The 71,599-nt window shown below is 42.1% G+C and overlaps 2 protein-coding genes and 1 pseudogene across 3 annotated transcripts in view; all 3 read left to right on the forward strand.

The window, feature by feature from the left end:
• Positions 1-7,424, forward strand: part of SDAD1 (SDA1 domain containing 1) — a 25,218-nt gene extending 17,794 nt beyond the window's left edge. Inside the window, exons 15-22 of one of the 2 annotated variants that reach the window (XM_065877174.1) lie at positions 100-197; positions 304-380; positions 1,184-1,313; positions 2,799-2,893; positions 2,985-3,175; positions 3,283-3,367; positions 4,566-4,727; positions 6,533-7,424. In XM_065877174.1, the coding sequence (XP_065733246.1) occupies positions 100-197; positions 304-380; positions 1,184-1,313; positions 2,799-2,893; positions 2,985-3,175; positions 3,283-3,367; positions 4,566-4,727; positions 6,533-6,580 (886 nt within the window). In that variant the 3' untranslated portion in view covers positions 6,581-7,424. The remainder of the gene's footprint in view (positions 1-99; positions 198-303; positions 381-1,183; positions 1,314-2,798; positions 2,894-2,984; positions 3,176-3,282; positions 3,368-4,565; positions 4,728-6,532) is intronic. The other variant, XM_065877175.1, reaches the window with a different exon arrangement.
• Positions 7,425-11,184: 3,760 nt separating this feature from the next.
• LOC136123907 (mitochondrial import inner membrane translocase subunit Tim17-B pseudogene) lies at positions 11,185-11,693 on the forward strand (annotated as a pseudogene).
• Positions 11,694-16,869: 5,176 nt separating this feature from the next.
• Positions 16,870-37,482, forward strand: NAAA (N-acylethanolamine acid amidase). Its single transcript, XM_065878014.1, has 11 exons — positions 16,870-17,113; positions 17,759-17,923; positions 20,608-20,734; positions 23,884-23,974; positions 28,137-28,213; positions 30,421-30,593; positions 30,750-30,812; positions 31,563-31,629; positions 32,960-32,988; positions 36,671-36,779; positions 37,410-37,482. The coding sequence occupies exons 1-10, from the start codon at positions 16,920-16,922 to the stop codon at positions 36,744-36,746; spliced, it is 1,062 nt and encodes a 353-aa protein (XP_065734086.1). The 5' UTR covers positions 16,870-16,919; the 3' UTR covers positions 36,747-36,779; positions 37,410-37,482.
• Positions 37,483-71,599: the final 34,117 nt, after the last annotated feature.

Raw genomic sequence — 71,599 nt, forward strand, 5'->3', positions numbered from 1 at the left:
TTAGTCTTTTTAGAAAATATTCTTAGGTTGAACCACATGAAACTGCTGGGGGGTTTTTGTTTGTTTGTTTGTTTTAATTTATTTTTTTCCTTCTTTTAGAATCAATGCTATAAAAGAGATAACAGCTCGATGTCCTCTAGCCATGACTGAAGAACTTCTCCAAGACCTGGCTCAGTATAAAACACACAAAGATAAGAGTAAGTGGTGTGTTATTCTCAGTAGATCAAAGAGTACAGAGTAGTTCGTTTTTACCTCAATAGACTCTTTGCTCTGAAGTTTCTAATTAAAGGTATTATTTTCCAGATGTGATGATGTCTGCTAGAACTTTGATTCAGCTCTTCCGAACACTGAATCCTCAGATGTTACAAAAGAAATTCCGGGTAGGTGAAGCATACATATGTTGATCAAGGATTTGGTCTCAGAAAGTGAGGGTAATTTCCTACAATTTGAGTTTGAGTATTTCTGATGCTTCCATTAGGAGTATTGGTGATACATGTAGTTTTATTCTTTAAGCTCAGAATAAAATTGGTTGAATACTTTTGCTTAACTGTTTTATAGTTGGTATATGCTGTTTGAGGATGAATGACTCTTACAGACCTGTTAGACTGTTTGAAGTCAGCAACTGATGGCAGCATTGAACAGGCTGTTCCCTAACCAGATACTACCTCCTTCAAGTTGGGACAAAGAAAGATGCATGTATGTAACAGAAGGAGAGATCTCAAGACTTAATTGACGTTTCCTGAGGTGGATCAGAAGAAAGCAAGAAGGGGCTTCCCTGATGGCACAGTGGTTGAGAGTCCGCCTGCCGATGCAGGGGACACGGGTTCGTGCCCCGGTCCAGGAAGGTCCCACATGCCGCGGAGCGGCTGGGCCCGTGAGCCATGGCCGCTGAGCCTGCGCGTCCGGAGCCTGTGCTCTGCAACGGGAGAGGCCACAACAGTGAGAGGCCTGCATATCGCAAAAAAAAAAAAAGAAGAAGAAGAAGAAGAAAGCAAGAAAACAGTGGGCAAAGTTCTGGCTGGGGGATTTACTTTGACCCAAGACATTGGTGGACTGTTTTTGTCATTCGATTGCTTCCATTTTTTGTGATTCTCCCTCTCAATTCATAATCCTGGAGAATCCTTTTCATGAATAATGTTTTGCAGTTTAAGCACCTCATTAAAAACTACTTCCTTTCCTTTAGGGTAAGCCTACAGAGGCCTCCATAGAAGCAAGAGTGCAAGAATATGGAGAACTAGATGCCAAAGGTTACATTCCAGGAGCAGAAGTTCTGGAAGTTGAAAAAGAAGAAAAAAATGCTGAAGATGATGGAGGTTCATTTTTGTTTCACCATTATTCAGGACAAAATCACTCCTGCTATATCTGTATTGATCTTGAAATCTTTATATTGTTTGGACATTCATTCAGCAGATGCTTCCTGGTAATGACTGTGTGCCACACCCTGTTACAGGCACTGAAGGTCAAATGGGCATGGTCCTGCTCTGAGACAATTTACATTCTGGTGTAGGAAATGCCTTTTCATGTCCTTCAGATTGGCTGCCCCTTATCAAGGGCATGCTGTTTGGCACTTGGGAAAGATAATGGGTTTCTTTTGTTGCCTAGAAAAAAATAATGAAGATTAGTCTATAGCAATCCTCCTGTTGAAGGAGAATGCTTGTTGAACTGGTCAAAGAATGCTTGAGGAACTCCATTCTCATTTCCAGGGTTAGCATTTACTGCATTGGTTGCTAGGGTCCTTTCTTCTTCCTGTTCATCCCTTCATTATTTCAACAAAACTTTCGTAAGCACTAGCTATGAGCCAGCCACTGTCAAAGCCAAGATGAGTGATATGGTTCTTGTCCTTGAGGGTCTTTCATAAACAGCTAATAAATCATCAACAGGATTTATGATTGGAGTGGGGTAGAAGGGTTGAAGAGAGGTCAGGTCCACCTCAGAGGTTCAACAAAGGCTTCAAGGAAATGGTGACCCATGAGCCGTATTTGGAATGATTAGTGAGCAATGGTAGTATAGTGGAGACTTGCTAGGCAAACTGTGAGCAAAGTACTGAAGGGTTTAGGAGACTATTAGAATGTAGGATACAAGGTGATGCACAGAAGGCGATGAGACTAGAGATAGAGGTGGGGCCTCACGTGAGTGGCTGTGTAGGCCATGCCTAAGAGCTGGGACACTGTCTTACAGAACATGGGCATCTGCTGAGAGACTGCAGGTATCCTTCATTTTGAAAGCTTACTGTGGTGGCTCCGTTAGGAACTCTGATACCTCTTTACTGAGGTGTCTACAAGGTTCTTATACAACCAAAAGTTTCTGCCTTGGTTCTCTGAATGACTTGTTTCTAACTAATTTCTCAAACGTATAAATGTGCTTAGACAAGTTAAATAACTTGTATGTGGCCACTGTAAATGTACACGTACAGTTCTGGTGGACATGGCTAGTTGGGTGGAAAGAATGTAGGCTCTAGAGTCATATATGATTTTCCTAATTTCAGTGTAGGCTGCATTTCTAGCAGTGTGGCCTGGGGCAGGTTACTTAACTCTGGACTCTATTCCTCTTTTGTTGAGTCACGAGGGTTAGAGAAAGATTGTAAAGTTTTGGCTCATGGTGGATAATAGATCAGTGGTTGTTCTCCGTTCCTTGACTTAATTAAATTGATGTGGTTTATTTAACAGTAATATTGCTCAGTTCTTGGTGAGCATCTATTTGAGGTTCATTACCTAAGTTTTCTTTTGCTTGATTTATCTCAGTGTACCATGAACACTCAACATAAAGTGGGTGCTAATGGGGTGCTCCTTTTCACACAGATGAGTGGGAAAACACGAGCCTCAGTGACGAGGCAGTTTCTGATGGCGAATGGGTTGACGTGCACCATTCTTCCGATGAAGAACAGAAAGAAATCGTGAGTCCTAAAATGTCCTTTTCTCAGTGTTGAGGGGCTACGCCCTCACTGGAGCTAATAGCCGTTTAAGCCTGTGTTGTGTCCTTTCAAGTCTGAGAAGCTGAACAGCATGCCCTTGGAGGAGCGGAAAGCCAAAGCCGCGGCCGTCAGCACTAGCCGAGTGTTAAGTCAGGAAGACTTCCAGAAAATCAGAATGGCCCAAATGAGGAAAGAACTCAACGCTGCCCCTGGGAAAGCCCAAAAGAGGAAATACATCGAAATAGACAGTGATGAGGAGCCCAGGTAAGACAGTGTGTACACCAGGTCTTCAGTCAGCTCACGCGATTATGAAAGTATTAGGAAAAGGAATTCCATCCTTGTTACATATTACATTTTTTCCTTCACCCCAGGGGTGAGTTACTTTCTCTTCGGGACATTGAACGCCTTCATAAAAAGCCAAAGTCTGACAAGGAGACAAGACTAGCAACTGCAATGGTGAGTGGGGCATGTCATTGCCTAGTTGTTTAAACAGAAAGCAGATAAAGTGAAATATGACTCAGAACTTGTATAGGCACAGAACTGCAGGGTTTTTTTGGCTGCGTTGGGTCTTCGTTGCTGCGCGCAGGCTTTCTCTAGTTGCGGCGAGCAGGGGCTACTCTGCGTTGAGATGCGTGGGCTTCCCATGGCGGTGGCTTCTCTTGTTGTGGAGCACGGGCTCTAGGCGCGCGGGCTTTAGCAGTTGCGGTGCGTGGGCTCAGTAGTTGTAGCTCCCGGGCTCTAGAGCACAGGCTCAGCAGTTGTGGCACACGGGCTTAGTTGCTCCGCGGCATGTGGGATCTTCCCGGACCAGGGATTGAACCCGTGTCCCCTGCGTTGGCAGGCGGATTCTTAACCTCTGCGCCACCAGGGAAGTCCCTGCAGTATTTTATTTTAATGTTTTAAATAAAAGTATAATTAACATAGAATAAAAGGCACAGATAAGAGGTGTTCGGTTAGATGAGTTTTAACAACCTGATAGCCACATATGTAACCACCGTCTAAGACAAGCTGTAGAGCACAGAAAGGCACAGTTATATGTTCACGGTCTCAGGGAGGCTCAGTGCATTTACCAGAGCTATGAGAAAAGCAGGGGAATGTTTAGTCATTAAAGAAAAGCCAGAGACAGTTAGAGCTGCCTCAGGCAAGTCCTGTGGCTGTTTGCGACTGCAACCTGCCTACCTTTCCAGCTTCATTTTCTCTACCTTGACTTGTTTCAGACGCCATTCCAAATGGCCTCCACATTACCCTCTATTCCATTTGTACTGACACTTGTTTAGATGTTTGAAAACCCATGTTCTTTCTCCACCACAACTTTGCATATACTATTCCTACCTGAAATGCTCTACTCTTCCCTCCTTCCCTCCTTTCCTCACCAGGAAGGCCTTCATCCTGCAAAAAACAGCTCACAGGGTCTCCCTCTCTCATAGGCTCCTCTGGCCTCTAAGAAACCTTTTCTTCCACTGAGCTCCCCTTGCCCAGTTACAACACATCATGGTCATTTCTTCCCCTGGACTGAACTGAGTCTCTGGGGAGCAGTGACTGTGTGTTCCCTCCACCTTAGTGTCCTTGGCATCCAGTGGAGCTGGCACAGAGGAGATGTGTATGTTGATGAGATAACTCCTGCAGTGGTATTTGTGTGTGTGTGTGCTGATAGGCTGGAAAAACAGACCGAAAAGAATTTGTGAGGAGAAAAACCAAGATGAATCCATTTTCCAGTTCCACGAATAAGGAGAAGAAAAAACAGAAGAACTTCATGATGATGCGGTATAGTCATAACGTCCGGTCAAAAAATAAGCGTTCCTTCCGAGAAAAGCAGGTGAGCTCAACTTGAAGCTTGACTGGGTAGAGTGATATTGTTCTAAGACTTCTCTACATTTGAGTGGAGTTGTGCCTTCTAAAACCTTGTATTATGTGTGTCTTAGGATTAATGGGGTGCATTATTGGAGAGCATGGAGAGGTGGAAAGTGGCCAGGGCTTGTAAATCCTAGACCTGACTTTGTTGAGATTCAGCTGTGTGACCAAAGGGAGGCGATTTTCCTCCTCTATAAATAAAGGAGTTTAAACTAGATGGTCCATTCCTATGCTAAAATTCTCTTGACATTGCATCTGTGAAATATATCGAAATTAACTGAATAATAATTTTTGAGTGTTTATTATATGGTACTTTTTTCCAAAAAGCAAAAATTATATGTGGTAATATCTCAGTAACAGTTTCAGGAAAGCAGTACAAACTTAACAGTTCTGTTGTTGGCATGATCCTTTCTCTGTGTACCCTTCTGCAAAGCCATTATGTTTACAGACCTTTGGAATTGTGTTTTATCCATTTCCAGTCTTTGATGGGTAGTCCTGTGCTGCTCTGTTGGCTTGCTTATTTCATAATTCATTGTAGTAAAACAAATTTACGTTTTTATATCCTCCTCTACTGCCAATGTACCAGAGTGTATATCTAAATGTACTAGGAAGAATCTCTAGGAAGTCAGGTCAAGGGAAAAGTAGTGCCACGTTCTGAACCAGCGTTCCTAAATTGCAAGCCAAGGATGAGCCTGCCAGGCCTGAATGTGACAGCCAGCTCTCCAGGGCAGGGCTCCATAGGTGTGGGAACCAAGTCAGTATGACTAACTGTTTATTTAATCATTCTAGTTCTAAGCTCTTCAACAATGTTATGTAAGTAGTAAAGTGGCAGTAATTTTGATTAGAATTTGTTGAAAGTTTAGGTGAAAGGAAAGGTGCCATTAAATAGTCTGAATTTTGCCAATTTAAATGCACGGTTGAATTGATTGAATTCATTAGTTTATCCTTCCCCTGCCCTTTATAAGATTTTTGGGTCGAGGAAGTAATGACCATCCAGTTGGCAGGCCTTGCTTCGTTTTGAGGTTTTTGTGACCTTGCTACATGTTATCTAGGGGTGTTCCCCCAGCCCCTACTTCCTCTACTCTTTAGCATGCTTTTTTTTGGCATGATAGAGAAGCCTTGCTTTGTTCCTGTCAGTACCTCTTTCAAGATAAAATACTTCTCTCAAAGATTGAAGAATTTTGTAAGAGGAAGTTGGTTCACTGGATATGTGCTATAGTTCATGTGAACAATATGAACAGGTACTGTGATTAAACCGACTTTACAAATGAGAAAATAAGACGTAGATAGCTGAATCTGAGAAATACCTTCTTAGCCACGCAAATTAGGTTAAAATGCACTGGTTGATTTTTTTTTTTTTCTACCATAAGCGTCCCAGTTACTCTGCATATCTACAAAGACATACCAAGACCCAGATCTGAGCTAAAGGCAAGGAGTCAGTAACTTAAAGTCATAAAATTCAAAAAGCTTGATTAGAGCCAGGCAACTTCCACCCCCAAAAATGCTTTAAAGTTTCTAGGACTCAGAGAGTGGTGGTTGCGTGGGAATTAATGGAATCATATCCATCGCACACTTAAGATGTATACATTGACCTTGGTTATCTTCTTTTTATAATTTGGGTTTATTCTTAATCTTTTATTTAATATTCTGTTGTTTTCTTTTGGGAACTGTAAGACTTTATAAGGACGTTCATAGGTTTGCTGTGAACATTGGTCCTGTGGTCTTTTTCTGTAGACCATATTTACATTTTTTTTTTTTTTAATCTTCCAGCTGGCGTTACGAGATGCTCTCTTGAAAAAGAGAAAAAGAATGAAGTAACTTCCAAGCAAGTTTTCCATTCCAGGGCGAATGCTAAATTCGTGTCATTACTCTGAAAACTAGTACATTTAGAATGTTTACATTAAAAAGTCCAAAAGCACTATATTGTGAAACCCACAGTAAACTTGGTAGCTTCTGGTGTTCTTATTTTAGAGATGGGTAGGGGTGGGAATGTTTAAAATGTAAACAGTAATGGTGTTGTAAAATCATTTTCATCTAGTGTTCATGAAAAAAAAAAATATATATAGAGAGAGAGAGAGAGAGAGTGCCTATTAATTGTCACTGAAGATATAAAATTGAATGAGCCACAACTCCTCAATCAAGGTATTTATAGCCTATTTGTAGGATGGGGCGAGGGGCAAGTATGTATCTGTGTATTTACAGTGTTGTATAAATAGTTCTCTAGTAGAGATAGGTTCATGCTTCTATGGGGTCACAGAGCCTTATGGACTAACTCTGCAGGGGATGGGAGTTATATATTCTCTTAAAACAGGACAATGTTACAAGAGTAAGAGGATCTTACTTGTAAATAGGCTTACCTGCCGAAAACAGGTCCCTGCTGTACAGATTTTGGGTAGACAATATAGCTTTTTTAGTCCATCCATCCAAAAGATGTAATTTTTTTTTTAATGCCAGATACTGGCTTTTTGGTTAAAACCTTGCTTTTTACATTGCCTTACGTATAAATAGTAATCTTGGAGTGGCCTCAGTTCATCATCTGGGCTGCTCATTCTTCCATAGAGGAAAAAGAAATTAGAGTTTCCTCAGCCTTCCTTCACCCTGTAATATGTTCATCCCACCGTTTGCCATGTCTCACTCAATAAAAGGTTTCTAATGTCAAATAGGTACTTTGTGTGCTGAGTGGTGTGTGTTGTCTCCCTTCACTAGGTGTGCTTGAGTAGATTTCAGGGGTCGCCGCACGAGAGCCGTGGTCAGCTGTTTGCAAGTTGTTGCGTTTGGAAATAGTTTGGTGCCCTTTGTCTCAGATTTCTTAGGTAGTGTGGTAGTTGGGGAAATTGCTTCAAGCTAGAGGAAAAGGCAATTTTCTGCCCACTCAGCAGCTTCTAAAACCACTTTTCTTACTCCTTTTCCAGCGTCTTCTGTTCACTTTCTCAGTTCAACTTCAGTTTTATTTGAATGAAACTTTGTGACTTTTCCTAAGACGCTCCATACCACTGGGGATTAGTTATGAAGACCTTGCGGTTTACTTATTAAATTGCACTGGCCTAGTGAGAGGAGCCCTCAGTCAACCCCCAGCAGCTTCAGCGATTCACAGGAAGTGTCCGATGCACGTGTGAACGTTTCAGACCTGAAACTCCTCTCTTCTCTCTTTGAATTTTTGAACTGGGCGTCTCCTTATGTGTCTAGCTCCAGAGAGAAGTAAATAAAATTCAAAATGGCCAGCTAAAAAATTCAAAATATCCAGCTGTGTGGATTGTGATGATGCCTGGAACTTCCATCCTTCCCCTAGACTTTCCCACCCCACTTAGCTGCCAAGAGCCCAGTCCATTCTGTGTTCTGACTTCTGTTCTTCTACTACTCTTAACTGAGGTTTATATGGAAGCTAGGTATCTGGCTTTAAAAGCTATAGCCTTAACTTCTACTTCCTTAATCCTGTGGTAGTTTCCTTTTATTATTTTATAAGTCTTCTCTTGAGATTACTTTCTGTTTACTCTAAATTTGGAGGTCAGATCCTCACAAGGATGCTGCCAGCAAAGGCAGAGTAACCTTCAGGGTGACTTTTACATTGAAGAAGTCACCAGGGTTTGAACTTCAGTTTTTTAGTCTCAAATTTTTGTCAACACTGAGAATGGGTCCATTTCAGGGATGAATTCACATTGTCCAAACTCATAATATATATAAAGTAATGTGTAAATCTAGAATACTGATATATATGTGATCTTACCAAGTTCTTCTAGAAAATAAGCTCCACAGAAGGCAGACTTCTATGCTGTTTGATGCTAGTTCAGTGCCCAGTATGTAGGTGCTCAACAAATATTTGAATACCTGATATAACTCCTGTCTGTCTTCTCTCTGTAAATAAAATACCACCTAGGGCTTCCCTGGTGGCGCAGTGGTTAAGAATCCGCCTGCCAATGCAGGAGACACAGGTTCGAGCCCTGGTCCGGGAAGATCCCACATGCCACGGAGCAACTAAGCCCGTGCACCACAACTACTGAGCCTGAGCTCTGGAGCCCGCAAGCCACAACAACTGAGCCCATGTGCCGAAACTACTGAAGCCCGCACCTAAAGCCCATGCTCTGCAACAAGAGAAGCCACCACAATGAGAAGCCCGTGCACCACAACGAAGACTAGCCCCTGCTCGCCACAACTAGAGAAAGCCTGCGCACAGCAACGAAGACCCAACGCAGCCAAAAATAAAAATAAATAAGTAAAATACCACCTACCTCATTGATTGTTTTGAGAATTTTGACAACTAACGTTTATAAGCTCTTAGCATGGTATTTTCCACAAAGAAAGCATTCAGTAAATTTCTCATCAAAGATTAGATATCTAGGGCTTCCCTGGTGGCACAGTGGTTGAAAGTCCGCCTGCCGAGGCGGGGGACACGGGTTCGTGCCCCGGTCCGGGAGGATCCCACATGCCGCAGAGCAGCTAGGCCCGTGAGCCATGGCCGCTGAGCCTGCGCGTCCGGAGCCTGTGCTTTGCAACGGGAGAGGCCACAGCAGTGAGAGGCCCGCGCACCGCAAAAGAAAAAAACAAAAACTGAGAGCATAGCTAATTCTGTACTATTTAAATACCATATATTTGTATATAGCACATACCTGAGGTGGTAACTTTACTTCCTTCTGCAGATTCTGTTTTTGTTGTTTTGTTAATCCAGAAATGGTTGAATAAACTATGATTTATCCATATGATGGAATATTATGCAACCATTAAAATATTTACAATAGGAAATGCTTATTATAAAAGAACAAAATATAAAAATACTTATAGTGTAATCCAATTACACTTGTAAGAAAATGGGGAGTAATAAAAGCCCAAGAAGAAAGCCACCAAATAGTAAAGTGATTTTCTTTGGTATTGAGATCACATGTGAGGGTTTTTTTTCTTTCTAGTTTGTTTTCTCAGTCTTTTACAGTACCTGTGTTTTGATTTGTGTTATTGTGTAAGAAACAAAATAACTTATTTGAGGCTGGGGAATAATGTATCTTAAGACTCATGAATTTTTTTTTTTTAAACCACAAGAGGAATGCACCTTAAAAGCAAGGCAAGGATTGATTTGAAAATACTCCAGAGGAGTTATAGTCTCACCTTCTTCCACTGGTTTATTGATGGTGCTAGTCATCCTTAGTTGGACACCCTCTGACTCTAGTCAGCAATACCCAGTGCTTAGAGAGTGCTGAGTTAGTACAATTCTTAGGGAAAATAATTAGTGCTGTGTACCAAGAGCCTTTAAAAATAGTCATAATATTTGACTCAAACCCACTTTGAGAGTCTAATCAAAGAAAATGGTCCAAAATATGGCAGCTCAAAAGATGTGTTTGGGTCTGTTTCTGCTGCAAGTAACAGAGTATATCTAAAAATAGTCTGGGGCTTCCCTGGCAGTCCAGTGGTAAAGAATCCGCCTTCCAATGCAGAGGTTCGATCCCTGGTTGGGGAACTAGGTTCCCACGTGCCGCAGGGCAGCTAAGCCCTTGCGCCACAACTGAGCTCGCGCACCTCGACTAGAGAGCCCTCGTGCCGCAAACTACAGAGTCCACGTGCCCTGGAACCCGCACGCCACAACTAGAGAGAGAAAAACCTGCAGGCCACAACTAGAAAGAAGCCCGCGCGCCACAACAAAGAGCCCACTCGCTGCAATGAAAGATCCCACATGACTCGAAGATCCCAGGTGCTGCAACTGAGCCCTGATGCAGCCAATAAATAAATAATAGTCTAACCACATTGGAGTCTCACATAAGTCTGGAGGTAAACAGTTGCTGGCCTGGGTTCAGCTGCTCAGTGATGCCTTCGAGATCTTGGGCTCCTTTTCTGCTTTGTCATTCTTAGTGTGTTGGAGCCACACACTAAGATTTGAATGCCGACTGACAGCTGTATGACCACAGGCAAGTTACTCAACATTTCTGTGCCCAGGTCTCCTTGTCTGTACAATGGAGCTGATACTACCTTACCTTCATAGACATTTCTTCTAAGTTTAAGGCAACAAGAAGGGGCATTGTCACATGTATCCCTTTTACTAGGAAAGCAAAAAGCTTTTCCAGGATCCCTGCAACAGCCTTCCCTTAAGTCTCATTAGCCAGAATTGGGTTATATGGCTACGCTACCAACAGTGGAAGCCGTGAAAGCAGGAAACAGGATTGTTCACCCCCTCAGCTTAAATGGACTGTAACAACCCCAACAGAACTGGGCTTCTGTTCACAATGAAGAGAGGGAGGTATTCAGTAGATTTGGGGTAGGCAACCAGCAATGTCTACCACAAGCTAATTGTGGGGAAATATCCATTGCAACATAATTTATAGCAGCAAAAATGGGTGCAAGAAAATATATCAAAATATGGGACTAGTTAAGAAACTTCGGATGGAATATCCAGCCATTAAGCACTTTGATAGAGTTATTTTAAAAATAAGATATAGGGCGCCATGGAGGAGTACGCTTGGGAGCCTTGCCCATGGTGAGTTGTGGATGACTGCGGTGGAGCCTTCACTATGGGTGTAATCGGCGGTGGAGTCTTCCAGGCCATTAAGGGCTTCCGCAATGCCCCTGTCGGAATTCGGCGCTGAATGAGAGGCAGTGTCAACGCTGTGAGGATCCGAGCCCCTCAGATTGGAGGTAGCTTCGCGGTGCGGGGGAGCCTGTTCTCCACCATCGACTGCGGTCTGGTGCGGCTGCGGGGCAAGGAGGATCCCTGGAACTCCATCACCAGTGGAGCATTGACCGGGGCTGTGCTGGCTGCCTGCAGTGGCCCATTGGCCACGGTGGGCTCGGCAATAATGGGAGGCATTCTGTTGGCCCTCATCGAGGATGTTGGCATCGTCCTCACTTGCAGCAGTTCCGCACTGCACCCCCATTCCTGGAGGACCCCAGCCAGCTGCCCCCTAAGGAGGGTACCCCGGCCCCAGGCTACCCCAGCTATGAGCAATACCACTGAGGAAGTGACCTCCTGTCACCACCACCGTGGGAGCTCCTCCTCGGTTCCCTCCCTGATGATCTACCTCAAAGGGAGGGCTGGCTCCCAGTTGGTCCTGGGACCCTCCGGAGAGGGCCTCTACTCTGTTGCCTTATCCCAGGTTTGGGGTGGAGCACCCTAGCTGCCCTGATGGATGGGTCCCTTCTCTCTTAGGCACCCCAGCCCCCATTCATATGTAACAAGCTCTCACCCCAGACCCTTTGCATGGCACCCTGATGAGTATTTAAAGCCAGTTTTAAAAAAATAATAAATAAATAAATAAATAAAGCCAGTTTTGAAATGCCAAAAAAAAAAATAGTAAGGTATGAACACTACAGCAATGTGAAAAATACTATGCCATTATTTTCAAAAGCAAAGTATCAGTGTAACGTGATTTTAAGACAAACATTTTTCACATTTTTAATTCATGAAATTGGGATGTGTCTTAAAATTTTTTGCAGCCAAATGACAGTCTTGACATAATTGTACATTCATGCACATTCATGAACTTGGTCTGAAAATCTTAAGTTGACATTTGCTTAGATCAAGCAAGGACCAGCATCGAAACTTGTAGAAGGGGAGTCAGTAGCTGGTAAGAAAATTCCAGAAAAAAACAGTGGAACATTTTTCTAAAATTTTCAGTTCTTTATTGATGTATAATACATACATGAAGAAAAGTGCAAGTATCGTTAAGTGCACTTAAGCTCAGTGAATTTTCACAAGTTGAATAATACATCCCTGGTTATCAGCAACCAGATAAAGAAACAATATTACCAACACCTCAGAAGTCCCCCTTTTTTTTTTTTTTTTTTTTTTTTTTTTTGCGGTACGCGGGCCTCTCACTGTCGTGGCCTCTCCCGTTGCGGAGCACAGGCTCCGGACGCGCAGGCTCAGCAGCCATGGCTCACGGGCCCAGCCGCTCCGCGGCATGCGGGATCTTTCTGGATCGGGGCACAAACCCGTGTCCCCTGCATTCGCAGGCGGACTCTCAACCACTGCGCCACCAGCGAAGTCCGGAAGTCCCCTTTTGAGTGGAGAACTCAAGAAATGCTGCAATACCAAGGTTCTTAATGACACAACTGTGCTATGGAAAAACACGGGCATCTAGGATGCCAGCCAAGTCAGACTCACAAGAGTCTGATTTTGAATGCAAAGAAGCTTGTGCAATATGTTAACCAATTTGTTTTGCTTCCTCAAACATGTACAAGAGCAGGTATTTTATTTTTAAATGTCTGTGACAAAAGACTTAGAATTCTTTCAATACATACACATTTTAAAATTCTAATAAGAAAGCATTGTGTTGTAGTTTAAATGTCAGCAAGTTTCTCTTTAAGATACATAAAATAATGGTGCTTCTTACAACTTACAATTTTGTAATATAATATGCAATATGAAAATAGTGTGGTGTGAATATAGCTGACTGGGTTTTCTTTTCTCTATGTATTAAGCATGTATTAGGGTTCTCCAGAGAAACAGAACCAATAGGAGAGATATATATCTCATATATCCTATGCATATGAGGAGATTTTATCATAGGAATTGGTTCAGGAGATTATAGAGGCCGAGAAATCCTGCAATCAGCTGTCTGCAAGGTGGAGAACTGGGGAAGCCAGTGGTGTAATTCAGTCCAAATCTGAAGGCCTGAGAATCAGGAGTGCCAATGGCCCCTTTTTTTTTTTTTTTTTTAAATATAAAACACCTCTAGTTCCATTCTTACAGCAAGATCCAATTTTGGTATACCTAGTATTCCTATTATTTAGATAGTAAGATCAGATCCAGGAGTGCTTTAAGAGGGAATTTGGCTAAGGGGTAAAGGAAAATTAAGATGACGTGGGAACCTAATTGTGCAAAGTGTTACAGGAGAGGAAGTATAAAAGGAGGACGTGAAAACTAAGAACAAATTATGATACTTCACAACTTACTTTAAGGATACTTGAATCTTCCTCTTTTACCATTTTAATTGTGATATTTTTAAACATATAGAAAATAACGAAACATATCCATTTCCTAGATTTATTCAATATTAATTTTTACCTTTTTTGGTTTGTTTTAAAGAAATAGAATGTTAAGAGTATAACTGAAGCCCCACTCAGCCATTGTCTCCCTTTCTCAGGGATATCTACTATTTTGCAGTTGATGCCTATTATTCCTTTAGTTTTTTTTTTTTTACTATATTTGTGCATGTATATGTATGTGTGTGTGTGTAATAAAAGTATCATTATCTTAAAATTTTACATATATAGTATCATTGTATATATCCTTTTGCTGACTATAACTCAACATTAGATTCTGGATAAATGAAGATTCTATCATTTAACTGTTGTAATAGTTTTCCATTATTTATCCATAAATCCACAATTTATCATTACCCTACCGAAGAGCAGTTAGGTTTTTTCACTTTTTTTGCCATTTAAAAATCCTGCTATAAATATCCATGTGCAAGTTTTTGTGTGGGCCTGAGTTTTCAACTCTTTTGGGTAAATACCAAAGAGAATGATTGCTAAATCATATGGTAAAAGTATGTTAAGTTTTGTAAGAAATCACCAAACTATCTTCCTTCTAGCTTCCCAGTTCCAAAGCCACACCCACGGTTCTAGGTATTTGGTATCACTCCACTTGCATTACCCAGATCTGTATTAGTTATCTATTGCTGCATAACAAAACACCACAAAATTTAGCGGCTTAAAGCAATGAACATCATTTCACAGTTTCTGTGGGTCAGGAATTTCAGGTGGCTTAGCTGGGGCTAGAGTATCCACTCCCCAAACGGCTTATTCATACGACTGTTAGTAAGAAGTCTCAGTTCCTCTCCAGTTCTTGGTAGAAGGTCTCAGTTCCTCAAGTTAGGGACCTTTTCATAAGACTTCTTTAGTGTCCTCAGAACATGACAGCTGGCTTCCTTCAGGGTGAGCAATCCAAGAGAGAATGCAAGGAGTCCAAAATGTCTTTTGTGACCTAATCTTGGAAGTCAGACACCATTACTTCTTTGGCTATATTCTACATGTTAGAAGCAAGTCACTAAATGTAACCCACAGTCAAGAGGAGTGGAATTAGGCTCCACCACTGGAAGGGAAGCGTATTGAAGAATATGTAGATCTATTTTTAAACTACCATACTACTTTTTTTTTTTAATTTTTATTTATTTATTTGGCTGTGCCGGGCCTTAGTTGTGGCATGCAGGATCTAGTTTCCTGATCAGGGATTGAACCTGGGCCCTCTGTATTGGGAGCGCGGAGACTCAACCACTGGACGACCATGGAAGTCCTCACACTACTTTCAAACTGAACAAAATGAGATGCCAGCTATAAAAACATTATATCCCATGTTTCTGATATATCATCTACCTTCTTGCACGCTCCACAGAAGTATTTTTTAAACTGTAGATTCAGTTCCATAAATAAACCATGAAATCAGTGTATAGTATCTCTGAAATCTCCACAGCATAGAAGCAGCAGAAGGGAGAGGGCTCATAGTTTTGTAATTCCAGATCTCCCTTTAATCTTTGTTTTAAACTGTCCTATAACATATGTATAACTTTTTAATAATATAGGAATAGATTATATGAAATTATATTTGTAAGGTCGGATCTTAACAAACGGCACCGCGAAACAGAGGAAAGCTTCAAGTGAGCTTTATTAGGGAGCGCTCCCGGGCGAGGTTCACTGGTCTGAAAGAAAGGGGCCAGAGAAGTCGCACCCGGGCGAGGGTTGGGCAAGATTTTATAGGGGAAGAAGGGAAAGGGGTGTGGTGAATCTGGGAGGGCGCAGAGTATTCCTTATTTGGTGGTCTTGCAACTGCTGTTACTCAGGCTTTGCAAATGAGCAAATTAACACCTGGGTCTTAAATTTTACAGAAAGACCAGGAAGAAATGGGAACGGGGGCTTGAAACTTTAGCCCAGTGACATGTAAGCTACAAAAATGGGAAAAGTCAGTGGAATCTAAAATATAACACAAATGAACCTATCTACGACACAGAACTAGAGAACAGATTTGTGGTTGCCAGGAGGAGGAGGGTGCAGGAAGGATGGATTGGGAGTTTGGGATTAGCAGATGCAAACTATTATATACAGGATGGATAAAAAACAAGGTCCTACCATATAGCACAGGGAACTATATTCAATATCCTGTGATAAACCATAATGGAAAGGAATATAAAAAAGGATATGTATACGTGTATAACTGAATCACTTTGCTGTACAGCATAAATTAACACATTATAAATCAACTATACTTCAATTTAAAAAATGGGAAAAAACCCGAGGTAGTGATGGTGTATTCTAATTGGGGGAGGGGGCTGAAAAAAGCGAACTTTCCAAGTTTCCCCTACACACTTACTCTACCTACGGACGACCGTGCTAACCATTAAAGAATGTTCCACCCTTATTAAGTCTGGTGATTTTCCTGAGCCTAACACCTTTTGTCTCCCAAACTGGGAACGCGAAAAGGTGAGGCTGCTTGAGGTTAATGATTGTGAAGGTGGAATTTGGATTCTGACAGTCTGGCTTTGAGGCTAGCTCACCAGCGATGTGACCTCGGGCAAATTACATAACACTCCTCATCAGGAAAACAGGGATGAGTCAGGAGAACCTATCTTCTGGCTTGTTTTGATGGTCAAATGAGACAGTGGGCAAAACACTTTGCACATAAATGTTAGCTACCTTTTTAGCTTTTTTAAAGTAACTGAAAAGAAGTGGGACTGCTGAACTAAAAAAGCTCTCCTTCTCCTTATAAAATCCAGTTAAACCTTTGAAGAACTTAAATTAAGAGCAAATGAGGCGGGGGGTGGGAAGGCCCTTCCTACCGCAATAGGACTCTGCTGGCTCCCTCTTGGCCGCTGAAAACCATTTTCGTAAATGCCCTCCAGGCCGCAGATTACGCTCTCTCCGACCACGTGGGTGGGATGGGGCGGAGACTGGGAGGCTAGAAGCTAGCCGCCGCATTTAGCGCCCTCGGGGGACCGGGAGCAGGGCGGCACCCTTGGCCGGGGGCGGGGGCGCGGCACGGAGGCACTGGGGCGAGAAGCGCAGATACTAGACTTGGGGAGGCGGCTCCCCTCACCATTCCGGGTCCCGCGTGACTAGCCGGGCCAAGCGGCAGGCGGGCTCCGCCTCCAGCCCTCCCGGCTCCGCCCAGGCTCCGCCTCCTCCTCCTCGTCCTCCAGAGCTTCACCAGGGTGCGGGCAGCGGTCCAATTGAGGCCGACCGAGTTATGAGAGCCGCCGGTTCGAGTGCGCGCATGGCGCTGGCTCTGCTGCTGTTGGCCGGGGCGTCGGCCGCCGCCTCGTCCTCCGCCCCGCCACTCTTCAACGTGAGCCTGGACGCGGCCCCCGAGCTGCGCTGGCTGCCAGTGTTGCAGCACTTCGACCGCGACTTCTTGCGCGCCTCTATGGCGCGTATCATCGGGTGAGTGCAGGACAGGGGGAGCGAGCGGGGGTCGGAGAGCGGCAAAGCCCGGACGCTTGCTGCCCAACGTAAGTCAAACTGAGATCTGTGATCCTCCCCTCCCTCTCGGACAGCCTTGCCCTCCACCCCATGCCTCTCACCCCGGGCGTCTGGCGTGTGCGGGGCTGGCGGGGACCAGAGCTGGCATTTGCTAGTGCCCCAGGCAGCGCCGGGGCTGGGGATGATCCCGCGCAGCTGGTTTGACTTTCAAGTTCGGTGTCTCCAGTGGCACGCCAGTCCACCAACCATTCTGGATAAGGGTGGCGCGCGGGTTGTCGCCCGGGCTGTCGCCCCGGCTGGCTGCTCAGCTACCGAGTAGGGGACGCAGCCCCGCACCCCTAGCAGGCCTCATGGGCTCCCAGGCCCACCCCTTTGGGGACCACTCTCCGTCGCCCTACTTCCCTCTCTCGGAGTGTTCTTTTCTCTTCGGGACGCTGCGTTTTGGGTGATGCCGGCTGGACCTGGACTGTGAGCTCTCTGGGTAAGCGAGGCACCTTGAACTCACCCCTAAGGATGAGCTTTAGGTACCCTCTCCCCCAGTACACCCACACGCACCCCTCCGAACCTCTGAGCAGATCAGACACTCTCGTGGTTCTTCATTTCTAGGGATACTGTCCCCAAGTGGGTCCTCGCATTGATCCGAAAGGCGGTCTGGGAGCTGGAGCTCTTCCTGCCCCAGCCCTTCACCGACGAGATCCGCGGCCAGTGCGACGCTCTGAACTTCACCCTGGCCGACTGCATCCTCCTTAACCTGGCCTACGAGTCCACAGCGTGAGTGCCCCGCACTAGCGTGGATTAATTTGAGACTTGACTCGGATTCCTGCCACATCTGAGTGGGAGGAGACATGTTTTCAGTGTAATAAAAGCAGGGTGGTGACCGGGCTGTCCAGAAACCTTCAGTGCTTCCTCTTTGCTTCTCTGGGTAAAACTGAGCAGCAGATTATAAGCTTCGAGAAGGAAAGCAGCTTCTCTGACCTCAACACTGAACTGTTCCTCTACCTGAAGTCCCCTTTTCTCCCTTCACCAATCCAGGTAGCATCCCACTTTTGAAACTCTGCTCGACATGGACTTTCCCAGGAAAGTCTTGGAATAATCCCACTCAAGTTAATCCAATGACTGCCCAGCCTTATAATGCAGGGGGCTGTCCCAGCATTCATTTGTCACACTGCATTTAACTTTCCCTGTTCATCGTGGCTAGCGATCATGATTCCTCTTTCTCAGCCTGTTGCCTCCAGTGCTGGGGTCACAGGCTACACTGTTCTGGCTAGTAGGGGCAAGCCAGTATATGGTACCCGGAGTGGACATGATCAGCTGTGGCACACACAGGGGAAAGCAATACGGAGTGTGTGGTTGATCCCAGGCAAAGTGCGGGGAGAGCCTCTGTTGGCTCAGTAACAGGTCCTGGAATTAAGAGAGATTTGACTTGGTTTCTGTCTTCAGGACTTACTGTTTTGCCACCAGACCAGACTCATTAGTAACATCTTGTAGATACTTAGTAGCTTCTCCCTGCCGAAAGATGTTTAAAAAAATTTTTTTTCCTGTGGATAATGAAACTTTACTGCCTGCTGCCATCTTCCCAGAACATCTAGGTAGAGTAGGTTAAGAAGCACTGTGACTGCTTTCCTCTTCAGGGAAATGTTTTAAGACACAGATGTATTAAAGGGCCCTTCAATTGACCTAAGTTAATTTTGTCATTCCTCGTCTCCTACCCCCATCTTTTTCCTATTCTGACATGTGGTTTTCTCAGTGAAAAAAATCAATTTATTTTCATTTTCCTCTTCCTTTGTTGGAGTCACTGTATTCAAATCAACTACAGCAAAAATTCTAGTAAAAAAACATTCTAACTTTTGGATTTGGTATTAAGGTATATACTGAATCGCCTGGCAAGAAAAAGCACCATCAGACTCCACTAGCATTAACAAAGGAAATGTTTTGTCCTCATTTCTGGTATAAGGCTTTTTGAATCAGATTAAGTAAGACTAGCGACGCTTTATTGAGCCTACCGGGTATGAGGCACTGGAGATTGTGGAAACCAAGCCTCAGAGGGGACAATTTGCTGAAAGTCAGATGCATGGTGAGTGGTCAGAGTTGCTGCTAAAAGCACATGTCCCCAGCACTGTGCAGTGCATCTCCCAAAGCAGAACCTGGCTCCCTAGTTGTTCCCTGTGCTGTGGGCCACCTCACACCAAAACATTTGGGCATGACATGAAAGAATTGTTGTCTCTCCAATTTTGAAAAATCACCTTTGAGAGTCTACAGACTTTGCTTTAGCTACTTCCAGTGTTTGATCAGTTTGCTTCTTGACGTAAACTCTTTGAAAATCAGAGACCTTGGAAAAAATTAAAACGTGACCAAGCTTCCTTTTTTAAACGAACAGAAAAGGAGGTAACATTTGTTTTCTCTTAATTATAAAGACAATATGTAATCATAGAAAATTAGTAAATACAGAAAAGTATAAAGAAAATTAACCACAATCCTGTTACTCAGAAATGACTATCCATCCTTCAGGATATTTCGTGTGTGTGTGTGTGTGTGTGTGTGTGTGTATACATATCTTTCCCCTGTCCCAGAATTGGACATGGTATATTCAAGTACTTTTTACATAACATTACATATTCACAGAATATGGACCTTTAGACCTCTTAACAAACCTCTTCGTCTTTTCCTCAAAATATATCTCTCTGGCTGGGAGTTCTTAAAAGATCCTTTTCTCTTATTAGCTCTCTGCAGGGAGCTTTAAGGGGGACAGGAAAAGTGGCAAGCTCCTAAATAGTTCACCCTTTTTCCAAGGAGACAAAGTGAAACAATTTGTGGAGCAAAATAGTTAGCGGCCATGGTGTTTGCTCTGAGAAATCCAGAGAAGAGAGAGTTGAGCTTGAGCCAGCCTTGAATGGTGTATTAAATAGACTACATACTGCCAAGCAGAGGACTAAGCAAAGTTCAATGAACTCTCTGAGCCCAGAATGAGTCCGTTTCAGATTTAGATTTAGGATGAAATTCGCATTCAGTATGTTTTCAATGTCCTGTGTGCTGAGGGCAGAGGTCTAGTAACACTGAACGAACGCTGTTGTGTCCAGTTGTCTTTTTCATCTTGAATTATGATCCACAGGGATTATATAGCATATGTGTCTGTTATAAGGAAGAAAACTTTTACTTTGAGGACTTATTTTTATTTATTTTTTTTTTTTGCGGTACGCGGGCCTCTCACTGTTGTGGCCTCTCCCGTTGCGGAGCACAGGCTCCGGACGCGCAGGCTCAGCGGCCATGGCTCACGGGCCCAGCCGTTCCGCGGCATGTGGGATCTTCCCGGACCAGGGCATGAACCCGTGTCCCCTGCATTGGCATGCGGACTCTCAACCACTACGCCACCAGGGAAGCCCGAGGACTTATTTTTAAAATGAAAAACTCATTTCCTTTTTCTTGTTCACTTATGTTGAATTTTTCCCTTTTCCCAGATTCTGCACTAGTATTGTGGCTCAGGACTCCACAGGCAACATTTATCATGGCCGGAATCTGGATTACTCTTTTGGAAATTTCTTACGCAAGTTGACAGTGGATGTGCAGTTCCTAAAGAATGGGCAGGTATGATCTGTACAGTGTAAGATTCAGAAATCAGAGAGACTTGCTAACCCAAGTTAGCCGTCACTTGGATGGTCTGCAGCTTAACTGTGTTTTCAATTTAAGATACAAAAAACGTCACCCTCCTGGAAAAACAAAACCACAAGAGAGATTTACATCACTTATGCTTGCAGAAGCAGGGGTCATTTATTATTGTTGAGAATCTACTTACAGAGGTCAATCACTTTTCCCTAGGGAAATTTCTATGGGTATATGATCGGTCTCCATTTATGATGCTAAATCAGCTCTTCCCTTTGCTTTCCCACGTTCAGGCTGCTTCTAGAATAGAGGGGCTGGGTAGTGTAAATGTCTAGGAACACCTAATTTGGGGATCTGACAGTCCTGGCTTTGAAGTTTGCTTCTGTCACTTCCTTTGTGAACTTGGGAAATTACTTAAACCCATTTTGCAGATTACAGCCCAGAGAGGTTAATAACTACTTTATGGAGATAGTTATAAAGGTTAAATGAAGTTATCTATGCAAAGCATATGGCAGATGCTTGATAAATAGTGGCCAAATAATAAATAGTCCTTCACTCTAAAAGTATAATTGACCCACACTACTCTTATTTTTTTTACTCTTATTTTTGATCTTTAAGAAAGTATACATATACATCATTTTATTTTCATCATAGTTCCTTTAAACGTACAACCTAGTATGTACTGTTACATTTTTGTGTAAATATCTAGAGAGATAGCAGTAATCAATGTTCATTGTGTACACAAAGCATGTCATTGCATGAAACAGAACAGAGAATGCAAAAGTCAGATCTTGGCTTTGGGGGGACACTGTTTAAGGACTTTATTTAGTTTGTTTTTTGCATTTAGGGGTTGAGTCACAAATACTAGAAACTCATTTACGAAATACTCAGATGGTCATCTGCTTTTACAAACAAAAACTTTCTCATAAAACGGTACAGAAATATTTAAGGTGAAAGTTTCTACTTTCTCAATTTCATTCCTTTACTTCACCATTATTACCAATTTAATTTGTAGTTGAAGATTTACTTCAAAAATGGTTTTAAGTGGTAGCAATGACAGAATATCCATGAAAATAAGTTCTGAAAGGACATCTGCTAAAATGTTCGTAATTATTACTGAATAATAATAGGGGACAATAATTATTTTTACTACTTTATGCTTTTCTCCATTATTCTACAATGAGCAAAAATTCTTAAAAATCGACAAAAGGTTAAATGCAATAAAAATAATTTCACCTGTTCCTTCTAGACTCACCCTAACTAACAGGTGTTGCTTCATTTGTTTCTGTTGCTCCTGGAGCTCTCGTGGGAAATGGTCTATTGGTGTGGCTTATCTCAGTGCTTAGGCTATTATTACCGAATTTAACAGTTTACACGTGGGTATTGTCTTTCTGCTGAGGGCTCCTGGCTAATATTGCTTTGCTAAATTAAGAACAGGTTATTCATCCAATAATGAAGCCCTTATTCTTATCTGGTGTTCATAGTTTTAAAAGTATTTTCAGATACAGGACCTCCTTTGATCTTCACGATAGCTCTGCGAGGCAGGCTTAAGTCAAATTATTATATATTTATATTATAAATATAATATTTATAATTTATATATTTATAAATATATTTATATATACAAATATATATTTATATTATAAATATATTTATAATTAATTTATAAATATAATATAAATATTTATATTAAATATTATATATTTAAGTCAAAATAATTATATATTTAAGTCAAATAATATAATTATTTGTAGTTACGTGTTATAAAATATCTTGGAAGCTGCCAGGGATTTTGATTTTTGTAACTTTAATTTGCTGGCTCTTCAAGAGTAACGCTGATGTGAGGGTTGGTGTGCCATGTGAATGAAGTGACTGTGTGATTACTTTTTCCCCTATAGTTATGTTTTATAAGGGCTTTAGTAGTGAGGTAGACTTATTTCTGTTTTACTGCCATGAATGGAAATGGCAAGAATTCATGGAAGACCCTCACTGAGTCTCGGGGAAGAGGTCATTTATAAAATTAAGACCATTGCATTTTCCCCTTGTAATTTAGCCGCTTTATTTTACAACCAGACGAGGTAGAAATAAACAATTAAATGAAAAGTTACTGACTTAAAATTCAGCTTTCTAGGAAAAAGGTAAGCTAGGCCCGTTCATTTCTCAAAATACAAAAGTATTAGTTCATCTTTACTGAACCATGTGAGCTGGGTGTCTGGTATCTGAAATAACTGATAGAGTTTGTTTTTCTCCTCAGGGATATAGTGGTGTCTTGTAATCATTAGAGTTCATTTCCTTCATTTAAAGTGGGAGCAAAGCAAAAAAAAAGAAAGAAAGAAAAAAAAAAGTGGGTGTGATCCCTACAACTCATGGAATAATTATGAGGATTAAATGAAAGATGTATGTAAAAGAATTTTTTAATATTTAAAATTTAAATTTGATTATTACTGACAGACAGTCTCACTTGTTTCCCCTTACTTCACAGAGCTTGTAAGATGCATGATATTAATCTCTTATAATGAGTCAACATAAGTTTTTAAATGGAAGCCCATTTGCTACTTCTAGGATGGAGCTTCTTTTTTCTGCGAGGAGCCCTTTGATGAAGCTTATTGATCCCTTCTCAAAATAATGTTTCATAAATACATAAAATAAAGTTATGAGATTGCAAAGAAACCAGTTATGTTGAAATACAGCCATTTCAATATTATACTTTTTCTTAACACATTAACTGGTAAAACTTAGCAGTGGGTCTAGAAACTACCATAAATTCAGAGTAGTGGTAAGTATGAATGATATTTCAAGATATGTATGTATACCATATCAACATAGGTATGATGCCATTATGTATGTGAAAATACTTGAGTCACAGGCACTTACAGAGGGAGTAAAATTTCAGTTAGAGGCTAGTGAAAATAAAGATGTACCTTTTTTTTTTTTTTCCATCTGAGGTCACAGATCCACTGACTTCTATCCATGGACCCCCAAAGTTAAATCTTCTAGAAGGCTATTTCAGAGTTTCTTTCTATTATGTTGGAACTTGTAAGAAAAAAAAATTCATGAAATGGTGGGACAAAACAGGTGATTTCAATGTACATTTGGTTGGAGTGTTGAGATGATGCCTTATCTCTTGATTTCAGATTGCTTTCACAGGAACCACCTTTATTGGCTATGTAGGATTATGGACCGGTCAGAGTCCACACAAGTTTACTGTTTCTGGTGACGAACGAGGTAATCAAAACAAACTTCCAAGCACTTTTAGCCCTATCCCTGTTCAGTTTTATCCAAGTACTTCATTCACTCACCCAACAGAACATATGGAACACCTTCCACGCTACATGCTTCCATTCTAGTGGGGGAAGGTGGGCAGCATGCAAGTAAGCAATGAAGATTATTTCAGCTAGTGATAAATGCTACCAAGAAAGTAAAACAGGAAGATGTGATAGAGAATGAAGGAGGGCGTGCAGCAGGTACTGCAGGTATAAGGTCAGGGAAGGCCTGACCCACATGATCCAGGTGTGCAGAAGCTAGGGGAGGACCATCCCTGGTGCATTCCAGAAACAAAAGACTGTGTAATGTGGTTACAGGATGGAGTAGGTGGGGAGTGACAGTAGAGACAGAGAGGAAGGCTGAGGCCGTGGTGCAGGGTCATGAGGGGGAGTTTGGGTTTTAAGCCAAATGGAAGCCCTCGGAAGAGTTTAGGCCAGGGAGTGAACAGATCTGTTTTACCTTTATATTCTTAACTATCATTGGCTGCTTTGTAGAGACTAGATCATGTTGGGTTAAGATGGAAGCAGAAGACTGGAAGCTATTGCAGTAATCAGAGGATATATGGTGGCATTACACAAGTAAAACACTTTAAGGTTTTCTGTGCACTTACTCCTAAGTTTTCTCATTAGACCCTCCAACAGTCCTATTAGATAGGCTGGGTTGATATTATTAACTACATCATTATGCAAAGGAGGAAACTAAGGCTGCAAGGTAAAAGGACAGCTGGTTGATGGGAGAGATGGTTCTCAAATTGATCTCCTGGGTCCTTGCCTGGTTGCTCTATTAAATAACCCCACTGCCATCCCCTAAATCTCAGGGGACACCACTCAGTTTCCCAATATGTGGGAAACCCTGAGATAAGCCAGCTCTGGTCTCTGTCTTCAGGAATTGCAACTGAATAAAGGAGAAAGACAGGTACATGGAGTCTCTTATAGTGTCGGTCATCTGATGAACCCCTGATCAACTTGTTGTTTCCTTTGATGTATTCTTATCTTTTTACATAGGCTGGACCAGGAAGATGCTGGTTAAGGATATATCATTGTCCAAGGGACTCAGTTCTTTATCCTCATGTTATTTCTTCATCATTTTCTCAAATGTCAGCTATGAGTGAGACTAATTCTCAACCATGGTACCCAGACCACAGCATGACCGTTCCTGAAGTTTTACAGAGAATGACTGTAAACATGTGTAAACAAAATTATTTAACTGATAGCTATGGTATGAGCAGTTTAAAAGTCACTGAGTTATTCTTTTACATACACATTTAATTAAATACTGTCAAATTTCTTTTTTTTTTTTTTTTTTTTTTGAGTTACTCGGGCCTCTCACTGTTGTGGCCTCTCCCGTTGCGGAGCACAGGCTCCGGACGCGCAGGCTCAGCGGCCATGGCTCACGGGCCCAGCCGCTCCGCGGCACGTGGGATCTTCCCAGACCAGGGCACGAACCCATGTCCCCTGCGTCGGCAGGCGGACTCTCAACCACTGCGCCACCAGGGAAGCCCAATACTGTCAAATTTCTTTAAAAAAATTCTTTAAACCTTAAGCTAATGAAAACTAGTTATATCTTTAGTCTGCGAAGACTGAGTTAAAATGTCTGAACAATAAGATAACATCTCTTCTTTAATAGCAATAATTAAGATCCTCAATTAAGTTTCTGGATATTATGGAGAGGGCCAACAGTGCCTTTAGTATATGAATAAGGATAAGAAAAGGAGGAGGACTAACAAGTGGCATAGAGTGTGGGAGACCTAACCACCTGCAGATAAGATCTCAGACCCCAGAACCAGGCTGCCTGGGTTTATACCTTGGTGCTCTCACTTGCTAGCTGGCGATCATGACCAAGGTGCTTAACCTTTCTGTGCTTCAGTTTCTTCATCTGAAAAACAGAGACGATAATAACCACTGTGGGATGAAATGAGTTCATGTGTGTAAGGTATCTAGAGCAATGCCTGGCACAGAGCAAGGGCCATAGACGTATTTGTCATTGCTGTCACATCGCTGGGCTGGTCCTCTTCTGAGCCCCAGATTGAAGTGTCCAACTACCTGCTCAGCATCTCCACGTTGATGTCTCCTAGGCATCCCAAACTTAACATGTTCAAGCACATCTCTTGCTCTTTTCTTTTCCCCTTTTCCTGCCCTTAGTAACCTCCTCCACCTCTCCTAATTTTCCATGTCTCAGGGAATGGCACTTCTCCTCAACCAATTGCTACCAGGAGAATTCTTTGACCCCTCGGTCCCTAAGTTTTGTCAGCTCTACCACCAAAAAGAGACTCTCCCTGTCCGTTCTCTCCACCTTCCCTGCTAGGCTATCACACCTGTGTTGCTGCCTAGCTGTCCATCTGATCTCCCCACTACTGTTCTCACCCTCCTGTACTTTCTCCACCCTGCAGCTGCATGATCAGGTTGTTCCCTTGCTTAAAACCTACCATGACTTGCCATTTCTTCTTCTTTTTTAAAAAAAATATATATTTATTTATTGGCTGCGTAGTTGAGGCACACGGGATCTTTTGTTGCAGTGTGTGGGCTCCTCTCTAATTGTGATGCATGGGCTCAGTAGTTGCAGCGCACGGGCTTAGTTCTCCCACAGCATGTGGGATCTTAGGTCCCCGACCAGGGATCAAACTGGTGTCTCCCGCATTGCAAGGCGGATTCTCAACCACTGGACCATCAGGGAAGTCCCTGACTTTTTATTTCACGTGACAAATCCAGAGCCCTGACTCTGACCTCAAAACTCTACGTGATCACCTCCAGCACCTCATTTTATGCTTCTCCTTCTCCCTCACTCCACCTGGACCTCACTGGCGTTCTTCCGTTTCTTGACAGCTGCCAAGCTTGTCCCTGCCTTAGGCTTGACACTTATGCCTTCTGTCTGGAATGCTCTGCCCGCCTTAGTTAGATGTCCACAACTCAGAGGGGCTATCCTTACTCTCCTCTCAGAGGAGTCCTCTCTTGTCACTCATGATTACATTCTTGTTTTACTTTATTATGGTTATCAAAACCTTGTTATTTAATGGTACACTAGTTTCTTCTGGTTACTGTTAAATTCCAAGGGTCTGGACCAAGTCTGGATATGGCGGCTAGTAGATGCTTATTTCTTGAATGAAATGCTTATTCCTTGAATGAAAAATTTTCTTTGGAAATAAATCCCCTACAGATAATTTTAAAGATGTTAAAAAGCATTAAAAAAATAGGGGCTTGCCTGGTGGCGCAGTGGTTGAGAGTCCGCCTGCCGATTCAGGGGACACGGGTTCATGCCCCGGTCCGGGAAGATCCCACATGCCGCGGAGCGGCTGGGCCCGTGAGCCATGGCTGCTGAGCCTGCGCGTCCGGAGCCTGTGCTCCGCAACGGGAGAGGCCACAACAGTGAGAGGCCCGTGTACCGCAAAAAATAAATAAATAAATGAGCCCAAATCTTACTTAAAGTTCTGAAATATATATGTGCTCTACAGTCTTCCAAATACTGTGTTTTTTAATAAATTTATTTTTTTTATTTTTGGCTGATTTGGGTCTTTGTTGCTGTGCCCGGGCTTTCTCTAGTTGTGGCGAGCGGAGGCTACTCTTCGTTGCAGTGCACAGGCTCTAGGCGCACAGGGTTCAGCAGTTGTGGCTCACAGGCTCTAGCGCAGGCCCAGTAGTTGTGGCGCACAGGCTTAGTTGCTCCACTGCAGGTGGGATCTTCCCGGACCAGGACTCAAACCTGTGTCCCCTGCATGGGCAGGCGGATTCTTAACCACTGCGCCACCAGGGAAGCCCTTCCAAATACCGTTGAGTCACTTTTCTTATTAGCTACATAATTTCATTTTGCATGAAGTAATATAATAGAATGATTTCCTTTAACATAATTATTGTTTCCAGGTAAAAGACTATATATACACACCCACACATACACACATATGAAATACATATATACACACATACACACACATATACATATACATGTTTATATGTTGCCATACAATTTGGGCTTCATCTTTGAAAATTGGTTGCTAATAAAATCACTCTTCATCCACCACCATTTCTCCCACATCAACTTGTACTACGGGAAAGAAACAAGATTTAGGAATTTTAAAACGTGGCTCTGGGGCAGCAACTCGAGCATATACTTATTGTTCCATCCTTGGCAGATAAAGGCTCGTGGTGGGAGAATATGATTGCTGCCCTTTTTCAGAGACACTCACCGGTCAGCTGGCTTATCCGCACTGTGAGTATTTTTCTTGTCGAGCCCACCTCACCCTAATGTCATGTTCTAAACTGCGTTCATGTTGTGATGCTGTGTCATTTAACAATGTTGTTTCTAATGTAAGAAGCTCCTGACAAGAATAAGCATTTAAAGGTTTACAAAATGCCTGTCACCTTTTTTGATAATAAGTACCAAAGATAAAGTGGGACACTAGCTAAAGTGTTAAGGACAGATTTTTATCAGTAGTACAATATTGCAATAGGGAAAAGTGTCCAGCGTGAATGGAACTTAACTTCTACTTGACTGAGTATTTTAAAGGGAGAATGAGGGAATGGGGAGGGGGTGAGGGGAGCACAGTAGAGTCACAGAAGTGAAAAATTAGCAAAAGTAGAAAGGAGGGAGTTGTCCATGTGAAGTAAGTCAGCCTCCTACCCTCCCGCAGAGACTGCGACATAGGGGCCCTATCTTCAGGTATTAGCTGTAAAGTCTTTGGGAAGCCTTGAGTTTTTTCAGGCAGGCACTATAAGGGGGCTACAGTCATCGTAAGAACGTGGCCTTGAGCTGTCAGAAGCTGTGATAGTGTTTGTCCAAGTCTTTATAGGCTGAGGTTAAGGCATAGTTGAGAAGAGGGCTCCAGGAGCCTGGATAGAGTTCGGTCAAGAACAGAATCTTTGTCATAGGCTAGAGTTTTCCACAATAGCTAATTGAGATAAAAGACATATGTTTTTCTGCAGATAGAGATGTGCCCTCCTTTTAGAATCTCCAGTTGCAGATATCTTAATCTCCATTTGCAAGTATCTGAATTAGCAAAACAAATGCGTTAGAAGGTAGCTCTACACACAACAAAAGGAACATCAGCTTTAGGTTTGCTATTAGCAGGGTTCCAGGCCACATATAACTTGTAATCTGACCACAGAAAGCACATTTTCAGGAGCACATCTCTGGTGAAAGGATCTGGCCCTGCCCGGGTTTAGCCTTTTTGGCCCTTCCTTGTCCTGCTCTAAATGATCAAGCCCCTGTGGACTTGAAATTCTCCTAAACTTTTTTTCTTATATAAATTTTTTTATTTATTTACTTTTGGCTGTGTTGGGTCTTCGTTGCTGCGTACGGGCTGTCTCTAGTTGCGACGAGCGGGGGGCTACTCTTCGTTGCGGTGCACGGACTTCTCATCGTGGTGGCTTGTCTTGTTGCGGAGCACGGGCTCTAGGCGCATGGGCTTCAGTAGTTGCAGCACAGGGCTCAATAGTTGTGGCTCGTGGACTCTAGAGTGCAGGCTCAGTAGTTGTGGCGCACAGGCTTAGTTGCTCCGCGGCATGTGGGATCTTCCCAGACCAGGGCTCGAACCCTTGTCCCCTGCATTCGCAGGCAGATTCTCAACCACTGCGCCACCAGGAAAGCCCTCAGTCTTTTTTTTTTTTTGAAGCTGAATATTTGGAAAGTGATCCCCTTAATCATCCATGCTGCAGACCTATGGAAGTGTTGATGAAGCCCAGTTCAGCGCGATGTTCTAATGCAGCACGCCGTCTTTCATGTCCAGCCCTTTGCCAGTCTATCCCATTGAGCTACAACTCTCTTCCCCACGCCCACTCCCAACCCCACAACCGCCGTTTTCTCTGGTCTGACTTCTGTTTGACTCTCCGACCTCAGCTCACGCGATACCTCCCTGAGGGACCTTCTCAATGGCCTGGGTAAGGATGGGTCCCCTGCTGTGACTTCCACAGCATCTCCTTCTCCTGTGTTGACACTTATCACATTGTGTCACTATTGCCTGTTGGCTTGACTTTCATCTTTGGGGAGAGCAAGGACTGGGTCCATCAAATTCACGGCTCTGTTCCCACAGCAGCACAGTGCCTGGCACATAACAGGCATTCAGGAAATATCTGCTAAAAGAACAAATGAATGAAGAAACATGGGGAGATCTTTGCAAGGGTGATCTGCCTCGAAATCATGCAGGCTGTGTTTGGTAAGCCGGGTCTCTCACCAAAGAGAACTTGTCAAAGTTCTCTTCTTTTGTGAGAAAAACCCTGCTGCTGTTGGCTTTCCATCGAGGCTTCTTCCCTCTCAGGAGCCCTGATGACAAGAGAATGCAGTCAGAGCAGTTCAAGATTATAGCCATGGCTTAATAGGGCAGGAGAATGTGCTTTGGACCAGCTGTCCATCAGTTGTTGTGGATAACTGCCACATATGATGATCCTCATGCAGGTTTGTTTGGTTTTTTTTTTGTTCAGACCCTGAGTGAATCAGAAAACTTTGAAGCAGCTGTTTACGAATTGGCCAAGACTCCCCTTATGGCTGATGTTTATTACATCGTTGGTGGTACATTCCCCCAGGAGGGAGTGGTCATCACAAGGAACAGAGATGGCCCAGCAGACATATGGCCTCTAGATCCTTTAAATGGAGCGTGAGTAGAATTAAAGGCTCTGGTCATTTTGTATCAGTAATCTTTTTTTTTCCTTTAATTGGTGAAACTAGAGGTATTTTTTTATTTTTCTATACTTTTTCTTTAGCTATGTCCCAAATGACCTTGGCTAAGACAAGATGATGTGCTGTGTTGCAGGTGGTTCCGGGTTGAGACAAATTATGACCATTGGAAGCCAGTGCCTAAGAGAGATGACCGAAGGTAGTCTCTAAACACTTTCTGGTTTGCAGTGTTTTCTTGCTGTCAGGAGAATGTGCCCCTCTTGCTACGGGAACTGGAGAGGACTATAGGTGCTGTCCCCTCCCAGAAAATGTACCTTAGCCCTTGGCCAGGTTGGGAGAGTGTGGTATGTGGTGGAGAGCATGGCAAGGAGCTTCTTGGCAGGTGGCTGGGTGTTGGGAAGACAAGGTTGGTTCTGGCCTCAGGGTCAGGAGTTCTAGATTCCACCACTAGCTCTGCTGATGACTCACTGGGTGGCCTCTTGGGCCTCTGTTCACCCATCTGTAAAAGGAAAGGGTGGAACAAGGTTCATGGTTTCCTATGTAAGACTTTTTGGGAAGGAAAACATTTCCCTGCACTTAAATAAATAAACTTTGAGGGGGCTTTAATTTCCCTTCTAATTTTGAAAATTCTATAATTATAAGTCAGTGCGTCCCCAGAAGGCAAGTAGTTATGTATTTTTCCTTGGCTTTACTGACCCGTGTGTTCGGTGGCAACTATTCAATTCACAGAAGACATTTTCATCATCCTGGCTTCCTTGAGCAGACGGGGTTGAATTAATTCCACCATGGGGGTTTGAGACAAGGTAGCAAACATGCATGGGGGCCAGAATCTGTTTGGGGGAAAGGGAGATAATGAGGCTAGGCCTTGCATTGAGCCTCCCAAAATGAGAGCTTGTGGGATACGGAGTTTCCTGAAGTACCAAGTGACCTTTGACCATTGTCCTTACAGAACACCTGCCATCAAAGCTCTTAATGCCACGGGCCAGGCAAACCTCAGCCTGGAGACGCTTTTTCAGGTAACTTGTGTCACGATGTCCAGCTTTTACCCAGGATGTTTGGTGTCTTTCTCAATAGTGATTTAAAAAAAAAAAAAATTCTTCTGAAATCAAGCAATATTAAAGTAGAAGTTTTACCTGGTTGAAAACATTTAAAAGGAAAACATTTTCTGAACTTGTAACCATTTAGGTTAAAGTGTCATCTTCACCTGAGTTTTTCTGCATGTTAAAAAAAAAAAGCATAGTTGTAATGTGTTCATTTGTTTAAAAGAAAAAAAAGGTTTCAAAAGTCTAACTCTGTCACCCCAAGATACACCAAAGAGTTCAGTGGTTTATTCCTATTGATATTCTGCATGTATTTCTCTTACCTTTTAATAGTCTTTTATTTATTATTATTATTTTATTGAGGTATAGTTGGCATACAACATTACATAAATTTCAGGTGTACAACATAGTGATTTACAATTTTTAAAGGTTATATTCCATTTATAATTATTATAAGATATTGGCTGTATTTCCTGTGTTGTACCATATAATATATTTGTAGCTAATTTTATACATAGTAGTTTTGGTTTTGGTTTTTTTTCAGCTGCATTGGGTCTTTGTTGCTGTGCACGGGCTTTCTCTAGTTGCGGCGAGTGGGGGCTACTCTTCGTTGTGGTGCGCGGGCTTCTCATCGCAGTGGCTTCTGTTGTTGCAGAGCACAGGCTCTAGGGCACATGGGCTTCAGTAGTTGTGGCACTCAGGCTCAGTAGTTGTGGCTCACAGGCTCTAGAGCGCAGGCTTAGTAGTTGTGGTGCATGGGCTTAGTTGCTCTGTGGCATGTGGGATCTTCCCGGACCGGGGTTTGAACCCGTGTCCCCTGCAGTGGCAGGCAGATTCTTAACCACTACACCACCGGGGAAGTCCCTATACATAGTAGTTTGTATCTCTTAATCCCATACCCCTAATTTGCCCCTCCCCTCCTCTTTCTCTCCCACTAGTTTGTTCTCTGTATCTGTGAGTCTGTTTCTGTTTGCTATACACATTCATTTGTATTGTTTTTTAGATTCCACATATAAGTGAGAGCATACAGCATTTGTCTTTCTGTCTGACTTACTTCACTAAGCGTATTGCCCTCCAAGTCCATCCATGTTGTGTAAATGGCAAAATTTCATTCTTTTTTGTGGCTGAGTAATATTCCCTTGTATACGTACACCACATCTTCTCATCTTCTTTATCCATTCATCTGTTGATGGACACTTAGGTTGCTTCCGTATCTTGGCTATTGTGAATAGTGTTGCTATGAACATAGGGGTGCATGAACCTTTTCAAATTTCTAATCATTTTTAATATGATTTCTCCTCTGCAGGTTTTGTCAGTGTTTCCGGTTTATAACAAGTAAGTGACATGTTAAGCACGTCTGTTCATACATCACTCTGGCACAGTAGACTCTCCCCTGCACTCTTTGGCTCAGCAGGGATCTGAGGGCTCCCACAGAGCAGGTTTTCTAGGTGCTGTGGCGCCAGCCGTGACAAAACAGACTCTTTGCTCTCCTGGGACGAGCATTCTACTGGCAGGGAGGGACAGATAAACAAATGTAGCAAAAGTCAGGTGAGGAGTCCATGGAGAAAAACAAAGGTAAGGAGGATAGAGTGATCTGGAAGGAGGAGGGCATGACATGCTCATCCTAAATCCGTCTGCTAGCTGGGGACCACCTTCGCTGCTTGGGAGCTCCCTAATTTCACTGTTAGTACTAAGCTTTAGATACCTTTGGCTTTCCTTTATCTTCCCGGGGAGTTTCTGCTACCCCTGTGCTCGTTTCACAGCTGACTCAATGCCTAAGTTAATGTTTCTCTTTTAGCCTGTGTCCTTGATAGTAGCATTCTGTGAGCAATGGCTTCTTGGGTCTACAGCCTGGGATTTTACCCACCTCCTTTTTTTTGAGATGAACCGCTGGGCCGGGCTGCCACTGCCACTGCCATAGGAAGCGGTTAGTTAAACTTGCGACGCAGACCCCACCAAACTTGTACAGGAAGCTCTGAAGGTCCGCCGTCACCATCACAGCACGGCTGAATAGGCCAAGAGCCCGCACTTCGTGGCCTCATACCCCTCAAGGTGTTGCCTGATTGCCTTCTGTGTGCCCACGACCAGCTCAGTGAGGTAGGGCCTAAAATAGAAGAGGTAGCAAGTCATCACAGAGTCTTATCTCCTTCTCTTACCTCCATAAATTCCAAAACCCAGCATTTCCTACTTTCTCATCATCCTTACTTCTTTCTTCAAGGCAAGAATATCAAAAATGGTATTCTTCAAGAAATAGCCTAATATGGATAAAACTTGTAAAGGGATTTTTAGTTTCAAATACCCAATTGATTTTTTTTCTTTGAAATGATCCTCTTTCACACAAATATAAAACAGTAGTTTTCCTGACGGCCTCTAGATTACCTTTTGTATATTTGGGTGCTCTAAGATTCCTTACGTACAATGACATTTTCAAAACTGGTGTTACTCTGTTCACTTTGCACTGTAATAGGAATATATCTCTTTGAATTTTTTTTAAGTATGTCCAGATAAAAAGATTATCGCTAAAAAATTAATTCCATAAACGATATTCTAACAGCTAAAACAATCTTCTACAGAAAAGCAAATCAGTATTTTCCCACTCTAACAAATGAGCTAGTTGGGTCACAAATGATACCTAGCACTATGCTAGTGAACTAGTTCTTTGAGGGCAGAGAGAGCAAAAACAAAAGACTCTCCTGATTTGTAGCATTTATTGATTTCCTTGGTGTAAATACTCACCCTGGCCTATTTCAAGCTTACAGTTGGCTCATAAACTTCCTGCATATTTAACCATTGACTCTCAACAGCCTTAGGAGTTAGCTCCAACTCACCATTACCCTTTCCAGATGGGCACAATTTTGCCTTTTTAATAATCATTTAAAAAATAGTTAGGGCTTCCCTGGTGGCACGGTGGTTGAGAGTCCGCCTGCCGATGCAGGGGACGCGGGTTCGTGCCCCGGTCCGGGAAGATCCCACATGCTGCGGAGCGGCTGGGCCCGTGAGCCATGGCCGCTGAGCCTGCGCGTCCGGAGCCTGTGTTCCGCAACGGGAGAGGCCATAACAGTGAGAGGCCCGCATACCGCAAAAAAAAAAAAAAAAAAAAAAAAAAAGTTAACCTATTTTTGTGTTCTTATAGTTTTTAAATAGTTATATAAATGATAAATATTTCATTTAAAGATTAATAGTATAAGCAAATAGTTTTTTAATATTTGTTTTAATAAAGCATTTTCCATGCTGTGAACAGCCCTTATCATTTTAAATAGCTGCATCATAACCAATCGAATGTAGTATAATTGGATTAAACATTCTCCAGTTGTTCGTTTTTCCTCTATTAAAACTCTGAAATAAATATATTTGTACATTTCCCCCCTGTTTTTGTATTATTTTCCTTGGCTGAATTCACAGAAGTAGGATTACTGAGTTAAAGGCTATGAATGTTTAAATGGCAAATGTTTTGTCGAAATAGAATTGTCAGAAGTTATAAACAGTTTACCAAGAAGCATTTTTCATTATTGTGTAATTGAAAACCCAACAGGATCTACATTTAAATGATTAGCACCAGTGAACCAGAAATAACAGAGATCCCTGACTCTCAGGCCTTTTACATGTAAAGATTACCATCAGCTACGTCTGTTCAGTGGGTGAGGCTAATATTTAGGAATGTCTGAACAGAAGCAAGCGTCTCTATGCTGCCCCCTTGTGCTGTGCTACAAAATTACAGTTCCCTGCAGTGGAGCTCCATCCTCTGCTGTGGCTATAAGCAGAGACAGTATTAAAACAGTGATGGAGAACAGAATTATGACTAAAGGGCTTCCCTGGTGGTGCAGTGGTTAAGAATCCGCCTGCCAATGCAAGGGACACGGGTTTGAGCCCTGGTCCAGGAAGATCCCACATGCCACGGAGCAACTAAACCCCTGCACCACAAATACTGAGCCTGCACTCTAGAGCCTGCGAGCCACAACTACTGAAGCCCGCACACCTAGAGCCCATGCTTCACAACAAGAGAAGCCACCGCAATGAGAAGCTGGCAACGAAGAGTAGCCCACGCTCGCCGCAACTACAGAAAGCCCACCCGCGGCAACGAAGACCCAACGCAGCCAAAAATAATAAAATTTTTTTAAAAATTTAAAAAAGAATTATGACTAAAGTAAATAAGCAGCCGAGGTCCTGTTCAGGGAACCTTCGTTCCCCTTGACAAGCTTTGCATGTTCTCATAGTGCTGTCTTCAGCCCAGTGTTTGATTCAGCTGTGGGGTGCCAGTGCCTATTCCTAAACTGCCCTGCTCCCAGTGCTTTGAGCAGGCATCCCAGCTGGTGTCTGGGGCAAAAGGTAGTCGAAGGGAGTGAAGGGTAGGAGCCTCAGTGTGTATGTGCATGCACACAAGTTATTTGGGTCTCTTGCTCTGCAGGATGTTGAGTAAGTGACATTGTACTTTTCATCCTTAGATCTGGGCCAGTGGACCCCCTGTCTTGATCCCTGAGCTTTCGGGGCCCCACTCTGGCCTTCCTCTGACTCTCCCATGATATAAGGAATCCACTCAGAGTCTGGCCCAAGTACCCAGAACCCTGGAATTCTCGTCCTGAACAGCGCCCAAGCCATTTCCAGGGCCTGCGTGGTCCACTTCCCTGGGTGGTGTTCTGGTGGTGCCTGGTGGTGGCCAAGGGATGGCTGTTTGCTGGGGGTGGTGCCTGAAGCCTAGATGAGCGTCCACATATGTGCCATTTGTGGGGTAGACAGAGCAGGGCCGCAGGCCAAGGCCAGCTCTCCCTCATTGCCACAGTGTGGAACTCTGGGGAGTCTGAGAATTTTGAACTTGGCCTTCCACAGTGTTGTCAAAATAGGAAAGAACACTTAGTGTGGTTGCTTGAATTATAACTTTTAAATAGCCTGACATATGTGGGTCTCTATCTGTATTCTTGTCCTGGGTCCCAAGTGTTAGGAAAAGAGCTTGGGATTTTTCTTCCCCTCTTTGGAATATTAGAGAAAGTGATGTATATGTTTAAATTCCTCTCATTTTCAGCTACACAGTTTATACTACGGTAATGAGTGCTGCCAGCCCAGACAAGTACATGACTAGGATCAGAAACCCGAGTTAAAAGCAGAAGAGCGAATTCACCTATGCTATGAAGGTTTGCTAAAGTTTTTTTTTTGTGGGGGAGGGCAGCGGTTAGGGATGGGGGAAGGAGGACATATAGGCTGGTATTTCTCCTAGAAGATAGTAGCATCCTTCACATTTATACATACATAATATTTTCTGACAGGCATTGAGTGTATGGTGGTTATTTGTGTCATGTTAATGTCACTCTTAAGTATTTATTTTGAATTGTTCGTATGAAAGCTAGTCTTCTGGTGCTCAGTGCGCTTTGCCCCTGATTAAAACCAGCTTTCAGGGCAAAGCGTTACCTCTTCACTTACGCAGAGGGGCAAATATCTGGTAAGACTTATGTATCTCCAAAGTCACAGTGAGGCAGGCCCAGCTCCTTTGCAGGATCAGACAGACACTGAAGGACCCAGGACACTCAAAATTTATTTCAGGCATCAGTGAGGCCACAGGTGAGAGGAAAGACATGAGGAAAAAAGCAGGAGTCCCTTCTGCTGTCCCTGAAATCAAATCATCTTGGCAGCCACCTATTGACAGGCCACCTTTTCCTATTGCAGGGATCTCCTGGAGTTTATAAACCTAGCCTGAGGTTTTGTTCATTCACTTACGGGGATGTTTAAAATCAGTGTTAAATTAAGCGCTTTTTTTCCCCTTACAGATGATCTTTTTGAATGAAATTTTTGAAGAGCTGCACTTTAAAAAATAAAGTGAAAAGATTATATTTTATGACCGATACAGGCTCTCTCCTCATTAAACTTTTCAACATTGTGAAGTGGGGGCAGGAGGATGAGTTTGGAGCGTGTTGTGGTAAAGTGGGGTGGTAGCTGTCCTCATTCACCTTCCTTCAGGGCTTGCCTTGGCCGTCTCTTAGGTTCTTCTGTTCTGGCTTTAACAACTCAAATATAATCAATCGGTCTCAGAGGGCGAGCCATATCCTTGGGCTTTATTCCCAGCTTCTCACCATTACTTAACAGCTATTTTGTCATACCTGAGTTTATAAAGAAATGAGCGGGCAAGACCTCTTTGTTCACTATGAAGTGCTTCTGGAAGAGTCTGCCAAACTTAAATAAAATTAACAACAGTTATTATTAAGCAAAGATGAGTTTAGCAGCGGGAATAGCAGACGAATTACAATTCGGGACAAGCAAACCGTGGCGAACCATAGGCAAATCTGAGGAATAAAGGGAAGGTTAGCTTTTATTGGAATCTGGGAGGAAACCGGGGAGTGTTGTTTTGAACAAAAGTTCATTAGAGGAGAACAAGAGTTCAGGGTTGTTGCAGTTTCACATTGGTTGCAAGTGATGGTCCGTTTGCTGTTACTGAGAAATGCAAACGTAAAACAGATAACTAGTGGGAAGAAGCCGCATAGCACAGGGAGATCAACTCGGTGCTTTGTGACCACCTAGAGGGGTGGGTTAGGGAGGGTGGGAGGGAGGGAGATGCAAGAGGGAAGAGATATGGGAACATATGTATATGTATAACTGATTCACTTTATTATAAAGCAGAAACTAACACACCATTGTAAAGCAGTTATACTCCAATAAAGATGTAAAAAAAATACAAAATAAATTTTTAAAAAATTTAAAGTAAATAAACAGCATTGCTCTAGTAACAAACAAAACTCTTTCTTCCTGCTGGCTGTGTAAGTTGAATCCAAGGGGAAGAACTCTCCTTTCGTGGCTTTCCCACTCCATTTAAAATCAAGTATGCTTTATCCATTTTCACATTTCTCCTTTTTGATCAAGATCTTTCTCTGAAAGCATAACTGATGCAGCATCAGGTTGGTTTTTTTTTCCTTTTGGTTGAAATATTTTTGTGGCCCTCATTGCTGGGAAGGACCTTTCCTGGGAGTTATGTTGGGGAGAAAGAGCAAGTAGCATTTGGAAACCGCAGGGCCACATTTGAGCAACACGGAAGGTACAAGGAGGAGCTCTCAGGCATCTCCCATTCTTAAATTATGTCTTATCGAGGTTCTAAGCCTTGGAGATCATCTCAAAGCACTGAGCTGACATAATACTGTTCGGTGCATCATTTCTGCAGATGTTTGACAGGCAACAGGTACAAAGGTTTTTTTTCTTTTTTTTTTTCTTTTTACATCTTTATTGGAGTATAATTGCTTTACAATGGTGTGTTTCCGCTTTACAACAAAGTGAATCAGTTATACATATGTTCCCATATCTCTTCCCTCTTGAATCTCCCTCCCTCCCACCCTTCCTATCCCACCCCTCTAGGTGGTCACAAAGCACCGAGCTGATCTCCCTGTGCTATGCGGCTGCTTCCCGCTAGCTATCTGTTTTGCGTTTGGTAGTGTATATATGTCCATGCCACTCTCTCACTTTGTCACAGCTTACCCTTCCCCCTCCCCATATCTTCAAGTCCATTCTCTAGTAGGTCTGTGTCTTTATTCCCCTCTTACCCCTAGGTTCTTCATGACATTTTTTTTCTTAGATTCCGTATATATGTTTTAGCATACGGTATTTGTCTTTCTCTTTCTGACTTACTTCACTCTGTATGACAGACTCTAGGTCCATCCACCTCACTACAAATAACTCAATTTCGTTTCTTTTTATGGCTGAGTAATATTCCATTGTATATATGTGCCATATCTTCTTTATCCATTCATCCGATGATGGACACTTAGGTTGCTTCCATCTCCTGGCTATTGTAAATAGAGCTGCAATGAACATTTTGGTACATGACTCTTTTTGAATTATGGTTTTCTCAGGGTATATGCCCAGTAGTGGGATTGTTGGGTAATATGGTAGTTCTATTTGTAGTTTTTTAAGGAACCTCCATACTGTTCTCCATAGTGGCTGTACCAATTCACATTCCCATCAGCAGTGCAAGAGTGTTCCCTTTTCTCCACACCCTCTCCAGCATTTATTGTTTCTAGATTTTTTGATGATGGCCATTCTGACTGGTGTGAGATGATATCTCATTGTAGTTCTGATTTGCATTTCTCTAATGATTAGTGATGTTGAGTATTCTTTCACGTGTTTGTTGGCAGTCTGTATATCTTCGTTGGAGAAGTGTCTATTTAGGTCTTCTGCCCATTTTTGGATTGGGTTTTTTTTTTTTTTTTTTTGATATTGAGCTGCATGAGCTGCTTGTACATTTTGGAGATTAATCCTTTGTCAGTTGCTTCATTTGCAAATATTTTCTCCCATTCTGAGGGTTGTCTTTTCGTCTTGTTTATGGTTTCCTTTGCTGTGCAAAAGCTTTGAAGTTTCATTAGGTCCCATTTGTTTGTTTTTATTTCCATTTCTCTAAGAGGTGGGTCAAAAAGGATCTTGCTGTGATTTATGTCAGAGTGTTCTGCCTATGTTTTCCTCTAAGAGTTTGATATTTTCTGGCCTTACATTTAGGTCTTTAATCCATTTTGAGCTTATTTTTGTGTATGGTGTTAGGGAGTGTTCTAATCTCGTACTTTTATATGTACCTGTCCAGTTTTCCAAGCACCACTTATTGAAGAGGCTGTTCTTTCTCCAGTGTACATTCCTGCCTCCTTTATCAAAGATAAGGTGACCATATGTGCGTGGGTTTATCTCTGGCCTTTCTGTCCTGTTCCATTGATCTATATTTCTGTTTTTGTGCCAGTACCGTACTGTCTTGATTACTGTAGCTCTGTAGTATAGTCTGAAGTCAGGGAGCCTGATTCCTCCAGCTCCATTTTTCGTTCTCAAGATTGCTTTGGCTACTCGGGGTCTTTTGTGTTTCCATAAAAATTGTGAAATTTTTTGTTCTAGTTCTATGAAAAATGCCAGTGGTAGTTTGATAGGGATTGCATTGAATCTGTAGATTGCTTTGGGTAGTAGAGTCATTTTCACAATGTTGATTCTTCCAATCCAAGAACATGGTATATCTCTCCATCTATTTGTATCATCTTTAATTTCTTTCATCAGTGTCTTATAATTTTTCGCATACAGGTCTTTTGTCTCCTTAGGTAGGTTTATTCCTAGATATTTTATTCTTTTGTTGCAATGGTAAATGGGACTGTTTTCTTAATTTCACTTTCAGATTTTTCATCATTAGTGTATATGAATGCCAGAGATTTCTGTGCATTAATTTTGTATCCTGCTACTTTACCAAATTCATTGATTAGCTCTAGTAGTTTTCTGGTAGCATCTTTAGGATTCTCTATGTATAGTGTCATGTCATCTGCAAACAGTGACAGCTTTACTTCTTCTTTTCCGATTTGGATTCCTTTTATTTCCATTTGTTCTCTGATTGCTGTGGCTAAAACTTCCAAAACTATGTTGAATAAGAGTGGTGAGAGTGGACAACCTTGTCTTGTTCCTGATCTTAGTGGAAGTGGTTTCAGTTTTTCACCATTGAGGACGATGTTGGCTGTGGGTTTGTCATATATGGCCTTTATTATGTTGAGGAAATTTCCCTCTGTACCTACTTTCTGCAGGGTTTTTATCATAAATGGGTGTTGAATTTTGTCGAAAGCTATCTCTGCATCTATTGAGATGATCATATGGCTTTTCTCTTTCAGTTAGTTAATATGGTGTATCACGTTGATTGATTTGCGTATATTGAAGAATCCTTGCATCCCTGGGATAAATCCCACTCGATCATGGTGTGTGATCCTTTTAATGTGCTGTTGGATTCTGTTTGCTAGTATTTTGTTGAGGATTTTTGCATCTATGTTCATCAGTGATATTGGCCTGTAGTTTTCTTTCTTTGTGACATCTTTGTCTGGTTTTGGTATCAGGGTGATGGTGGCCTCGTAGAATGAGTTTGAGAGTGTTCCTCCCTGTGCTATATTTTGGAAGAGTTTGAGAAGGTTAGGTGTTAGCTCTTCTCTAAATGTTTGATAGATTTCACCTGTGAAGCCATCTGGTTCTGGGCTTTTGTTGGTTGGAAGATTTTTTTTTTTTTCGGTATGCGGGCCTCTCACTGCTGTGGCCTCTCCCGTTGCGGAGCACAGGCTCCGGACGCGCAGGCTCAGAAGCCATGGCTCACGGGCCCAGCTGCTCCGCGGCATGTGGGATCTTCCCAGGCTGGGGCGTGAACCTGTGTCCCCTGCATTGGCAGGCAGACTCCCAACCACTGCGCCACCAGGGAAGCCCTGTTGGAAGATTTTTAATCACAGTTTCAATTTCAGTGCTTGTGATTGGTCTGTTCATATTTTCTGGTTCTTCCTGATTCAGTCTTGGCTGTGCATTTCTAAGAATTTGTCCATTTCTTCCAGATTGTCCATTTTATTGGCATAGAGTTGCTTGTAGTAATCTCTCATGATCTTTTGTATTTCTGCAGTGTCAGTTGTTACTTCTCCTTTTTCATTTCTAATTCTATTGATTTGAGTCTTCTCCCTTTTGTTCCTGATGAGTCTGGCTAATGGTTTATCAATTTTGCTTATCTTCTCAAAGAACCAGCTTTTAGTTGTATTGATCTTTGCTATCATTTCCTTCATTTCTTTTTCATTGATTTCTGATCTGATCTTTATGATTTCTTTCCTTCTGCTAACTTTGGGGTTTTTTTTGTTCTTCTTTCTCTAATTGCTTTAGGTGCAAGGTTAGGTTGTTTATTTGAGATGTTTCCTGTTTCTTAAGGTAGGATTGTATTGCTACAAATTTCCCTCTTAGAACTGCTTTTGCTGCATCCCATAGGTTTTGGGTCGTCGTGTCTCCATTGTCATTTGTTTCTAGGTATTTTTTGATTTCCTCTCTGATTTCTTCAGTGATCACTTCGTTATTAAGTAGTATATTGTTTAGCCCCCATGTGTTTGTATTTCTTACAGATCTTTTCCTGTAATTGATATCTAGTCTCATAGCGTTGTGGTCAGAAAAGATACTTGATACAACTTCAGTTTTCTTAAATTTACCAAGGCTTGATTTGTGACCCAAGATATGATCTATCCTGGAGAATGTTCCATGAGCACTTGAGAAAAATGTGTATTCTGTTGTTTTTGGATGGAATGTCCTATAAATATCAATTAAGTCCATCTTGTTTAATGTATCATTTAAAGCTTGTGTTTCCTTATTATATTCATTTTGGATGATCTGTCCATTGGTGAAAGTGGGGTGTTAGAGTCCCCTACTATGAATGTGTTACTGTCAGTTTCCCCTTTTATGGCTGTTAGTATTTGTCTTATGTATTGAGGTGCTCCTATGTTGGGTGCATAAATGTTTACAATTGTTATATCTTCTTCTTGGATCGATCCCTTGATCAGTATGTAGTGTCCTTCTTTGTCTCTTGTAATAGTCTTTATTTTAAAGTCTATTTTGTCTGATGTGAGAATTGCTACTCCAGCTTTCTTTTGCTTTCCATTTGCATGGGATATCTTTTTCCATTCCCTCACTTTCAGTCTGTATACGTCCCTAGATCTGAAGTGGGTTTCTTGTAGGCAGCATATATATTGGTCTTGTTTTTGTATCCATTCAGCCAGTCTGTGTCTTTTGGTGGGAGCATTTAATCCATTTACATTTAAGGTAATTATTGATATGTATGTTCCTATTCCCATTTTCTTCATTGTTCTGGGTTTGTTATTGTAGGTCTTTCCCTTCTCTTGTGTTTCTTGCCTAGAGAAGTTCCTTTAGCATTTGTTTTAAAGCTGGTTTGGTGGTGCTGAACTCTCTGAGCTTTTGCTTGTCTGTAAAGCTTTTAATTTCTCCACCAAATCTGAATGAGATCCTTGCTGGGTAGAGTAATCTTGGTTGTAGGTATTTCTCCTTCATCACTTTATATATGTCCTGCCACTCCCTTCTGGCTTACAGAGTTTCTGCTCAAAGATTAGCTGTTAACCTTATGGGGATTCCCTTGTGTGTTATTTTTTCCCTTGCTGCTTTTAATATGTTTTCTTTGTATTTAATTTTTGACAGTTCAATATTTGTCTTGGCATGTTTCTCCTTGGATTTATCCTGTATGGGACTCTCTGTGCTTCCTGAACTTAACTCTTTCCATCCCCATATTTGGGAAGTTTTCCACTATAATCTCTTCAGATATTTTCTCAGTCCCTTTCTTTTTCTCTTCTTCTTCTGGGACCCCTATAATTCGAATGTTGGTGCATTTAATGTTGTCCCAGAGGTCTCTGAGACTGTCCTCAGTTGTTTTCATTCTTTTTTTTTTATTCTGCTCTGCAGTAGTTATTTCCACTATTTTATCTTCCAGGTCACTTATCCGTTCTTCTGCCTCCGTTATTCTGCTATTGCTCCCTTTTAGAGTATTTTTAATTTCATTTATTGTGTTGTTCATCATTATTTGTTTCATCTTTAGTTCTTCTAGGTCCTTGTTGAATGTTTCTTGCATTTTCTCTATTTCCAAGATTTTGGATTATCTTTAATGTCGTTATTCTGAATTCTTTTTCAGGTAGACTGCCTATTTCCTCTTCATTTGTTAGGTCTGGTGGGTTTTTATCTTGCTCCTTCATCTGCTGTGTGTTTTTCTGTCTTTTCATTTTGCTTATCTTACTGTGTTTGGGGTCTCCTTTTTGCAGGCTGCAGGTTCGTAGTTCCCCTTGTTCTTGGTGTCTGTCCCCAGTGGCTAAAGTTGGTTCATTCGGTTGTGTAGGCTTCGTGGTGGAGGGTAGTAGTGCCCGTGTTCTGGTGGATGAGGCTGGATCTTGTCTTTCTGGTGGGCAGGTCCATGTCTGGTGATGTGTTTTGGGGTGTCTGTGGCCTTATGATGATTTTTGGCAGCCTCTCTGCTAATGGGTGGGGTTGTGTTTCTGTCTTGCTAGTTGTTTGGCATAGGGTGTCTAGCACTGTAGCTTGCTGGTCATTGAGTGAAGCTGGGTGTTGGTGTTGAGATGGAGATCTCTGGGAAATTTTCGCCATTTCATATTACATGGAGCTGGGAGGTCTCTTGTGGACCAGTGTCCTGAAGTTGGCTCTCCCACCTCAGAGGCAGAGCCCTGACTCCTGGCTGCAGCATCAAGAGCCTTTCATCCACATGGCTCAGAATAAAAGGGAGAAAAAGTAGAAAGAAAGAAAGGAGGGGAGGGAGGGAGGAAGGAAGGAAGGAAGGGAGGGAAAGAAAAAGAAAGAAAGGATAAAAAAATAAAGTAAGGTAAAATAAAATAAAGTTATTAAAATAAAGAATAAAAAATAATTATTAAGAAAAAAATTTTTTTTAAAAGTAAAAAAAAAAAAAAGGATGGACAGAACCCTAGGACAAATGGTGAAAGCAAAGCTATGCAGACAAAATCTCACACAGAAGCATACACATACACACTCACAAAAAGAGAAAAAGGGGAAAAAATCATAAATCTTGCTCTCAAAGCCCACCTCCTCAATTTGGGATGATTGGTTGTCTATTCAGGTATTACACCGATGCAGGGTACAGCAAGTTGATTGTGGAGCTTTAATCCGCTGCTCCTGAGGCTGGGAGAGATTTCCCTTTCTCTTCTTTGTTCTCACAGCTCCCGGGGCTCAGCTTTGGATTTGGCCCCGCCTCTGCGTGTAGGTCGCCTGAGGGCGTCTCTTCTTCGCTCAGACAGGACTGGGTTAAAGGAGCAGCTGCTTCGGGGGCTCTGGCTCACTCAGGCTCGGGGGAGGGAGGGGTACAGATGCGGGGCAAGCCTAAGGTGGCAGAGACAGGCAGGACGTTGCACCAGCCTGAGGCGCACCATGCGTTCTCCCAGGGAAGTTGTCCCTGGATCCCGGGACCCTGGCAGCGGCGGGCTGCACAGGCTCCCGGGAGGGGAGGTGTGGATAGTGACCCGTGCTCACACGCAGTCTTCTTGGTGGTGGCAGCAGCAGCCCTGGCGTCTCATGCCTGTCTCTGGGGTCCGTGCTGATAGCCGCGGCTCGCAACCGTCTCTGGAGCTCCTTTAAGCAGCACTCTTAATCCCCTCTCCTCCGGTACAAAGTTTTAAAATGATTATACAAGTCAAAATTAAAAGTAATATGACAAATCCAGTTTGTATAATTGTCCTAAAGATTGAAGGACCATGGGGGAATCAGTTGAAACTTGTAATCAGTGTACTTGTTCCCTGATTTTATGTAATTGAGTTTCTCCTTCCCCAAAGAAAATTATCCATGTGCAACAAGTTGTTCTTGCTGCCAGCATATACTACCTTGTTCTGCTAGGAGTTAGCTAAGGGCAATTTGTCTAATACCACCTTAGCTAAGGAATTGTGGAATTAATTAAAGAAACCTCAGCTAAAATAGGAGCGGAGGAAGACCTGTAGGGGGAGGTCATCATCGATTACTCCAAACGGGAAGAGATATGCGCCTGTATCTCAGACAGGAAGGTGTTGCCTACTCTACTATCCAGCAGGAAGAAGAAAACTCGCCGTCTGATGACAGCCCAGCCAATCAGACTGTAGCTGCCCAACCAATGAGAAGCCTCCATACTTTGGACCCCTAGCCTCCTCCAGTGAACTCTTTCATTATTACAGTCCATCCCAACTCCCTCTTTTCCCTATGAAAGCAAACTCCTCCTTCCTGTGGCTATTCCCAAATAAACTTGCTTTTGCTGGCGAAATAACTGGCTCTTCTATTACTAAAGTTGACGGAATCTAAGCCTGTTATTGGGTAGCTGTGGCTTTAGGGGTGGAATCAGCTGTGTAACCTAGGGTAATGGATAGATTTCTAATCATGTGCTCATTGATGTGTACTCCAAACCAGGAAAGGAGGAAAGATCTGCCAAGGAGACAGACCCAGAGACATGGACCCTGTTGGGCAGTTAACAGTAGGTTCTTTGAAGTGGGTTTAAGGGGTTGGCCCAGAGATTGGTTTCAGATCGGTTATGAATGGATAGTGGAACAACTAGATATCCTAACGAGAATTGTCCTCCCATTCGCCAACTATCCAGACATTTATAAGCCCCCAGGGATGATGCCCTCGTTCACAAACGAAGATGAAACCGGATGAGCACAGAGGACTCCAGCTGAAGTGGCGTTGTTTATTGGTGAATTTGTGGGAATGGAGCTATTGGCATTTGTCAACCGGGAGTCAGTGATGTTTTGAGAGCCTTCGCAGAGGATTCCTCCAAGCCGAGAAGTCCATTCTCTAACGTGATGGCACAGGGTAATTGGGTTTAAGGTGTTTTGCGGACAAAGACTATGAAAGTAAGGGCGTGAGTGGGGTGATTGTAGTAGCGTAATTTTAAGTGTATCGGGAGTGGTACCATCATTGCTACAGTCAGTGGGGGTGTTCAGGATGAAACGGTGTCGGGAGGGATGTTGACAGAAGTTTCACTCTGGAGTTAACATTGAGGGGAAATGGAATGAAACTAGCAGTGGCGTTAGGGACAAATGAAAAATTGGTCACAGGATGGACTAGAGAGTTACTGCTGTTGTGTACAGATTTGAGTTTCTGGTGGCAAACCCAACCATCAGATGTTTCCCTCTGTTGCAAACAGATTCAGAAGTGCAGGGAAGATCATTGTCTTTCCAAGAAAGAAAGGGGGGAATAAGGTAAGAAACAATGGGGAAAAGGTATACAGGCCTGGTCTGGTCATCTTGGGAAAGCTGTCTCCTTTATCTGTCATCTGTTTCAATTCCTGGAAACCTTTACTTTTAGGTCATCAGTTGGTACACAGGTCCAGTCAGGGTTTGGTGCTTTCTTTAGATGTGATACATGATCTGAGAGTCTGTTTCCTGGATCTTGGCAGTACGCGGACAGTTGGTAAGGGCCCTTCCAGCAAGGTTAGAGGGATGTCTTTGAAGATGTCTATTCCAGGAGACGAAATCTGTAGGTTGTAAGTGATGATGCTGAAGACCTTTGTCTCCCAGGAGCATTCTGTGAAAAGATTGTTCTACTAAGTCATGGTTATTTTCAACAGAAACAATTAAGTCTTTAAAATATTCAAGTATATACTCTTATTAGCTGTAGATCAAAAGAAGCAGGAGCTAGCAGCATTGAGAATCCTCTGATTATCTCAAAGTGTGAGAGTTTATGGGTTGCAAAAAGGGTAGATAAACCTAAGATTTAGAAGGACCAGTGGCAGTGACTTTGGCTAGGGTGTTTGAAGAGTCTCTACAAATTTTGCCAATACACTGTTAACGGTGCCATTCGTGTGTTCAACTGGCCCTGGGGATTTTGGCTGGTAAGCACAGGGAAAGTGTTGTAGAACTGGCCAGACAGCACAGACTTGTCCAAGCACCTGGCTGGTGAAGTGAATTCCCCAGTCACCATGAAGTTAGAGCTGGGGTTCACTGGGTAGGGATAATTTTTTTTTAATGGCTTTTTAAAAAAAATTTTATTTTTGGCTGCATTGAGTCTCTGTTGCTGTGCGCAGGCTATTCTCTGGTTTCAGCGAGCGGGGGCTGCTCTTCGTTGCGGTGTGTGGGCTTCTTACCGCGGTGGCTTCTCCTGTTTCGGAGCACAGGCTCCAGGCACGCGGGCTTCAGTAGTTGTGGCACTTGGGCTCAGTAGTTGTGGCTCGCGGGCTCTAGAATGCAGGCTCAGTAGTTGTGGTGCACGGGCTTAGTTGCTCCGCGGCATGTGGGATCTTCCCAGACCAGGGCTCAAACCCGTGTCCCCTGCATTGGCAGGCGGATTCTCAACCACTGCGCCACCAGGGAAGCCCAGAGTAGCATTTTTAGTGGAGATATCAGTGAGGTGGTTCTCTTTAGCTTCCAGGGAGTCAAGTTTAGAATGCCCAGAACTTTAATAATAGCCAGAGTGGCTGGTATGGCATCTAATAAATCTTGAATATATGGGCCATTTTAAGTTTTATCCCCATTAGGCATAAGGAGGACGTAAGGAAATCTCTCTGTTTCCATAACATTCCAAAGTTATGAGCTACTCCAAAAGTGTTTCTACTGTCTATATGAATATTTGCAGTTTTGCCCATGGCTGAACTATAGGCTTGAGTAAGAGCGTATCATTCAGCCTGTTGTGCTGAGGTAGCCAAAGGCAAAGGTGCTGCCTTGATAACTTCCAAAGAAGTTGCAGTTGCATATCCAGCACAATATTCACCATTTTCATCTTTTAAATAAGAACCATCAGTAAACCATGAAGAATCAACATTTGTTAAAGGGGTTTCTTGCAGGCTGTAATAGGGAGTCAAGAGATGGTCTGTCAGAGTTAGTCATGAGGAGTTTCGTCCATAGAGGAGGGAAGAAGGGTGGCAAGGTTAGGGATATTACAGTGAGCAAGGGTGATATGGGGTGCAGTCAACAGGAGCATTTCATAGGGAGTAAGATGTCTTGCTGAAAGATGTTGGATATGGTTGGAATTCAGAAGGGCTTTCAGTAGCATGAGGAACAAAGATGGTCAGAGAGGAACCCATGAGTATTTCTTGGTTGGCCTTTACTAAAAGGGCAGTGGCAGGAATGGTTCAGAGGCAAGGGGGTATCCTTGGGCCACAGGGTCCAGCTGCTGACTGTGGTACCCTATTGGTGATGGTGATCTCTGTGTTTCTAAATAAGCACCCTGAGGGCATTTTCTTCCTTTTCGTAGACCTAGAGGAAAAGGGGGAGTTGATAATCAGTGTCCAAGGGCAGAGAGATTCATTAAGCTTTCCTTCAGGATTTTAAAACCTAGATCATCCTGATCTTCCCAAATAATAGGATCAGGCTTAGTGTTTTTCAACAGGATATATATAGGGGCTGAACCATGAGAGAAAAATATGAAACCCTGTTATGATAATAGCCAGCTAACCCAAGAAAGCCTCGTAATTGGCATTTAGTTTGGGGCTTTAGGAAATTCAGGATGCCATGGAGCCTTTCTGGATCTATGTGTAGTCCTTGTTCTGAAATCAGATGTCCTAAAAAGAAAACTTGAGTTTGAACAAACTGTAGCTTCTCCTTAGAGACCCTATGTCTCTTTGAGGCTAAAAGCTTTAGCAGATGGATGCTGTCTTCCCATGAGGAGGCCTGGGAAGGGGAGCAGAGAAGCAAATCATCTACATGTTGTAATAGTTTAGAACCTCTAGGAGATTTTACATCGTCTAAATAAGCTTTTAGGGTTTGTGAGAAACAAGAAGGACTTTTACTTAAACCCTGGGGCATTACTGTTCAGATGTATTGTTGTCCTTCCCAAGTAAAGGCAAAGAGATATTGATGGACCTTATCCACAGGGATGCTAAAGAAGGCACTACACAAAGCAATCACGGTGAGAAGCTTACTTTCAGTAGGGATGGGAGCTGATAAGGTATGAGGGTTGGGAACAGCAAGGTGAAGACGGATAACAATATTGTTTACAGTATGGAGGTCTTGGACAAATCTGTCTGCAGCCATTGGGTTTCCTGGTAGGTGAAATAAGGATATTGCAGGGACTGATACAAGGGATTATAACCCCCTGGGCTTTATAATCCTCTGTGATTGGTCTGATTCCCTGTAAGCACTCTTTATTTGTAGGGTATTGATTAATTCTGGGGAAAGGCTTTGAGGGAACAATTTGGGTGTTTTTTTTTTGGCCATCACTTTATTTTTTAATTAAGTTATAGTTGATTTACACGTTGTATATGTTTTAGGTGTATAACATAGTGATTCACAATTTTTAAAGGTTATAGGCCATTTATAGTTATTATAAAATACTGGCTATATTCCCCATGTTGTACAATATATCCTTGTAGCTTATTTTATACCTAGTACTTTTTGTGGGTGTGGGTTAGCCAGTTTGCTAAATTAACCACGTCTATTAAGCACATAATTTCCCATCTTATTCTAATTCTCTTTGCCAAAAGAGAGAGGTCTCAGTTTAGCTCATTAGTGAACATAGAGTTAAAGGCCACCCATGTGGATTCAACATCCATGGGGAGACCAGAATTTTCCTTAAAAATAATCTGGAGTAGACTATAATAATCATGCATGGGTTCATTTTTGTTTTAAATTTTTATTGGAGTATAGTTTCTTTACAATGTTGTGTTAGTTTCTACCGTACAGCAAAATGAATCAGCCATACATATACATATATCCCCTCCCTTTTGGACTTCCTTCCCATTCAGGTCAGCACAGTGCATTAAGTAGATTCCCTGTGCTATACAGTATGTTCTCATTAGTTATCTATTTTATGCATAGTATCAATTGTGTGTATGTGTCAACCCAATCTCCCAGTTCCTCCCACCCCCCTCTTTTTCCCCTTGGTATCCAAACATTTGTTCTCTACGTCTGTGTCTCTATTTCTGCTTTGCAAGTAGGATCATCTATACCACTTTTCTAGATTCCACACATACGCATTAATATACAATATTTGTTTTTCACTTTCTGACTTCACTCTGTATAACAATCTCTAAATCCATCCACATCTCTACAAATGACCCAATTTGTTCCTTTTTATGGCTGAGTAATATTCCATTGTATATATGTACCACATCTCCTTTATCCTTTCCTCTGTTGTTGTTTTTTTAATTTATATTTTTAGCTGTGTTGGGTCTTCATTGCTGCACGTGGACTTTCTCTAGTTGTGGTGAGTGGGGACTACTCTTCGTCGTGGTGCGCGGGCTTCTCATTGTGGTGGCTTCTCTTGTTGCGGAGCACAGGCTCTAGGTGCACAGGCTTCAGTAGTTGTAGTGCTCAGGCTCAGTACTTGTGGCTTTTGGGCTCTATGCATGCTTAGTAGTTGTGGCACATGGGCTTAGCTGCTCCGCGGCACGTGGGATCTTCCTGGACCAGGGATTGAACCTGTGTTCCCTGCCTTGGCAAGTGGATCCTTAACCACTGTGCCATCAGGGAAGTCCCTCCATTCCTCTGTTGATGGACATTTAGAGATAAACCCACGCACCTATGGTCACCTAATCTATGACAAAGGAGGGAAGAATATACAGTGGAGAAAAGACAGCCTCTTCAATAAATGGTGCTGGGAAAACTGGACAGCTTCATGTAAAAGAATGACACTAGAACTCTCCATAATATCATACACAAAAATAAGCTCAAAATGGATTAAAGATCTGAATATAAGGCCAGACATTATAAAACTCTTAGAGGAAAACATAGGCAGAACACTCTTTGACATAAATTGCAGCAAGATCTTTTTTGACCCACCTCCTAGGGTAATGAAAATAAAAACAAACAAATGGGACCTCATTGGGTTTTTAAATGCAGGCCTGAATTTTGTTCCAATCAGCAGCTTTCAGGAAAGCTCTAAGGATTGCTAAGTGGAGTCCCTTAGCAATTGCCTGAGCCTGGTCACAAAATAAGGCAGGAGGTTAATCTCCCATTTGTTATTCTAGAGATTTTTCAAGACGTGACCAATTAGCAGTCTTCATCCATTGTTGGGTTCCACCTTTGCCGAAAAGCATGTGGACTAGTTGATATTAAGTCTGAGAAACCAGGTTGAAAAGTCTGGACAATTACATTAAATTCCTCAGTGAATTTATGAGGAGCTTCAGTAACTTTAGGAAAACCTTTGACTGTGGTTTGTAGTTCAGTCTTAGTTCAGGGAACATAGGAAATTAGGAGCTTAGCATTAGGATCCTAGGAGGGTTTGATTTTTAAAGGTGCAGGTTTTAATGGGTTGAGATGAGGAGGAAGTAGGGAGAGGTTCAGAGAACAAGGGAAGTTCAATGATAGGGTTGAAATGAAAAAGAGGAGGGTACAAAGAGGAAAGAACAGGCACAGTAGGAAAAGGAGAAGTTAGCACAGGAAGTGAAAAGGGAGAAGAGGCCTCTGATGCTTTTTTTACATTCTTTTAATTTTTTATTTGCCTCAATCATAAGTAGTATTCTGTAAAGAGGCAGCCTTAGAGTCTTGATTGCACTTGGAAGCCTTGAGGTACCTTGTTTTGTTGTTCTTTTTTTTTTTAATAAATAAACTTATAAAAAACAAAACTCCTATGGTTGTTAGCCAAAACTCAAAATAGAGGGCCACCAGCTGGAGATTTCCAGACCATCTGCAGAAAGGCCTACTCCATCATACCAGCTGAACCTCTCATAGCTGCTCTTCTGTGTAAAAGCCCTGGGGCCAAGCTTCTGATGCGATGGCAGAAAGAACACTGCAGAGATCACGACCCACTGTGGAAATCGGCAGTGGACCCCCTTGAAGGTATGCAAATACAATTCTAACTTAAACCTTTAAATCAGGACAGATATTAAAATTTGTGTTACTGTTCATCATGTAATAGCAAACCGACACTAAAAACTTCTGCAGAATAGGCATCCCATTCACTTTGTTGTGCTTTAGAACCATGGTCTTCTGTTTTAGTTCCGAGAAAAACAGGTTTGGGGAGGTCAGAAGTTCCCCACGATGGCCACTGAAGTTCTAAACGATCTTTGGTTAGGCTCTTCCATTTAGTTAAAAATGAGCATGAGGGTCAAGATGGCGTACTAGGAGGATGCGGAATTCGCGTCTCCTCACAACTAGGGCACCTACGAGGCACTGGTGGGGGACCACGGACACCTAAGGTGACGGGAGGAACCCCCAGGGACTGAGTAGGACGTGGGGTATGGGGGGAGTGAGAGGGGAGGAGAAGTGGAGGTGGGACAGGACTGGTGCCCCTGAGGGGTGGCTGGGGGAGGGGAAGAGGTCCCACACCCGAAGGGGGAAATTGGGGAACCATTGGGAGGGCAGAGGGTCAAAGGGGGAGTGTGGCCAGGTTTCCCCTGCCCACTTGGACCCTCAGGAACCTGTTGAGTCCCAGGCCTGATCCTCTGCCCACCTAGGCCCCCTCCAGCAGCACGGGTCCTGAGGGAGTGGGAGGGGGGGAAGGGGGAGCAAAAGTAAAGGCCGGACCTCCGGGACCGGCACCCCTGAGGGGTGGCTGGGGGAGGGGAGGAGTTCCTATACCCAGTGGGACCCACCCACGGTTAGGGGTCCAGCGGCGACGGAGGAGACCCTGGGGGAGACGGTGGGGGAGGAGTGCAAAGGAATGGAAAGGAACAGGGCTAGTGCGTTCCCTGTCTACTTAGGCACCGGGGAGCGTGTTGGGCTCCGGGGCTGAACCCTCTGCCCTCGGAGCCTCCCTCCTGCTGTGCAGAGCCCAAGCTCTGCCCCTACACCCCCACCCAGGGCCCTACCTGTATACTTGGAGACCCCTCTGAGACCCCCTCCAACCAGCTGGGCCTAAACCCCACCCACACACCCTCACCCAGGGCCCTACCTCCAAACTCTGGAACTCCACACTCCAGAGGCCCTCCTTTCCCCATGCTGCCTCTCCCCTTCCACACAGATCCTAAGCAGAGGCCCCCTGCCCCCCCATGCTTGAAGGTCACCCCCCCACCCACCTAGGTCCCGCCCCACCCTAAACCCCAGCCCTACCTAAGTTCCACCCCCATAGCCAAGGCTCTTTTTTTTTTCTTTTCTTTTTTCCTCTTTTAAATTGGGGTTCTGTTTTACCTTGTTGATTCATTGTTGTTGATTCTTTTATATTTTTATTTTTCCTAATAAATCTTGTATTTTTCTAATTTTATTTTATTCTTTATATTTTGTTAGGGATCTCTCCTTTTGGCTTGTTGCCCCCGCCTCCCTCCCCCTTTTTTTTTCTTTTCTCTGATGCGGTTTTATTTTACCTTGTTGCAGTTGTTTCATTTACTGTTCCATTTTTCCTAGTATATTTTTTATCTTTCTAATTTTATTTTGTTCTTTATTCTTTGTACTGCTCCTTTTTTTCTCTTTTTAAAAAAATTTTATTTATTTATTTTTGGCTGCATTGGGTCTTCGTTGCTGTGCGCGGGCTTTCTCTACTTGCGGTGAGGGGGGGCTACTCTTTGTTGTGTGCGGGCTTCTCATTGCGGTGGCTTCTCCTGTTGCGGAGCACGGGCTCTAGGCATGCAGGCTTCAGTAGTTGCAGTACACAGGCTCAGTAGTTGTGGCACTTGGGCTCAGTAGTTGTGGCTCACAGGCTCTAGAGCGCAGGCTCAGTAGTTGTGGTGCACGGGCTTAGTTGCTCCGCGGCATGTGGGATCTTCCCGGACGAGGGCTCAAACCCGTGTCCTCTGCATAGCCGGCGGATTCTTAACCACTGCGCCACCAGGGAAGCCACCCTGTTTTTCTTGCTTTCTTCCCTTTTTTTTTTTTTTAACAACTTCACGGAGCTTGCGGCATCTTGGTTGCCAGGCCAGATGTTGGGACTGAGCTCCTGTGGTGGGAGCTCCAAGTCCAAAAGGCTGGACTAACAGAGAACCTCAAATCCCAGGGAATATCAATCAGAGTGAGGCCTCCCAGAGATGCTCATCTCAGCACCAAGACACAGTTGTATCCAACTGCCTGCAGACTCCAGTGCTGGACGTCTCAGGCCAAACAACCAGTAAGACAGGAATACAGCACCACCCATCAAAAAAAAAAAAACGACAAAAAAAGTATGTTACAGATGAAGGAGCAAGATAAAAACCTACAAGACCAAATAAATGAAAAAGAAATAGGCAATCTACCTGAAAAAGAATTCAGAGTAAGGATAGTGTAGACGATCCAAAATTTCGGAAACAGAATGGAGAAAATACAAGAAACATTTAACAAGGATCTAGAAGAACTAAAGAGCAAACAAACAGTGATGAACCACACAATTACTGAAATTAAAAATACTCTAGAAGGAATCAATAACAGAATAACTAAGGCAGAAGAATGGATAAGTGAGCTGGAAGATAAAATGGTGGAAATAATGGCCAGGGAGCATAATAAAGAAAAAAGAATGAAAAGAATTGAAGACAGTCTCAGAGACCTCTGGGACAACATTAAACACACCAACATTAGAATTATAGGGGTCCCAGAAGAAGAAGAGAAAAAGAAAGGGCCTGAGAAAATATTTGAAGAGATTATAGTTGAAAACTTACCTAACATGGGAAAGGAAATAGTCAATCAAGTCCAAGAAGCACAGAGAGTACTACACAGGTTAAACCCAAAGAGAAACATGCTGAGACACATATTAATCAAACTATCAAAAATGAAATACAAAGAAAAAATATTAAAAGCAGCAAGGGAAAAGCAACAAATAACATACAAGGGAATCCCCATAAGGTTAACAGCTGAGTTTTCAGCAGAAACTCTGCAAGCCAGAAGGGAGTGGCAGGACATATTTAAAGTGATCAAAGGCAAAAACCTAAAACCAAGATTATCCAGCAAGGATCTCATTCAGATTCAATGGAGAAATTAAAACCTTTACAGATAAGCAAAAGTTAAGAGAATTCAGCACCACCAAAACGGCTTTACAACAAATGCTAAAGGAACTTCTCTAGGCAGGAAACACAAGAGAAGGAAAAGAGCTACAAAAACAAACCCAACACAATTAAGAAAATAGTAATAAGAACATACATATTGATAATTATCTTAAATGTAAATGGATTAAATGCTGCAACCAAAAGACATAACTCGGAGGAAAAAAAAAAAAAAGACATAACTGACGGAATGGATACAAAAACAAGACCTGTACATATGCTGTCACAAGAGACCCACTTCATACCTAGGGACACATACAGACTGAAAGTGAGGGGATGGAAAAAGATTCCATGCAAATGGAAATCAAAAGAAAGCTGGAGTAGCCATTCTCATATCAGACAAAATAGACTTTAAAATAAAGATGATCACAAGAGACAAAGAAGGACACTACATAATGATCAAGGGAGCATTCCAAGAAGAAGATATAATAATTTGAAATATTTATGCACCCAGCATAGGAGCACCTCAATACATAAGGCAAATGCTAACAGCCATAAAAGGGGAAATTGACAGTAACACAATAATAGTAGGGGACTTTAACACCCCACTTGCACCAATGGACAGATCATCCAAAATGAATATAAATAAGGAAACACAAGTTTTAAATGACACATTAAACAAGATGGACTTAATTGATATTTTTAGGACATTCCATCCAAAAACAACAGAATACACTGTCTTCTCAAGTGCTCATGGAACATTCTCCAGGATAGATCATATCTTGGGTCACAAATCAAGCCTTGGTAAATTTAAGAAAATTGAAAAAGTATCTTTTCCAGCCACAATGCTATGAGAATAGATATCAATTACAGGAAAAAATCTGTAAAAAATACAAACACATGGAGGCTATACAATACACTACTAAATAACCAAGAGGTCACTGAAAAAATGAAAGAGGAAATTAAAAAATGCCTAGAAACAAATGGCATCGTGAAAACACGATGACCCAAAACCTATGGGATGCAGCACAAGCAGTTCTAAGAAGTTTATAGCAATACAGTCCTACCTCAAGAAACAAGAAACATCTCAAATAAACAACCTAAACTTACACATACAGCAGTTAGAGAAAGAAGAACAAAAAAACCCCAAAGTTAGCAGAGGGAAAGAAATCATAAAGATCAGATCAGAAATAAATGAAGAAGAAATGAAGGAAATAATAGCAAAGATCAATAAAACTAAAAGCTGGTTCTTTGAGAAGATACGCAAAATTGATAAACCATTAGCCAAACTCACCAAGAAAAAAAGGGAAGAGACTCAAATCAACAAAATTAGAAATGAAAAAGGAGAAGTAACAACTGACACTGCAGAAATACAAAGGATCATGAGAGATTACTGCAAGCAACTATATGCCAATAAAATAGACAACCTGGAAGAAATGGACAAATTCTTAGGAAAGCACAACCTTCCAAGACTGAACCAGGAAGAAATAGAAGATATAAACAGACCAATCACAAGCACTGAAATTGAAACTCTGATTAAGATCTTCCAACAAACAAAATTACAGGACCAGATGGCTTCACAGGCGAATTCTATCAAACATTTAGAGAAGATCTAACACTTATCCTTCTCAAACTCTTCCAAAATAGAGCAGAGGGGGGAAGACTCCCAAACTCATTCTATGAGGCCACCATCAGCCTGATACCAAAGACAAAGATGTCACAAAGAAGGAAAACTGCAGACCAATATCACTGATGAAGATAGATGCAAAAATCCTCAACAAAATAGTAGCAAACAGAATCCAACTGCACATTAAAGGGTCATACACCATGATCAAGTGGGGTTTATCCCAGGGATGCAAGGATTCTTCAATATATGCAAATCAATCAATGCGATAAACCATATTAACAAATTGAGAAAAACATATGGAGAAAAACCATATGATCATCTCAATAGATGCAGAAAAAGCTTTCAACAAAATCCAACACCCATTTATGATAAAACTCTCCAGAAAGTAGGCATAGGGGGAACCTACCTCAACATAATAAAGGACATATATGACAAACCCACAGCCAACATCGTCCTCAGTAGTGAAAAACTGAAACCACTTCCTCTAAGATCAGGAACAAGACAAGCGTGCCCAGTCTCACCAATATTATTCAACATAGTTTTGGAAGTTTTAGCCACAGCAATCAGAGAAGAAAAAGAAATAAAAAGGAATCCAAATCAGAAAAGAAGGAAAACTGTCACTGTTTGCAGATGACATGATGCTATACATACAGAATCCTAAAGATGCTACCAGAAAATTACTAGAGCTAATCAATGAATTTGGTAAAGTAGCAGGATACAAAATTAATGTACAGAAATCTCTTGCATTCCTATACACTAATGATGAAAAATCTGAAAGTGAAATTAAGGAAACACTCCCATTTACCATTGCAACAAAAAATTAAAATACCTAGGAATAAACCTACCTAAGGAGACAAAAAACCTGTATGCAGAAAACTATAAGACACTGATGAAAGAAATCAAAGATGTTACAAACAGATGGAAAGATATACCATGTTCTTGGATTGGAAGAATCAACATTGTGAAAATGACTATACTATCCAAAGCCATCTACAGATTCAATGCAATCCCTATGAAACTACCAAAGGCGTTTTTCCCAGAACTAGAACAAAAAAATTCACAATCTGTATGGAAACAGAAAAGACCCCGAATAGCCAAACAATCTTGAGAAAGAAAAATGGAGCTGGAGGAATCAGACTCCCAGACCTCAGACTATACTACAGAGCTACAGTAATCAAGACAATATGGTACTGGCACAAAAACAGAAAGATAGATCAATGGAACAGGATAGAAAGCCCAGAGATAAACCCATGCACATATGGTCACCTTATCTTTGATAAAGAAGGCAAAAATATACAATGGAGAAAAGATAGCCTGTTCAATAAGTGGTTCTGGGAAAACTGGACAGCTACATATAAAAGAATGAAAGTAGAACACTCCCTGACACCATAAACAAAAATAAACTCAAAATGGATTAAAGACTTAAATGTAAGGCCAGACACTATAAAACTCTTAGAGGAAAACATAGGCCGAATACTCTATGACATAAATCACAGCGAGATCCTTTTTGACCCACCTCCCAGAGAAATAGAAATAAAAACAAAAATAAACAAATGGGACCTAATGAAACTTAAAAGCTTTTGCACAGCAAAGGAAACCATAAAGACGAAAAGACAACCCTCAGAATGGGAGAAAATATTTGCAAAGGAAGCAACTGACAAAGGATTAATCTCCAAAATATACAAGCAGCTCATGCAGCTCAATATCAAAAAAACATACAACTCAATCCAAAAATGGACAGAAGACCTAAACAGATATTTCTCCAAAGAAGATATACAGAATGCCAACAGACACATGAAAAGATGCTCAACATCACCAATCATTAGAGAAATGCAAATCAAAACTACAATGAGGTATCACCTCACACCAGTCAGAATGGCCATCATCAAAAAATCTACAAAAAATAAATGCTGGAGAGGATGTGGAGAAAAGGGAACCCTCTTGCAGTGTTGGAGGGAATGTAAATTGGTACAGTCACTATGGAGAACAGTATGGAGGTTCCTTAAAAAATTAAAAATAGAACTACCATATGAGCCAGCAATCTCACTACTGGGCATATACCCTGAGAAAACCATATTCAGAAAGAGTCATGTACTACAGTGTTCATTGCAGCTCTATTTACAATAGCCAGGACATGGAAGCCACCTAAGTGTCCATTGACACATGAATGGATAAAGAAGATGTGGCACATATATACAATGGAATATTAGCCATGAAAAGAAACACAATTATTTGTAGTGAGGTGGATGGACCTCGAATCTGTCATACAGAGTGAAGTAAGTCAGAGAAAAACAAATACCGTATGCTAACCCATACATATGGAATCTAAAAAAAAAAAAAAAAAAGGTTCTAATGAACCTAGGAGCAGGCGAGGAATAAAGACACAGTTGTAGAGAATCGACTTGAGGACACGGGGAGGGGGGAAGGGTAAGCTCGGACGAAGTGAGAGTATCACTGACGTATATACACTACCAAATGTAAAATAGATAGATAGTGGGAAGTAGCTGCATGGCACAGGGAGATCAGCTCGGTGCTTTGTGACCACCTAGAGGGTTAGGAGAGGGAGTGTGGGAGGGAGATGCAAGAGGGAGAGGATTTGGGGATATATGTATATGTATAGCTGATTCACTTTGTTATACAGCAGAAACTAACAACACTGTAAAGCAATTATACTCCAATAAAGATGTTAAAGAAAAATGAGCAGGAGCAGGGACTGTAGTTTTTAAACATAAAACTGGCCAGGATCCCAGAAAGAGAACCATCCTAAGAGTCTTAAGAGGACTGGGATCCCATAGCTCAAAACAGAGACATTGTAGAAGAAAATTGAGTATTCATCAAAGAGGATGATGCCTTTATGAAAGCACTCTAAATAAAGTTGGAGGGCTGGACCAAAAGGAGGGAGCTCAAATCCAAGAGCAGACTTACTTAGCTGAAAGGAAGAAGATGACTCATGGAAGTGTTGCGGGAAGGGGAACCCCTTCCAGGGCACGAGAGCAGGCCCTTGTCTAACACTCAGAAATGAATTGTTTGAGGAGACACACATGCTGACAAAGCAAGAGACTATGGGGAAGGGGTGCCTGGGTGGTGAGCAGCAGGGTAAGGGAACCCAGGAGAACTCTGCCACGTGGCTCACAGTCTTGGGTTTTATGGGAATGGGGTTAGTTTCTGGGTTGTCTCTGGCCAATCACTCTGACTCAGGGTCCTTCTTGGTGGGATGTGCATCACTCAGCAAAGATGGATTACAGTGAGAAGGATTCTGGGAGGTTGATAGAACATATGGACTGGATTCTCCTCTCTCCTTTTGACCTTTTCTGGATTCTTCCAGTTGGTGGTAGCTTGTTGGTTTTGCATTCCTTACCAGGACCTCTTGTTTAAAATAACTCATGCAAGTGGTTACTATGGTGCCTGGCCAGGGCGGGTGGTTTCAGTCAGTGGTTCCCTAACAGAAGCAGAGATTACAGGGGCTCGAGTGGGTACTACACACAGTTCCAAGGATTGTTAGTTCCTCAGGAGTTACAGTTGCTTTGACACCATATAATGTCAACCTGAAACAGCGGTTCTTATTAAGCAAAGATGAGTTTATTTGGGAATAGCAGAAGAATTGCAATTTGGCACCAGCAAAGTATGGTGAACCATAAGCAAGTCCAAGGAGACAAAGTGGAGGTTAGCTTTTATTAGAATCTGGGAGGAAATTGGGGAGTGTTGTTTTGAACAGAAGTCCATTGGAGGAGAATGAGAGTTTGGGCTTGTGGTGGTTTGACATTGGTTTCAAGTGGTTGGCAGTTTGCTGTTACTGAGGAATGTGGAAATCTTTCTGCTGGCTGTGTAAGTTGATAGGAGGGGTGAGAGCTCTTCCTTCATGATTTCCCGACTCCATTTTATTTTATTTCATTTATTTATTTTTTTAATTTATTACATTTGGCTGTGTTGTGTCTTCGTTGCTGCGCACGGGCTTTCTCTAGTTGCGGCGAGCAGGGGCTACTCTTCGTTTCAGTGTGCGGACTTCTCATTGTCGTGGCTTCTCTTGTTGCAGAGCATGGGCTGTAGGCGTGTGGGCTTCAGTAGTTGTGGCTTGCAGGCTCTAGAGGGCAGGCTCAGTAGTTGTGGCTCATGGGCTTAGTTGCTCCACGGCATGTGGGATCTTCCCGGACCAGGACTCGAATCCATGTCCCCTGCATTGGCAGGCGGATTCTTAACCACTGCGCCACCAGGGAAGTTCCCCCAAACCATTTTAAATTAGGGTTCCATTATCTAGTTAAACAAGTCTGAGAAAAAAGATTCTTCTAAAAGAAATGGAGAACTGTCGTTTGAATAGAGCCTGTTTGAATGTTTGTTAGTCTGACCTTTGATCATGTATTTCTACGTAATGGAATTCTCAATTTATATTTTTATTTATTTTTTAATCTTTATTGGAGTATAATTGCTTTACAATGTTGTGTTAGTTTCTGCTGTACTCAATTTTTAATAATTTTCTAATTGAAAAAACTGTTAGACCTTTTTTCTAAGTAGCTACTTCTTTTTTTCTTAAGTAGCTACTTTCTTACTGCTTTTTGAAAGCAATATGAAGCCAAATTATTTCTGATTGTCACTTATAGTTAGTTAACAAAATGCTGAAAGAGATGTTGGAAAGGAGATTAAAAATTTTTCCCAAGATATTCAGTGTGGTATTCTCCCTATTTCTTATCCCTGAAGTTGTATGGTTCTGAACAGCTGTCCTGAGGAAGCAGCTCTCATACATGGTATGTTATTAAGTGTCAGGATTCAAAGGAGTGCAGAACTGCTTTGTAGAATTTGATATTTTTCACACAAACATAACAGAAACTTCTTTGAGGATGGAGTCAGAAAAGGTTAAAAGCATGAACAAAAGAGTTTTGATTGAATGTTCTTGTGTCAGTGTGCCAGTGGAACAAATTTGGAAAATGGAATGTCTAGAGGAAAATGTTAGCTGGGTACAGATCGTCCCTGCCCCACCATACTGCACACCTCTCTAGTGGACCAGAATATTCATGTTTCTTATCAGATTGTGTTGGGTCAGCATTGTTAAATTTCCATTATCCGGGGACTACCATGGTGGTCCAGTGGTTGAGACTCCGAGCTTCCACTGCAGGGGGCTCGGTTCGATCCCTGGTCAGAGAACTAAGATCCCGCATGCCGCACGGTGTGGCCAAAAAAAAAAAAAAAAAAAAAGATTCCATCATCCAATGCCCTTTTAAAAATCAAACATCAAAAGTAGTTTTACCTTTCTTGCCAGGCACACTGCAATTGAGACTAGAAATTTCTACTCATTAGTCACATTCCATTCTTGTGTTCTTGAAAATATACCATGATCTTTGGATGAGAATTTGGAGAATACCCTAAGTTTAACCAGGCAAAGGGAAGTCATTGAGGGCTTTTAAGCAGGAAAGTGATTTAGGGAATCTAAATTTCTAGTGGCTTTTAAGATCTTTGTCCGTTGTGCCTTGTGGTTTGACTCTTATGTGTCTAGATGCAGATTTCTGTATATTTATCCTGCCTGGGATTTGTTGTGCTCTCCACATTCCAAATTTATGTCTTTTATTCAATGGAGAATAATCAGTTATTATCCCTCTAAGAACTGTTTTACTACATCCTCTTGTCTTTTCTCCTGAACTCTAAGTATGTGTGTTACACCTTCTTCTATCCTTTTTGTCTCTTAGTCCTCCTAGTGTTTTGGGGGGAAAAATGAGAGGAGTGGATTTCTCTCTCAATGATATATTCCAGGTAATTTAAAAGATTTTTTTCCTATAAGTCAGATTTTTTTTCAGTGGACTTATTTTTTTAATATTGAGTTTAAATTTTTAATTTTATTTTGTTTTAGTTTTTTGGCTGTGCCTCGTGGCTTGCAGGACCTTAGTTCCCCGACCAGAGATTGAACCCGGGCCCCCAGCAGTGGAAGCGCTGAGTCCTAACCGCTGGACCACCAGGTAATTCCCAAATTTTTTATTTTAGATGGTCTATTTAGATGGTCTACTTTTTCAAACTTGCCAGGATCTTTTTTGATAACATTCTGTTCCTTGCTTTGATATCTTTTGTTAAGCTTCTTAACCCATATACTTATTTTATATTCTGCTTCTAAATTCCATCATCAAGTCCTTGGGTGTCTGATTTTACCATTTGTTTTTCTGACTCTCCCTCTTGAAGGTTTCTGTGGTGTTTTGTAATTTTGGATTGCGAACTTTTGTTCCTCTGGAAATCCGGAAGGCCTGGGTTGATGTTGTGCCCTCCAGGGAGGATGTGTGTTTGTTAATTTCTCAGCTTGTGGTTTCTTAGAACACTCAGGTAGTATAAATCGAAGCCTCCATTTATATTGCTTGAGGGCGAGCCTGTGGTTACAAATTCCCAGAGATAAGCCCTGCTCCCTGATGAGACATTTCAACCCTTCATCATGTAGGTACCCAAGGCTTTGCCCCTTTATCCTCCACCTCTCAAGGCAATTGTCACAGAACCAAAGGTTCAAGCTTACTAGGACTAGCAGATGTCCTCAGAACCACTATGGCATCAATGCCTCCTTACCTCCCAAGTTTCCCTCTCTATTTCCTATTCTCCTTTACTCCCTTTATTCTCTCTGATTTTACTTCCTCACTTGCAAGCTCAGCTAAGCATTATGCATCTAGGAAGATACTTCTTTATCGTGCCTAGCTTTGTAGTGGGAATGTTTTTTCAAGATATTTACCCCTCCAAAATGTCCAGAAATGAAAGAGCTGTATGAGCAATTTTTATTTTTTAAAGTTCACTCTCTGTCTTGTGTGGAGAGTGAGTTGGACGGGGCCGATAATGGAAAAGTGAAAAACAGGTTAACATTATAATAGAACAGATAAGAAATACAGAGGGATTGCAAGATGTGTATACCACCTAAATGTCCATTGACACATTAATGGATAAAGAAAATGTGATATGTACATAACAATGGAATGTTATCCAGCCTTAAAAAAGAAGGAAATCCTGCCGTATGGGACAACATGGATACGCCTTGAAGACATTATGCTAAGTGAAATAAGCCAATCACAGAGGAAAAAATACTGCATGATTCCACTTAAGTGAGTTGATGGGGTTTAGGACATGTGACCCCAAAATACCACACCTTGACATATTGAATATTTTAAGCTAAAGGAGTTTGAAAAAATGTCAGAAGCAGGACGACGATCACTCTGCCCTCCTCCCGTCCTTGCCCTTCTTCCCTGAAACAGGTCATAAAATGCTCATGTGCGAAGTTTCCCCCACTTTACTACAATTCCCTCACCCTCCTGAACTTCTCACATTCCTCCACCGTGGTACACTCTTCGTCAAATCCAGCATAAAATACTCAGGTCTAACTGTTTCTTTGGATCTTCATTTTCTTATGAAGGCTCCTATGTCACGTACAACTACATTGAATAAATTTGTATACTTTCCATATACTTTCCCCCTGTTAATCCATCTTTGTCAGTTTAATTTTCAGACCCAGCCAGTGACCTTAAAAGGGCCGAGAAAAGATTTTTCCTTCATTGTAAGGTATCTAAAATAGTCGAGTCATAGAATCCAGGGGCTAGGAAGAAAGGGAAATGGGAAGTTGCTAGTCAAGGGGTATAAAGTTTCAGTTCTGCAAGATGAATAGGTTTTAGAGACCTGTTGTACAACACTGTGCTCACAGTTAACAATTATACACTTAAATTTTTCAAGAGGATAGAGCTCATATTAATTGTTCTTATCACATAAAAAAGCAAAAAAAAAAGAATTGTTTTAATAAAAAAGAAGAAGGCTTGGCTTATGGCGATCGTATAGAAGATGGAGAGAGCTGACTTTTTAAAAATGCCCTGTCATTTAAAGTACACAAGTAACATAGTATTATAAAAATAAGCCAGACAGGGAATTCCCTGACAGTCCAGTGGTTAGGACTCCATGCTTCCACTGCTAGGGGCCCGGGTTCAATCCCTGGTCGGGGAATTAAGATCCTGCAAACTCTGCAGCATGGCCACAAAAAAAAAATATTAAAAAAATAACAATAAATGAACCAGACAGTCAACAGTGTAATCCACTGCTTCTCCTCCCCACTCAGAGCTAGCACTCTCCCCTAGAGATAACTTCTGCCTGTATTCATTAGGACTTTTTATGTATTTATGTTTTATGTAGATATGATTTTTATTCAGGTATGGTGAGGCCAACAGATCAGGATTGCCATTGAAAAGGTAGCTGATTACTCACAGTTCCCAAAAGGAGGGAGGTCCACCACAGCCACTATGCAGGGCCACAGGAGAGAACACTGAGGTTGGTTGGTCGCAGGTAGAGAGTGATGGGGAAGCTGTGTGCAGGGGCGTTTTTGTGGTTTTTGAGGGGAAGAATGTCTGCTGACACAGGGTAACGGGCTAAACATGTCTAAAATCGGCTAGTTTGAATAATTTCATTGGCTCCATCACACAGGAGCTGTCCCTAGTTGTCTGGTACTGGCCTTGGGTGGGTAGGGCTGTGGGAATAGTGGCCCTGAGTGTAACAGCCAATAAAGGAGGCCGTTGCGGGTCTGGGCTGGGTGGTTTGCACATGAAAATCGCACTTGCAGCCCTTTGCTGTCTCTAGGAATCAGCTAACCCTGGGAGGGGTGGGCCCTCTCTGGTCAGCGAAGCCCCAAGATGCCAAAGTATCAACACAGAAACTAGAAAACGTTTCAATGTACAAAATAATTTTTTTCTTCCAAATTGAGGTTATATTTTATATATTTCAGCAGGTTGCCTTTTTCACATAGCACAAAATATGAACATCTCTTTATGACAGAGGATGTTGATCTACATTTTTTTAAATGACTACATAGTATTCTCCTGTATGTACAATAACTTATTTTACCATTCTACAATTTTTGAACTTTTGTTTCCAGTTTTTCATGATCACGAACAATATGGTAGTGAAAATCCTTACCGCTTTTTTTTTTTTTGCGGTACGCGGGCCTCTCACTGTTGTGGCCTCTCGCGTTGCGGAGCACAGGCTCCAGACGCGCAGGCTCAGCGGCCGTGGCTCACGGGCGCAGCCGCCCTGCGGCATGTGGGATCTTCCCGGACCGGGGCACGAACCCGTGTCCCCTGCGTCGGCAGGCGGACTCTCAACCACTGTGCCACCAGGGAAGCCCCTTACTGCTTTTTGTATGGTTGTATAGTTTTATAAAATACTTAAAAGTGGGATTTCTGGACCAAAGGGTTTACATGTTACAGATTTGTAATTTAATAAATTAAATACATAATATAATAAATCTCAGTTAAAGTTTAATCTAGTTTAATTCCAAAAAAGTAAAACAATTTACATTCCACCAGTAGTGTAATGGAACGGGCTGTTTTTCTCATACTCTCAATAATACAGGATTTTATCAGTCTTTTAACTTTTAGTCAATTTGGGGAAGATATCAGTATCTTAGCTGTTAACCACTAACAAAAAGTGAGCCTATGTGAAAATACCAGACATAAGAGAATTCAAGGCAAAAAGGATTTAAAAGAGCAGAGTGATATTTTATTTTGATAGGTCACCTTCTACCACGAAAATAGCCATAAACCTTAATGTATTATATAATTTCCAATGTCAGTGTCAAATGGTTCAATCTAATATTTAATTGTATAGCATCAAAATGTATAATGCAAAGATTCAGAAATACAAATTGCTAAACCTGTACTTATCATAGAAATCTTTAAAACATTTCTTTCAAAGATGAGCAGATCAGGAAGGATAAATAAGGATAAAGAGGATTTGAACAACATAATTAACAAGCTTGACCTACTAAATACACATAAGTAAACAGTATAACTTTTTTTGCAAATTCCCATGGAATATTTAGTACCTCCCAGCACACACATAAGCATCTTAGATTTATTGAAAAAGTAAATTTTCTGGGAATAGTGATTACTATTTTCATATAGTAATCGTTTAGGTTGTAACCTAAGGAAAAAGTGCCCATAGTAGGAAAAAGCAAGAAAAGGCAAAATGTTTCAATCAAGTTTTGCAAACAGAGAAAAGACAGCCACAAGGAAGAATGCCTTGGCCTCCTGCGTGCCTCCAGCTGGGACCCCTTGGGCTCTGGAGCCATCTCTGGAGCCCCCAGGCCCATCTGTCTTGTCAGCACTCTTCTGTTTCTAGGTTAAGGAGCTCAGCCTTCTCAGATGTGGCTTGAGAAACATAGCCTTCTAATCCAGGAGAGTAAGAAGACTTAGAAGTGGGGAGGGGGCAGGAGTGAGCAGCAGAGAAACAGTCTTCAGGGGTTGGGCCTGGGTGTGAGGGACACACCCCAAGTGAGCAACCTCCCTCTTCAAATCCTCCTCACAGGCCTGATCTGACTGAGGTCAGAGCTGCCTGCTGCCTGAAAGCAAGGAGCCCTGAATGCTTGGCCAGGGCTGTGGATATCCTCACTGGCTTTCTCGGGGAAGGTATGCCGGACTAGGCCGGCACCTAATTTATCGGCCTCTAGTTCTGGAAGAAATCAGATCAGCCCGGCATCCCTCGGCCAACTCTGAAGACAAGATGGGGATCACACCTGTGTGTTAAAGAGGTTTCTGCCTCGTTGTGGCTCGTAGTAAACACATAACAAAGAAGGTAAGAGCTTTCTTTCTAGCCTGAAGTACAGAAATAGCTGAGACCATGAGGGCAACAAACTTATGTTTCACCCGGGAAATAGATATAGGTTTGGCCTGGGGACAGAGTAAGAGACGGGGCCCCTTTGTTATCTCATCCATTTACCAAGGGAGGCTCTTTGCTGTGTGTGTTTCGAGGTCTTCGAGTCCTGGATGATGAATCTTGCATTTCTTGGGTTCACTTACTGGGCAGATAAACAATTACCTACATTAAAAAAAAAAAAAAGATAATGTCATATATGGATGATACTAAGTCAAATCCTAGAAGGACAAGGACTCTCACCCATGCACTGTAAATGTGCCAGTTACCAGAGAAGATGGCTCAGCTGGGGAATCACCAGCTAGAGAAGCAGTTAGTCATTACCAAAGGCGCTGAGGACATATCAAACTCATGTTTCATTTTTTTTTAATAGGAGATAGTCTTTTTTTAAAAATTTATTTATTCTTGGCTGTGTTGGGTCTTCATTTCTGTGCGAGGGCTTTCTCTAGTTGCAGCGAGCGGGGGCCGCTCTTCATCGCGGTGCACGCAACCTCTCTTGTTGCGAAGCACAGGCTCCAGGTGCGCAGACTCAGTAGTTGTGGCTCACGGGCCTAGTTGCTCCACGGCATGTGGGATCCTCCCAGACCAGGGCTCGAACCCGTGTCCTCTGCATCGGCAGGCAGATTCTCAACCACTGCGCCACCAGGGAAGCCCCCATTTTTCATTTTTGATCTTATGCAGTTTTTACTTTTTCAGGTTTTGCCCTGAGAATTATTTTACTTCTTTCTATTCTGTGCACCTCCAAAACCCAAACACTTTAATATATAGCACGGCTCTATAGGCAAGTTACCAATGATCAAAGCAGGTTGTGAGTCATTGGTGGACTCAGTCATTGCTGAATTCCCTTCCGTCTCTAAAACTGCAGGTATCTAGGGGAAGTTTGCTTGGTTTGGTCATGATGGCTTCTCACTTTACCCCATACTCAGATTCTGCTTCCACAACATCCCTTATATCTGGGAACCATTTTGTGGATTAAAAAAAAAAAAAAAGATAATGGTGCTTTTTTCTTTGATTATTTCTTTATTATGTTAAACCAAGATAAGCAAGGTGAGCCTTTCATTTTGATTTGCAAGGGAAAAGATAACAACTCTTTGACAATCCCCAATACAATAACCTTCAAAAATAGAGGAAGGAGGGGCTTCCCTGGTGGCGCAGTGGTTGAGAGTCCACCTGCCGATGCAGGGGACGCGGGTTTGTGCCCCGGTCCAGGAGGATCCCACATGCCGCGGAGCGGCTGCGCCCGTGAGCCATGGCTGCTGAGCCTGTGCGTCCAGAGCCTGTGCTCCGCAACGGGAGAGGCCACAACAGTGAGAGGCCCATGTACCGCAAAAAAAAAAAAAAAAAAAAAAAGAGGAAGGAGAATGGGGTAAAGGAGGGGAAAAAATATAGATGTGGAATCCACTCTTGATGTTTAGTTAGTACATCTCACAGTGCTTCCTGAAAAAGAGCTAGAGAAAGATTCGTCTATGTTATGTAAAAATAAATCCAGCATAAAGTTTATTCAATTACTATTTAATGAATCTCCACTCCGTGTCAGGTACTGTGCTAAGTCCTGGAGATAAAATGATGAATTTGCTCACACACAGTCTTTGCTCTCAAGGAACTCACAGTCTAATAGTAGAGAGATACAAAATTGAAAACTAGAATATGGTATTTCAGTGATGAAAATGTTGACAAAAATTCAATGAACTATCAAGAGGAAAAAAAGGGAATTTTATTTGAGCCAAACTGAGGATTATAACCCAGGAAGCAGACTCTCAGAAAACTCTGAGAACTGTTCCGCCTCTTAAAAGTGGAAGGTACAGTCATATACATTATGGAGACAAAGGATCGTACATCAAAATGACTAATAGAATGCTTGGCAAGGACTGATAGTCAATTCTAGATTGTCCAGTAGTACTTATGTCAATTTACCCTGTTTATGCATTATGCATACCCATTGTTTTATATTGAATTATAGATATCATCAATAGTTTCAAGTCATTTAGACATCATTATTCTAGTTGGAGTTTTAAATATACATTGAGAGGCACAAGAGATTGTTACTCTTAATCACACAGAGCACAGTCAATATAGCCAACAACAATAGCAAAGTCAGAAGCAAAGATTTAAGCCATGAATCCCCAGGGCTTAACCATTTACCCAGAGTTTCATTTAGACTAGAAAGGGGATTGTTCAATGCAGAAATCTGATTTTATATGTGACTCGTTAGATAGATATATTAGCGGGCTAATCTGGTATGAAAGCCCAACGTTCAGTCTGGATTATAGAACCAGTTTCCCCTTGCAAAGCAGTTTTAAAAATCGAGCCATTTGTTTTTCCAACATCACTTTCCCATTACAGAAACTTCAGAATTGAGTACATTTATCAAATGTAGTAAACAAACATGGAGGTATATGCTGACAGGAAACTTTAGAGGAACATCTGAAAATTCAGTGTCAAGAATTATGGCTGATGCCTTTTATTGACCAAGGAATTTGATGACAGATCCAACAATCGGTTAAATTGCCTCCAGTCACTATACTTTGTGACAACTTACTACAGAATTTTCCTTCGGTCTTCAACACTGGGGCAAAAGGATAGCTAGAAGTAAAACGAATAATTTTAAATTTTGATAGAGAGATAGATATTTTGTAAATACTACAGTTGAACTAGTAGGATGGGTCTAACAGGCCTGGTCCAGACTCTTGGGTTAGCTGTCTGCTACTGTTTTCTTATTCTTCTGTCCTAACTTGGTGATGCTTGAATTAGTTAGTTGAAGTCAGGTGCGAGAAACAGGGCCCAAAGTCCATTTAGGTGGAGGGGCCTTTTTATTTTATTTATTTATTTACTTTTTAATTTTTTTTTTTACACCACCACCACCCCGCGGCTTTCCCCCCTTGGTGTCCATACATTTGTTCTCTACATCTGTGTCTCAGTTTCTGCCCTGCAAACCGGTTCATCTGTACCATTTTTTTAGGCTCCACATATATGCGTTAATATACAATATTTGTTTTTCTCTTTCTGACTTACTTCACCTGTATGACAGTCTCTAGATCCATGCATGTCTCAAAAAATGACCCAATTTAGTTCCTTTTTATGGCTGAGTAATAGTCCATTGTATATACCCATCTGTCGTATATGTCATGTATTGTATATGTCCGTCTGTCGATGGGCATTTACGTTGCTTCCATGACCTAGCTATTGTAAATAGTGCTGCAATGAACACTGGGGTACATGTGTCTTTTTGAATTATGGTTTCTCAGGGTATATGCCCGGTAGCGGGATTGCTGGGTCATATGGTAATACTATTTTTAGTGTTTTAAGGAATCGCCATACTCTTCTTCATAGTGGCTTTATCAATTTACATTCCCACCAACAGTGCAAGAGGGTTCCCTTTTCTCCACACCCTCTCCAGCATTTGTTGTTTGTAGATTTTCTGATGATGCCCATTCTAACTGCTGTGAGGTGATACCTCATTGTAGTTTTGATTTGCATTTCTCTAATAATTAGTCATGTTGAGCAGCTTTTCATGTGCTTCTTGGCCACCTGTATATATTCTTTGGAGAAATGTCTATTTAGGTCTTCTACCTATTTTTGGATTTGGCTGTTTGTTTTTTCAATATTGAGCTGCATGAGCTGTTTATATATATTGGAGATTAATCCTTTGTCCGTTGATT

The sequence above is a fragment of the Phocoena phocoena genome, chromosome 5, assembly GCF_963924675.1.
Source record: "Phocoena phocoena chromosome 5, mPhoPho1.1, whole genome shotgun sequence".
Taxonomy (NCBI): Eukaryota; Metazoa; Chordata; class Mammalia; order Artiodactyla; family Phocoenidae; genus Phocoena; species Phocoena phocoena.

Coding starts and splice junctions, on each gene's coding strand:
- NAAA (XM_065878014.1), top strand. CDS start 16,920: ATGAGAGCCGCCGGTTCGAGTGCGCGCATGGCGCTGGCTCTGCTGCTG. Junction 23,975..28,136: donor TGTTTCTGGTGACGAACGAG/GTAATCAAAACA, acceptor CATCCTTGGCAG/ATAAAGGCTCGTGGTGGGAG. Junction 30,813..31,562: donor CCTAAGAGAGATGACCGAAG/GTAGTCTCTAAA, acceptor TTGTCCTTACAG/AACACCTGCCATCAAAGCTC.